The sequence below is a fragment of the Elaeis guineensis genome, chromosome 14 (genome assembly GCF_000442705.2).
Source record: "Elaeis guineensis isolate ETL-2024a chromosome 14, EG11, whole genome shotgun sequence".
Classification (NCBI taxonomy): Eukaryota; Viridiplantae; Streptophyta; class Magnoliopsida; order Arecales; family Arecaceae; genus Elaeis; species Elaeis guineensis.
Window position 1 is genome coordinate 32,159,960 of NC_026006.2, and position 72,089 is coordinate 32,232,048.

The window sequence follows — 72,089 nt, forward strand, 5'->3', positions numbered from 1 at the left end:
TGTCGAGAATGTCTCTGATGGGATATAGATAAAAGTATCCCATAGACCTGAGATCACCTCAGTGACTTGCAAGCAACTCACTGTGCTTTGGTACTGGACTAACTGAATTTCTAATTCAGTGATGGAAGGCTTCTGGGCATAGTCAAGTACTTGCAAAGTCAGAGTGTGATCGAGATGGAATTGACCACTCCAAGAGTTGGAGAAGAATGAGTCACTGTATTTCAATTTAGCAAAATCTTGGCCAGGACAATCCATCAGATAGATTTGATATTTTGAAATACAATGTGGACAACCTGATCAGAGTTGATAGTTAAACTCTGAGGTGTCCTATGATCATTTTGGTCAAGGAGATGAATTATACGAAAACTATATCTGCATGGGTTCTAAGGATGTTGTTCTACACATTCGACCTATCCGATCGTCGGATACTATTGCTAGATGGTCACTTCGATTGGTACAAAAATTTATTTCTATACTACTGACTTAGGTTCAGACCTATGAGGTCACACACATTAAAGTTCATGATCCGATCGGATAGTTGATTAATGATTAAGAATCATTCTAGGGTTAAATGATCAATATGATTGACATTTAACCTAGTGCAAGTGTTGTAGGAGGATCGATTAGCAATTCGATTGCTAATTGACTTAATTTGATTAAGCCAATAGGTTGAGATTAAGTCTAATTAATATGATTTAATTAGATTTGGTTTGGGCTTGATTGGATCAAATCCAATTGGTTTATTCGATAAGCCAAGTGCAAGGAAAAAAACTAGTCCTAATTCAATTAGGACTTGGATCAACCTAATTTTTAATTTGATTAAAAAATTAAATCTAATTTAAATCTAATTTAATATGATTAAATTAAATTTTTAATTGGGTTAAGACCTATTTTAATTGGGTTGATCTAATTTTGGTTTGATTTGGTTTGAGAAACAAAATTAAAACAAGTCATAAGATAGAATCCTAGTAAGACTAGGATTCCACCTTGCGCCACATAAGCCCCCCATGCCCTCTCTCTTATTCCATGCCAATCTCCTCTTATTTTGTATGACAAAAGCCCTTTCCCAGGTCTTTCCTATATCCAAAAGGTTTCCTCTCTTCTTTCATACATGGAAAGTAGTTGTGGATCAAATCAAAGTAGGAATAAGTTTGGATTTCAAATTCTATGAGATAGAGTTTTAAAAATCCAAAACTCTTTTCCTTTTGCACCAAATTTATCCAAATTTTTTTGAAATTTTTGTGGCTTTTAGGACACACATTGTGCACCCTTTGCTGATGGTCCATGTATGAAAATAAGGAGGAGGTGCCCAAGAGTTGGGCGCCCCTTATCTTGCCATGTTTGGATAAGCCTTGACTAGGTATTTGACTTAGACAAGGACTCTATCATATCTCTCCTTATAAAATGAGTTTCTTCATGAAATTTTCATATAACACAGAGATTTGAGAGAGCTTTAGGGCATCTAAAAATCATAGAGAAAAACCTTTGGGTTATAGAGATATAATAGACACAAGACAGGGTGTCTAGGAGAGAGTAAAGAGAAGAAGAAGAGGGTCTTCTTCTAGAGTTGTTAGTTTCATCTCTTCCCTTCCTCCATCTTAAGTTTTTCTGAGAGCGTCTCAGATCTAAAAATTTTCCTCCTACTTCTCATTTTTGGAAGAGCCCAAATCAAGAAGGAGGCATCTGATCAACCATCGAAGAAGGATCAGTGCAGTACTAGCATACAGTGCTGATTTCCTGAAGCAGGACTTCTGGTCGAAATTCATGGGCTCGTGTGGATGACTCCTAGAGACTGGATGTGTGTGTGGTTTACAACATCATCCTCAAGCCTGGATCAGCAAGGTTAGAACGTCTAACTTGCAAGGTAATAGATCTGATCTATTGTTTAATACATACATTAGATGTAGTATAGAAATATGTTGATATGATCAACATGTAGCTCATGCTCTATATATTTTAATTTTTAATTTAATATTATGTAATAATCATATAATAGGATCTTAGATCTAAGAATTTTTTAATTTTAAAAAATAAATTTTGATTTATTTTAGTCTTCCGCTGCCTGATCTTGAAAAAGTTTCAAGATCTAACTCTGAAACCCTAGATCTGGTTCCTTCAATTCGATCCTGCGATCAACCTTCATCCCGAATATGACTCTGGATATAGAATGATATCAAATCCAATATCATATTCATATTTCTCTTAATCTTTAATGATGATTCGATTAATAAAATATTAGAAATTCTTTCTAATTTTCATCCCACTTTGATCAAAGGCTTCTTGAATCATCAATCGATCAGAGTAAGTAGGATGCGATCTCCTTATCAAGAGTGATCGATCTATGTTGACCTACTCACAACCTCCATACACATTTTACCATATCTAGATTATCCCATACATGACTAAGTCATGAATGAGTATGAACCAAAAGATGGATTCATGTATACAAGGTTCTATGGTAGTCTTAGATCCAAAGATTATATGCACAATTCCCACTATAAGAAAATATCTTTTGATGGATAAGTAGATTTCATAAGATATTTTTTAAGTCAGATCAATTTAATGAATTCATTCTCTAATGAGCACCCACATCCTTATTTTAGTATCTCACATAAGTAGCTTATGAGATCAGCCACCCTCTCTATCGAGCATACATAGGAAGTACTAATCTATCTGGAATATTGATCTCTTACTCAATACTCTTATGACTAAGAATATTCTAAATCAAAATTTTTAAGATTTTAAGTCTCATAGGTATGATCTCATCATAACCCTAAAATCATTATCCTGATTTATGAAGTTCATCATAATCATTATAAAAGTAAGATGTATGATGAAAAATATTTTTTATTATTAAAGTATCAATTATATGAGTCTGAAAGATTACAAGAAAAATTCATCAAAATATAAATTTTGATTGGCTTATAGAGCATATTCCTTTCACCAAGAAGTCCCCACATGAAAGAAAGGATGCCTCTTTTCTTTCTTGACACATGCCCTCTCTACTCATCGATGGTTTGTTTTGGTTTTTGTCACAAAAAAAACTCTTCACAATCGATGGTTATTTGCTCCCCATAAATAGATGTTAATGCCTCATCTGGTCATGTCCTAAATTAGTTAGCACACTAATTCAAATCTGATTTGAACTTAACCTTATCCAAGTAAGAAACCCAACGCTAAAAGGAGAGCAATCTGCGCATGCCCATGACCTTCAAGCATGCACAAAATAAAAAACAAAAATAAATCAATGCTCCACCTCTCCTTTGGTCAGCCCTTAAGTGAGAGAAATCTAGGTATTTAGGACTCTATGGATCCTATCCAATTTGGATCCAAATTGAGTCCAATTTGAATCTGATTCGAATCAGATTCGAACCAAACTCGAAGAAACTATCAATCCTAATCTAATTAGGATTTTGGTCCAAGTTTAACTTAAATTTTTAACCCAATTAAGCCTTAATTAAATAAAATTTAATCTAAAATTAATTAAAATATAAATTCAATCTCTCATAAATCTCTTGGATTATTGATCAGTGAAGGAAAAACCGCCTTTTTCCTGTGTAGGATCTTCCAGATTTCATCAAATTTGGGGTGGAATAAATTTTAAATTTTATCCTATGCTATTTTAGATCTAATATATATTAGATCTAATTTTATTATCTGATATTTTAATTTCAAAATTAAATCTAAAAGTATGAGAAACATAGACATACCTCAAGAGTAATCTAATTACCCTGTAGATGATCGCAGCACTGCCTGAGGTTCTGATGTAGCCACGCAAGCACCTGACCTCTACCAGTATCCACTTAGATAGGATCTAGAACATCTTCTCTTCATGATTCTACACTCCAAAAATTAGATCTAAATCTGATTAGGAAGATCTTCAAAAGTCTTCCTGAAGTTGGAGCAGCAGCCTATTGAAGAAGTCCTACAGCCTTCTGTTCCAGGGGTCACCACGCCTTGCACCTATGCCAGATGAATGTCCAACTTCTTGGACGTGAAGAGGGGAGAAAGGAGAGCAAAAAGGATGTAGAGAAGAGGGGAGGGGGCAGCAGCAAATAGGTTTTTTGCATAAAACAAGTTCTGCCCAGAAACCCTAGGTGCAACAGGGTTTATATAGACCCTGTATGCTGCGCAGTGCCACATCATTCGATCAATCAAAAAATTTCAATAAATTCTAGAAAAATTTTGATTGGTGGAGTGATGTCATCTGATCACATCAGATAAGAATCCCTATGCTCTCTCCTATGTTGCCGCCAACAATGGATAGGCTCAAATAAGGTGGCGCCAAAGAGTCCAAGTTTATCATGACTCTTTGGTTCTTATCCATTTGGGGCGCCCACTTAAATCCAATTGGGCTTGTGTCATAATCTGATTATGGCACCCAATTTGATTAGGTTTAGACATGTGGACACTCCACAAAAATCCTCCAATAAGTCCTCTTCAGTTTAAGACCCATATGTCAACTTTTGACAGATGTCCTAAAATGAAATTGGCAGGTGCTAGAAATTAGCAGGTGTTGTCTTAAATTCATCTCATGAATTAAGACAAGCCTTTTTTGAGCTGGACAAGCTTCATTTAAACTGAGAGAAACCTTCTCAAGGTTCTTTGGATGAGCCAGATCATATTTGACTCAGTAGAGACAGAAAAGATTACACGAGGAGAAAGTTAGGCTCAATCGAGTGCTAGCACGATTTTCTTGAACCTAATTGGATCTTATCCAAATCAATTGGGCTAGCCCAATTGATGACATCTAGACCCTAACCCTTATTTGTGTGACCCAGTTAGGTTTAATTCTATATGGTAATGAGACATGTCGTGATCTCATCATCGACATCATCAAAACTCCTTTCAATGGATCAGAACTCTTCTGATTCAGACAATTAGAATGATCGATCATCAAAATCATTCTAATTGCTCTCAAAATCCACCAGTGACACCTAGCAGTATATGGTGGCAACCCATCAGAATTGAAGATGAACCTCTTGGTGCAGCTACCTGTGTGATTGAGTTCCTCTATCATGAGTCCCGACTGAATTAGGGTTAAGGTGAACTCGTCAAACCCAACATCAGTCATATGAATCAATCGATCGATTCGAGTCCGATGTGAAACCCCAATGAAAAACTTTTTTCCATTATTTCACTCTGCCATAGCCATGGGCTTAAGGACTCGATCTTTCGATCACCATAGGACTACTCTCATCCACCGAGGTTGATAGATCCCATCTTGATGCGATCTGGTTCCTACAATGAATATGCTACAGCCAGCATACACCTCAGGATTTCGGATGGCTAGGAGACCGAGTTATGGTGTAGTCAAACTATAACACACTCAAGGTGAACTGTCGATGCACCTCAGGTCAAAGAACTAGACACACAACTGCAGTATCGAGCTAGTCATCGATGAGAAGGTAGACTTCCTTATTACTGCTCGAGGTGGTCATGCTCAGTACTCTCATTCTCAATGAATATCTGTACTCTCGCTCTGGTGTTTCCACATCGTAGACTCAAGACTCATCTATCCTAAGGAAGCGATCATACACCAACCTTCCGGATCGATCACCATCCTCGTGATGATCCTATGGTCAGGAGCAGTTTATGAGTTATGTAAATTCATGCCTTAAATTTTCAACTCTTGAAAATATGAATTAACATTCCCACTAACTCAAAGGATGTATCACAGACACAATGTACACAATATGATAGAAGAATAACCCTTTTATTCATTTATAGTCAAAATTACTATTTTGCCCTTAGATTTGTACGGGAATGTGTCAGCCGATCTGGCATCTAGGGCACACATCTAACAAACTTCCACTTGACCTATGTCAATTGGCTACATATCTAAGTCCCATCTTCTCAAGGTGGCCTTCGATCTTCTGTTGGCCCAATGGCTTAGTCAACGGGTCTGCCATATTGTCTGTGGAGTCGACTCTCTTGACCTCGACATAATCTTTTTCGAGGTAATCACGGATCAGATGGAATCGCCGCTCGATGTGTTTGGACTTCTGGTGAGACCTTGGCTCCTTAGCTAGGGCTATGGCGCCATTATTGTCGCAGTAAAGAGGGATGGCATCCGATGACATCACTCCAAGCTCTGCGGCAAACTTTTTGTACCAGAATGCCTCCTTCGCAGCTTCCGATGCAGCAATGTACTCTGCCTCCATGGTGGAATCTACAATCACTATTTGCTTGGAACTCTTTCAGCTAACTGCACCACCATTTCAAATGAACAGACTCTCAGATGTCGACTTTCGATCATCTATATCAGACATAAAGTCTGAGTCTGTATATCCCTGAATCTGGAGTTCTCCATTCCCAAAGATTAGAAACATATCCTTAGTCCTTCTCAAGTACTTAAGGATACATTTCACAGAAGTCCAGTGCTCTTCGCCTGGATTCGACTGATATCTGCTTGTGACACTCACAGCATGGGCTATATCAGGTCGTGTACATAGCATGGTATACATGAGGCTCCCTATTGCCGAAGCATAAGGGATCTTGCTCATGCATTCAATCTCCTCAGGTGTGCTAGGGCACATCTTCTTAGAGAGATGAATGCCATGTCTAAAAGACAATAAACCTCTTTTGGAGTTTTTCATGCTAAACCTCTTTAGCACCTCCTCTATGTACATCTTCTGTGAAAGTCCCAGCATCCTATTTGGTCTATCTCTATAGACCTTAATACCCAGTATAAAGGATGCCTCTCCTAGATCTTTCATAGAGAACTCCTTAGACAACCATATTTTGACTGAGGTTAACATGGGAATGTCATTTCCAATTAGGAGGATGTCATCCACATACAATACGAGGAAGACAATTGCACTCCCACTGACCTTTTTGAACACACATGGTTCCTCCTCGTTCTTGATAAAACCAAACATTTTGATCACATCATTGAAATGAGTATTCCAACTCCGAGATGCTTGCTTAAGTCTATAAATGGACCTTTGCAGCTTGCAGACCTTGTGATCCTCATCACTGGATGTGAATCCAAGCGGCTATTCCATATAGATATCTTCCTCAAGATGTCTATTTAAGAACGTCGTTTTCACGTCCATCTGCCATATTTCATAATCGAAATAGGCTACAACAGCAAGCAATGTGCGGATGGATTTTAGCATGGCTACGGGCGAGAAGGTATCCTGATAGTCAATGCCTTCGCGCTGACTATAACCTTTTGCTACGAGCCTAGCCTTGAATGTCTCCATATTCCCATCTGCACCTATCTTTCTCTTGAAGATCCATTTACACCTAATAGGTACAATATCTTTAGGTGAATCTACCAAGGTCCAGACTTAGTTTAAGTGCATCGAGTCAATTTTTGATCTCATTGCCTCTAACCATTTCTCAGAATTGATATCTGATATCGCCTCATCATAGGTCTTGGGATCATCACCATGAACCCCATTTTTCGTGAGGAACATTTTCTCTACATCCTCTTGTATGGTACCTAGATGCCTTTCAGGAGGACAGGAAACCATAGTCGATCTATGAGGTGGAAGAGGTTGTGTTAGGACTGGTTCTAATTGATTGGGTTCCTCAGGTTCTTTAGCTCGTTGCTCTTGGGAGACATTCTCCTTGAGCTTAATTATTCTTCCGATGCCACCATCTTGAATAAACTATTTTTTAAGAAAAATAGCATTTCGACTCACAATCACATTGTGGTCTTCCGGAATATAAAAATAGTATCCTAATAAATCTTTAGGATATCCTATGAATCGAGCTCTAAAAGATCTGAACTCTAACTTGTCCGTCTGCTGTCTCTTGACATGAGCCGGACAACCCCAAATTCTGAGATGATTCAGACTTGGCTTCTTACCATGCCATATCTCATACGGTGTGGTAGGAACAGTTTTAGAGGGAACCCTATTCAATACATAAATTGCTGTCATGAGACAATGTCCCTAAAGAAAATCAGGGAGGTCCGTGAAGCTCATCATGGAACGGATCATATCTAATAGGATCCGATTTCTCCATTCTGAAACCCCGTTGAGTTGAGGCATTCCAGGTGGAGTCCATTGTGAGACTATGCCATTGTCCTTAAGATAGTCTAGAAATTTCCGACTAAGGTATTCACCTCCTCGATCTGATCGAAGAACCTTAATGGGCTTTTCTATTTATTTTTCTACCTCATGTCTGAATTCTTTGAACTTTTCAAAGGCTTCAGACTTGTGTTTCATTAGAAATACATACCCGTACCTAGACATATCATCGATAAAGGTAATGAAGTTGACAAAGTTGTCTCTAGCCGGCACATCAAATGAGCCGCACACATCCGTATGTACTAGGGCAAGTAGGTCTGTGGCCCTTTCCCCATGTCCCACAAAAGGAAGCTTGGTCATTTTTCCTTGAAGGCATGATTCACAAACTGGATATGACTCAGAAGTCAACAGACTCAGTAGCTCGGATTTCTCCAATTTGTTAACCCTGTCTTCCGCTATATGACCTAGCCTTAGGTGCCACAGATACTTATTATTTAGACTATCTCTAGGCCTTTTAATCCTATGGCATTCACATTTTGCTCAATATTAAAAATAGATACATCAATATGTAACTGATAGAGACCATTAATAACAAAACTATTTGCAACTTTATTATTTTCATAAAAAAATGTTACAATGGTCCTTATGAAAGCTAATCACATAGCCTTCTTGTGCTAAACATGAAACAGAAATCAAATTTCTGCTTGCTGCAGGCACATAATAACAGTCTCTTAAAATTAAATCTAATCCTAACGGTAATCGCAGAGGGTAGGTTCCCACGGCCACGGCAGCAACTCTTGCTCCATTTCCGACGCGTAGGATCATCTCCCTATCCCTCAGCCTCCTGCTCTCTTCAAGATCCTGCATAGAAGTGCACAAATGAGCACTAGAATCAGAGTCAAGTACCCAACTGGATGCAGAAGAAATCGTAAGGTTAGATTCGATAATGAGCATACCTCCAGAAGGACCATCCTTCTTGTTCTTCAGGGTGGCCAGGTACTGAGGACAGTTTCGCTTCCTCTTCTTCCCATCCACCTTCTGCTTCTTCGCAGATTTTTTTTTCTTTCCAAAAGACTTTCTCTTGGAAGAAGTCCGCTCCATAGTAAGAACTGAGCCTTTTGAACCTTTCATTGAAAGCTCAGCCGTAACCAGCATATTCATTAACTCAGTCAAGGTACATTGCATCTTATGCATATGAAAGTTCATGATGAACTAACCATATGCATCAGACAAGGACTGAAAGATCACATCAATCTGAAAATCCTTGTCTAAGATGATACCGAGCTTCTCAAGCTCCTCAAGATCCTTGATCATTGTCAAACAATGATCTTGGACTGACTGTCCATCACGCATCTTGGCCTTAAAAAGTCTTTGACAAACTTGATACTTGGCTGTGCGACTCTGTTCACCAAACAACTCTTGTAGGTGAGCCAACATTTGGTGGATAGTCAAAATATTTTCATGTTGGCACTGCAAGTCATCAGACATTGCACCCAACATGTAGTACCTGGCTTTGTTATCATCGTCCGTCCACTTTTCCAGAGACGCTCTCTGTTCAGCAATCGGACGTGCTGGCATGGCAGGTGGGTCCTGGTCCAAGACATGAGTCAATTTTTTGAAACCCAGAACAATTCTGTAGTTCCTCAACCAGTCTTTAAAATTTGATCCAGTCAGTCTATAAGTGTCTAGAATTTTGGTCAGGGGGTTTGAGACAGACATGTTTCCTGTAGAGAGTCGAAAGTTTCTAGTTAGATTTTGTAATCAAACTCAACCAATTTATTTAGGGTTTTTATTTTTAAACAAATTAGGTTCTCACTATTTTCTCAGATCCCTACACTCCCTTGGTAGAGATGTGAAAATCTTCGTGATTAGTGATTTCTAGTGGATGGTGCGGTCTTACCGACTGGCTCATCACCTCACCTAACAGTTATTGGTGATGGGTCAACCGATGAGTGGACAACTCTTGTCCAATGATTCTCTAATCATGGTGCACCCAAAACTTAGTCTCTAATTCATGAAGCTCACCGTATCCGGGATATTTCTCCAATCCTTAGTTAAGCCAAACCCACCATTTGTACGAACTAGATTCCTGATTGGGTCCCTCACCGTATCCGAAATATTGAGCCCAACCCATCCTCTAATCCGTAGCATCCAATGCCTAATGGACATGGTTGCGTCTTCCCGGTGCAACTGAGCCACTGTAACCAGCCGAGAACAATCAACCATGGGAAGGGCCCGCACATCCACAATGGTGGAAGACCTAGACTTAATATTTTCTTAGGAAGATTTGATTTAGATCTCTTTAAACTTGACTTGACATAGTCATAACAATTATGACTAACCTAGTGGCATGGGTTAGCTCGAATTGTTAGCCACCTCAAATCAGAACTGGGTCGACACATATGGCCAGGTAAGTGAGACCGATGGAAGGGATATGCCATTAACTCAACAAGAACGTATTCGAGTCAAGTAGCTCCCAATTAAAAACCAATCGGTCACATCTGCCGAACTTATCTTAGACACCAAATTGTCGAACCAAAACTAATTGGGTTAGCCTACAATCCAGACTCTAACCTCTGAGCCAAATTAGGTCTTAACTTGATCGAGTCACATCTAAATGTGATTCGACCTTGACCCAGACTTAATCCTATTAAGCTGGTCAATTATTAGCTTTCATGATCCCACCTAACCAACTCTTGATTCGGTTTGATCAACCGCTAGACCTAATTGAGCTACCCAAGCCCGAACCCAATCTTATGAAAATATCTTAGATCTGAAATTCTCAATTTTAGACCTAATTTAATTTCATAAACTTAATACATTAATTAAGTTTTGGGTTCATAAAAAAATATGTATAATAAATCTTAGGGTTTCAGGATCTAGGATTTTGCATAAAAGTAAGTTTTGATTTTTAATTAAGGATGAACGCGCGGCACCCCTACACGTCATATGAACACCCCATTGAATGGGAGGAGAGAGCTTTTAAATCCTATTTCATTCTTATGACCGGACAGCCATGAGGAACACCTTAACCAGAAATATAAATTTAACTACAAAACTAGTTAGATCTAAATTAACATATCACATATACAATTTAAGATCTAACTAATACATGCTTTGCATACATCTCATGTATCAAAAATCAATCTAATTAACATACTTTCAGATCTGATACATCACATGTAATATCTAAAAAATAAAATTTAAATTGAACTATTCAAAATTAAATCTAATCTAGACAAGTTACTAGATCAGTTCTACAACTAGTCTAGGCATGTAACAGATTAATTTTATAAAAAATTAAAATTTTATTTTTTATTTTTTGATTTAATTATAACACTTATAACATCAGAAAAATAGAGAATAAATTAGATTTAAATTATATTTTAATCTCATTAAAATATAAAACTTAAGACTATTCACGGATTCAACTAATCCTAGTCTAGTCATGCATCTCATGCATGTTAGATCATCTTAGATTTAATTTTAAATATTTTAATTTTAGATCTTATCATATCTGATGTAACATCTAAAATTCTTTAATATCAAATAAATTAAATTTAAAATCAGATCTAAATTAGATCTGAAATAGAGCTAACAACCTGGCTCTGATACCACTTGAAGAAAAAATCGCCTTTTTCTTGTGTAGGATCTTCCAGATTTCATCAAATCTGGGATGGAATAAATTTTAAATTTTATCCTATATTATTTCAGATTTAATGTCTATTAGATCTAATTTTATTATTTAATATTTTAATTTCAAAATTAAATCTAAAAGTATAAGAAACATAGACATACCTAAAGGGTAATCTAATTACCCTGTAGATGATCGCAGCACTGCCTGAGGTTCTGATGTAGCCACGCAAGTGTCTGGCCTCTACCAGTATTCACTTAGATAGGATCTAGAATTTCTTCTTCTCGCAATTCTACGCTCCAAAAATCAGATCTAAATCTGATTAGGAAGATCTTAAAAAGTCTTCCTGAAGTTGGAGCAGCAGCCTGTCGAAGAAGTCCTGCAGCCTTCTGTTCCAGGCATCACCACACCTTGCACCTATGCCAGATGAATGTCCAACTTCTTGGACATGAAGAGGGGAGAAAGAAGAGCAGGGAGGATGTAGAGAAGAGGGGAGGGGGCAGCAGCCAATGGGTTTTTTGTACATAACAAGTTCTGCCCAGAAACCCTAGGTGCAGTAGGGTTTATATAGACCCTGTATGCTGCGCAGTGCCACATCATTCGACCAATCAAAAAATTCCAATAAATTTTGAAAAAATTTTGATTGGTGGAGTGATGTCATCTGATCACATCAGATAAGAATCTCCATGCTCTCTCCTATGTTGGTGCCAACAATGGATAGGCTCAAATAAGGTGGCGCCAAAGAGTCCAAGTTTATCATGACTCTTTGGTTCTTATCCATTTGGGGCGCCCACTTAAATATAATTAGGCTCATGCCATAATCTGATTATGGCATCCAATTTGATTAGGTTTAGGCATGTGGACACTCCACAAAAATCTTCCAATAAGTCCTCTTCAGTTTAAGACCCATATGTCAACTTTTGACAGATGTCCTAAAATGAAATTGGCAGGTGCTAGAAATTAGCAGGTGTTGTCTTAAATTCATCTCTTGAATTAAAACAAGCATTTTCTGAGCTGGACAAGCTTCATTTAAACTGAGAGAAACCTTTCCAATGTTCTCTGGATGAGCTAGATCACATTTGGCTCAGTAGAGACAGAAAAGATTACACGAGGAGAAAGTTAAGCTCAATCGAGTGCTAGCACGATTTTCTTGAACCTAATTGGATCTTATCCAAATCAATTAGGCTAGTCCAATTGATGACATCCAGACCCTAACCCTTGTTTGTGTGACCCAGTTAGGTTCAATTCTGTATGGTAATGATACATGTCATAATCTCATCATCGACATCATCGAAACTCCTTTCAATGGATCAGAACTCTTCTGATTCAGACAATTAGAATGATCGATCATCAAAATCATTCTAATTGCTTCCAAAATCCATCAGTGACACCTAGTAGTATATGGTGGCAACCCATCAGAACTGAAGACGAACCTCTCGGTGCAGCTACCTGTGTGATTGAGTTCCTCTATCATGAGTTTCGATTGAATTAGGGTTAAGGTGAACTCGTCAAACCCAACATCAGTCATATGAATCAATCGATCGATTCGAGTCCGATGTGAAACCCTAATGAAAAACTCTTTTCCATTATTTCACTCTGCCATGGCCATGGGCTTAAGGACTCGATCTTTCGATCACCATAAGACTACTCCTCTTATCTACCGAGGTTGATAGATCCCATCTTGATGCGATCTGGTTCCTACAATGAATATGCTACAGCCAACATACACCTCAAAGTTCTAGATGGCTAGGAGATCGAGTTATGGTGTAGTCAAACTATAACACACTCAAGGTAAACCGTCGATGCACCTCAGGTCAAAGAACTAGACACACAACTGCAGCATCGAGCTAGTCATCGACGAGAAGGTAAACTTCCTTATGACTGCTCGAGGTGGTCACGCTCAATACTCTTGTTCTCAATGAATACCTGTACTCTCGCTTCGATGTCTCTACACCGTAGACTCAAGACTCATCTACCTTAAGGAAGTGATCGTACACCAACCTTCCAGATCGATCACCATCCTCATGATGATCCTATGGTCAGGAGCAGTTTATGAGTTAGTTATGTAAATTCATGCCTTAAATTTTCAACTCTTAAAAATATGAATTAATATTTCCATTAACTCAAAGGATGTACCACAAACACAATGTACACAATGTGATAGAAGAATAACCCTTTTATTCATTTATAGTCAAAATTATAATTTTGCCCTTAGATTTGTACAGGAATGTGTCAGCCGATCTGGCATCTAGGACACACATCTAACAATCAGATCATCATCATCTTCAGAATTAAATATGTACCTTATATCCAGTGCTAGCTAGACATAGACAACTCTTTAATCCCATATAATTTCTAACTTAATTCTCAATTAAGCTAATCTATTTGTTCAATCAAGTCTTGTACTTCTAAATTGAACGCACAGATTTAGGTCAATTCTTTCTTACTTTGCCTGACCATGTGCATGATTCCATAGGTTCGAACACTAAGCCGATAGTATAGAAAACTATTTTCTGTACTAATCGAAGTTATCATCTAGCAATAGTTCCCAATATCCAGATAGATTGAATGTTTGTAAGGCAACACTTAAGAACCATGGAATATGGTTACCACATAATTCATCTTTTTGACCCTGAATGCTCAGGACGATCTAGGATTTAACTGTCAACCCGAAATTAGTCATCCACATTATATTTTAATCTTTTTCAAATCCTGTGACATATCACATGGATTGCCCCAACCGAGGTCTTACTCAATTGAAATATACTGATGCATCAACTCTTGAAATGTGGAGGGGTCAATTCCATCTTGATCCACACACCAACTATCACAAGTACTTGACTGTACTCAGAAATCTTCCGTCACTGAATTAAAAATTCAGGTAGTTTGGCACTAAAGTATGATGAGTTGCTTGCAAGTCACCTTGGTAATCTTAAATCAGAGGGACATTTATGCTCATACTCTTTGCGAGCAGCCCTTAATAGTAGAGCGTTCTATAGGTGAGTCACTTGTTCAGTGATGATGTACTCCTACATCTCACCGTATGCCATACCAATGTCTCCATACTCTTTGGTTAAGAGGACAACCAACCTATATGGCACACAATGATCTACTCTTGATAAACGTCATCATCCCTTAATAATGTATCATTTGGTCGCGAACATATTTAAGAACTATTCGATAAATCCTCTTTTATCGATTGTCATGTAGTTCTAAGAACTTCATCACAACATGAGTTTTAATAAGGATGATGTACATCTTGTGATGAAAAATATCAAATAATATTTATTAATTCATAATTCATATACAAATTATAAAGAACATAATTGTCCAAATGATTGACTTTAGGATATATTTCCTAATACTTCCTTCCTCCACTTCCTGTCAATCAAACGAGTCCTTTATCTTGCTCTGCTTGCCTGAGACAGAGTCGGCTCAGATCCTGTCTTAGTCGACTCACTTGAAAACTAGATCAGCTTTCTAATTTACTGGGTTGGCTCAAAATTCATTAATTTATAAGGCTTTCTGCATTCATCTTCCTCTGAGACCGAGCGACTCTCTTTTTCACTGAGTCAGCTAAGCTCCAGACTGGGTAGAGTAAGTTGATCATAGAGTCAGCTCAGAAAATTGTTCTATGTTTTGAAGATTTCTGTCTTTTCTACCTTCTAATACTAGATCGGCTCAATTTCAAACTGGATTGGCTCAAATGCATATCAAGCATGCTACAAAAAGTTTTAGATAGCTTACCTTGATCTAACTTATTTTTAAAATAGACTTGCCTTCCAAACATAATTTATACTTATTGAAAAGAGCATCTAGACCAGATTTATCCCTTCAAATTTTAAACTCCTTTACTTTCGATCTTGAGAGTCCTAAGTCTCTAAATTTGAATTTTTTTGAAAATATAGCCCTTGAATTTTTTTTAAAATATGGCCTTTTGAGTCTTCTTAAGGATATAGGCTTTTTGAGTACATAATGATGAAGCATTTTAAAAAAACTTACAAACACTCTCTAGTTGTGAGAACTAGCCCTTTCGAGCCAACACAAAGTTAGACCAGGCCGGGTCCATTGATCGGCCTTGCTTGAGATGGTATTGGGCCGATTGAGCATGCTCAGCACGTGCTCGTGGAGAAAGGAGACTCTAATTAGGAGTTTTCTCCCGACTCCGACGAACTCCAAGAATCTGAGGGTGAGTAGAAATCCAAATCAAAATCTTAGGATCCTGTCCATAAACACCTCCTTCCTTCTCTTTCGGACTCCACAACTAAAAATCCCAAGTAACCCCATCGATTTCTAAGTTTGTTTGGCATTTTCCTTGGATTTTTCCGATGAAGGGCTCGCCAGAATCGGCTTTTTTCTTAGCCAAACTTAGGTAAGGACCTAAGCCACTTGATTTCCTCTCTTTTCCGACCTTAAGGGCATCATCCTATCTTGATCGGAGCCGGCAAGTCACCGGATTCATCTCAAACAAGGAAATCCCTATTTTCTGTTATTTTTCCTAACTGCAGCTAGCAACAGCCACCATTGGGGTCATTACCGGGGCTATTGCTTCGCCGTCGCGGGGGTCCACCATGGGTTACCAGCCCCAGTCTTCAGTGGCCATGCGTGGAAGAGGGAGAAAGGGGAGAAAACCCCCTATTTGAAGAGAAGAGGAGAAGAGAGGGTTCTTCTCTCTCTTCTTTGATTTATTTTAATTAAATAATTTTATTAGTTGGCCAATTAGTTATTTATTTATTTTCTCTTTAGATGGATTATGAAAATTTAAAAAAAAATAAAATAAAAAATTTCGTGGATGCGAGGAGAGGGGGGCACCTGGTTAACCCCAATAGTAGATTTTTGATAATTAAATTAATTTATTTAATTTATTTTATAATATTAATTTAAAATATATAGAAAAGCAATCCATCCGTAAGGAGGATATCGAATAGGATTTTGACATTCAAATCATAATATAGTGAGTCCAGAATCTTTGTATATAAATCAAAACCTACTCCATGTCTAGTTTATTGAACTCCAAATATAATTGATAGATCCTTGATGGTTATTTCTCCTGAGCTCTTTTTTTTTTTTTTTTTGATAACATGGAGCAATGGAGCCCAGTCTAGTACAAGTACATCTAAGAAAGTCGGAAAATAAAACATCATGAATGGGCCCAGAGGCACTCTAGGTGTTGATCCATAAAATCTGCTTAAATATTTCACAACAAATAAAATAACTCAATCAACGACACTATTTACCTCCTGATAAACACGTCGGATGTCCAATAAGAAGCTTTATAGATTTAGATCTCTTTTAGCATCATCTCCTATAGGCAATAGGAATTTATTGACTCACCAAACTTCGCTCCAACTAGACCCTTCAATGCTTAAACCAAACGGAGAGAATTTGGTGATTATAATCTGTCATGCCACATCTGTGTTTCTGTCTTTTGTCATAATAGTCGGGAGATAAAAAGTTTTCCCAAAGAGGAAGATGTGTATTGTTATATTAAAACTGATGGAAGTGTTATAGCCCAAGCCAAGCCCACGGCATCAGGATCCAAGCCCAACAAAAAAAAAAAAAATAGAGTAAAAATCGGGAAGAAGACTCCCGGTAGGAGTCTTCTTCTCCGACGAGACCCAAGCACATTAGGAGTCCTAGGACCCCTCGAAATCCTAGGACCCTCTATAAGAAGGTCTCCCCTCTCTTTAGAATCGATCCATCGACCTCTTCTCCCTCTCTTTCTCTTCGATTTTTCCGAAGTAAAGCCGCAGACACCGTTGTGATTCTCATCGTGATTGCCCGCCGACGAGGTCACAGGAGGCCGAGGTAAGTCTTTCTCTTTTTTCCTCTCTTCCTTTCCCTTCCTCCCATGCCCTTGTGCGCTGTGGCCGGTGATGAGCGTCGCCAATTTTTGGTCGGGAAAGACCCCTATTTTTGGGCCATTTTTCCTTGGATTTTCCGACGCCGGCGACCGGAATCGATCGCCGGCCACGCTCCTCCGTGACCGGGGGAGTGGCCCCCCTCTGTCGTCGGCCTCCGCCGTGGCGGCCGCGGCCCGAACGATCGATCAAGGTCGGAGGACCAAGGGTCCTCTGTTCCGGCGCGGGAAGGGCCAAGAAGAAGAAGAAGAAAAAAAAAAAGAAGAAAAGGAAAAGAAAAAGAAGAAGAAGAAGAAGAAGAAGAAAAAAAAAAGAAGAAAAGGAAAAGAAAAAGAAAAAGAAAAAAAAAAAAGAGGGGGTGGAGAGAGAAACTCTCTCTCTCTCTCACTTTAGATTTTAGGATTTATGAAATCAATTAATTTTAAAAAAAAATTATTAAATTAGCAATAAAAATAAATAAATATAATTAGGGTATCCATGGATTAGTTCGAAAATCCTGGATGCTGTCGACGAATTGATCCTCGTGGGGACATTAGATTTTAATAATTTAGTTATTTTTAATTCGATAAAATTTTGATTTAAAATATGATATTTGACATATCAGGTTCAGAGAAGGATTTTCGAGATCCCTAGAATTTCTAGTTTGGACTTTCTTTTGAGGTAAGTAGTGTTTACTTTTACTAAATTTATCTGATAAATTATGAATTAAATAAATTTATGCATGCTTGCGATTGTAATTATTTATTGAAATAATTATTGAAAATTATTTATGATGAAAGTTAATTGTAGAAAATTATTTATGATTGAAGTTATTTGTGGAGCAATTATTATGATGATATATGATCTCAAAGAATATTATAATTGATTTGACTTGAATATCAATTAATTTTATTATTCTTGAAAATAATATATGAATTGGAAGACAATATGAAATTGACAACCTGACTGTGTTGAGGACCCCGCCAATGGGGGCATATACGTTGGCAATTGACTGTCCTGAGGATTTATGTCACCAGTGAGACCAGCGACATGTCGCCAGATAGACCAGCGATAAAACCGCCAGCTAGACCAGCGGTTCCAAAGAACTTGGCTACCAGATGATTCGCAGCCCACCGCAAGCAGATACGCGGTATTATGACCCTGCCACAGAGATAATGTGGTCATAGTCATGGTTGGTAAGAAGAACTTAAGAAAATTGATGAAAAGCATAATTAGAAATTATGATGAATTAACTTTTATATATGTTTGACAGTATGAATATGATTCCATGAATTTTACATATTGATTTGTTATCAGTAAATTGATATGCATAGTATTATTTACCTGATTTATTCAGTTAAAGGTATACACTGCTTATTGGGCTATTTAGCTCATGATGAGTTTTATATTTTTTTATTACAAATCTAGAAAATTAGCATGATACGGGATTTCGGTTGGGAGAGCGATTAGAGATGGAGTTAGCTTATTGATTTAGGATTTTTTTCAAAATTGATTCAAGACTTTTAGTTTTATTTTTTTTTTAGTGCTGACTTTGTCAGACAGTTATTTTCTTTTGAACACTAAATTTTGATTTGTTATTTGAATTAAGATTTAAAAAAAAAAATTTATTTAACTGTTTGTGAAGATATCATGATGAGATGCCTTGCATGCTTATGGAAAAAGTATTCTATAAGTATGCGGCGGTTGCCATGACCCTCGATTCAAATCTCGGGTCGGGGGCGTGACAATTAATATGGTATCAGAGCATAAGTAGATAGATAGAGACATGTAGAATAGAGTGAGCGAGTGATGGGTAGACATTAGGAAATTGAAAGGTTAGTTATGATGATTATGAGCTGACCTGTCTCAAGTAAAGTTTATAACCTTATTAAGGATAAGTTATTATCTCAAATCTATCATAGGTCAATATGCCTCCACGACGAGCGAGGAATACTCAAGGAGCAGTAGGAGGGACATCAAATCCACTTGGCGATAATACTCCCCAATTAAACAGCGGCACAACTCAGCAGGAGGCAATCCATGATCCTATCGGAAATACTCCAACAGTACAGGAGGAGCCGAACATGACTCAACTAATGCAAACTCTGATCGAAGTAGTTCAAACACAGCAACAGTTACTTCAACAACAACATGCACAGCCATGTCAGCAATTTCCACCGATACCTGTACATGGAGAACATCCGATGCAGAGAAACAATATCGTCGAATTTAAGAAGCTAGCTCCTCCAGCCTTCAAAGGGACCATCGAGCCACTAGAAGCAGATAACTGGATTATGAAAATGGAGAAGGCCTTCGCCATGCAAGAATGCCACGATGAAGAGAAGATCCGCTATACAGCATATCTGCTACAAGGCGAGGCATACAACTGGTGGCGTATACTGGAACAAAAATATGAGCACGATGGGATACCACTCACTTGGGAGAGATTCCGAGATGAATTCTTTGATAAGTATTTCCTCCGAAGTGTCAAAATACAGAAAGAGTAGGAGTTCATTCACCTGAGACAGGGTAACAGATCCGTTGCAGAATATGAAGCCAAATTCACGGAGTTAGCCAAGTTTGTTCCAAGATTAGTTGAGATTGAGCAAGACAGGGTACACAAATTTGAAATGGAACTGAAGACAGAAATCAGAAAACAGGTTGTACCCTATGAGCTAACTACCTATGCCTCAGTTGTAAATAAAGCTCTAATAATTGAGAGAGAAGCAAATGAAGCTCATGTGGAGTGTGAACGGAATCAGAAGAAGAGAAATAGGTTTAGTGGAACTCAAGGACGAAATTAGAATAATAAGGTTCCAGCAAAGAAGCCAGCAACTGATAAGAATCGTGAGAATGAGGCAGCTAGATGTTCGAGATGCGGCCGAAGAGAGCATGAGACTTCTAATTGCCCATGGAATACTGGTTCATGTTTTAGATGTGGCCAGAAAGGACACAAGATTGTAGATTGCCCGCAGATGGACGAAAATAGATCAACACAAGCAAAGGACGGAGGTCAAAGGCCGAAAACTCAAGGAAGGATCTATGCACTCACACAACAGGATGCTCAGGCCTCCAATGCTGTGGTGACAGGTACCATTCCTGTATCTGATATTCATGCTTCAGTTTTGTTTGATTCTGGTGCTACACACTTCTTTATATCCACTACTTTTATTAGACAACATGATATAAGTTGTGAACCCATGAAAACCAAATTATATGTTGAGACACCAATAGGTGGTATTTTGAGTACCGAAAGTGTGTGCAAGTCCTGTAGTATCAAGATAGGAGAAAGAAAATTACCGACAGATTTGGTGGTCCTGGATATGCATGATTTCGATGTCATTCTAGGAATGGATTGGCTGGCTACTTATCATGCCTCTGTGGATTGTCATGGAAAGAGAGTGAACTTTCACATAACGGGAGAATTAACTTTTAGTTTTGATGGAAGTACAGGAACCACCCCTCCACGTATTATTTCCCTTGAACAAGCTAGACAAATGATAAGAAAGGGATGTAGAGGTTATCTAGTATCAATAAAGAATAAAGAACATGATGAATTGAAGTTACAGGATATTCCTATCGTAAATAAATTTTCGGATGTATTCATTGATGATCTAGTCGGACTACCACCAGATAGAGAAATTGAATTTACTATTGAGTTGGCACCCAATACCAGTCCGATTTCTAAAGCTCCTTACAGAATGGCCCCTATGGAGTTAAAGGAGTTAAAAGATCAATTACAGGATTTATTGGATAAAAATTTTATAAAGCCTAGTGTATCTCCTTGGGGAGCTCCAGTCTTATTTGTAAAGAAGAAAGATGGTAGTATGAGACTCTGTATCGACTATAGAGAGTTGAATAAAAATACTATCAGAAATAAGTATCCTCTACCTCGAATTGATGATTTGTTTGATCAGTTGCAAGGTGCACAAGTCTTTTCAAAAATTGATCTTCATTCAGGGTATCATCAGTTAAAAATTAAAACAGAAGACATACCAAAGACGGCATTTAGAACTCGTTATGGACATTATGAATTTTTAGTGATGCCTTTTGGGTTAACCAATGCTCCAGCAGCCTTTATGGATTTAATGAACAGAATATTCAGAACTTATCTTGATAAATTTGTTGTCATATTTATTGACGATATCTTGATATATTCAAGAAGTAAATTGGAGCATGAAGAATATTTACGGTGTGTGCTACAAATATTGAGGAAAGAAAAATTTTATGCCAAATTTAAGAAGTGTGAATTTTGGTTGGACAAAATAGCCTTTTTAGGACACATCGTATCTAAGGATGGAATTTCTGTGGATCCAGCAAAAGTGAAAGCTGTGATGTAGTGGAACAGACCTACAAATATTTCTAAAATTCGAAGTTTTCTGAGAATGGCAGGATATTACAGACGATTTGTAGAAGGATTTTCCTGCATAGCTGCACCTTTGACTCGTCTTACTCAAAAAGGTGTTAAATTCGAGTGGACTGAAGTTTGTGAACAGAGTTTTCAAGAATTAAAACAACGATTAGTGTCAGCCCCTATCCTTACTATACCAACAGGAGATGAAGGTTTCACAATATATAGTGATGCATCTAAAAAGGGACTCGGCTGTGTATTGATGCAACATGGTAAGGTAGTAGCCTATACCTCAAGACAATTGAAACCATATGAACAAAATTATCCGACACATGATTTGGAATTAGCTACAGTGATTTTTGCCCTAAAAATTTGGAGACATCACTTATACGGTGCGCAGTGTGAAGTGTTTACAGATCATAAGAGTTTGAAGTACATTTTTACACAGAAAGAATTAAACATGAGACAGAGAAGGTGGTTAGAACTATTAAAGGATTATGATTTAACAATCCATTATCATCTGGAAAAAGCTAATGTTGTTGCTGATGCCCTTAGTAGGAAATCTGTGGAAAATTTGGCGATTTTAATCACACACCAAAGTCAATTGTTAAAGGATATAAGAAAATTAGAATTAGACATCCGAAAATATGACTCAACAGTATGGTTAGCCAACATGAGGGTTCAGCCAACACTCATTGAAAGAATTTCAGTTGTCCAGAATAATGATCCACAACTAATAAAATAAAAAATTCAGTGGGAGCTGGTGTTCAATCTGAATTCAAGATACATGAAGACGGTTCGTTAAGGTTCGAAAACAGGATTTGCGTACCCAATGATTCAGCACTCAAGCATGAAATACTTCACGAGGCACATCAAATCGGTTATACAGTTCATCCGGGAGGTACCAAGATGTATAGAGACTTAAAAGAAATGTACTGGTGGAATAATATGAAGAGAGAGATCGCTCAATTCGTGGCTCAATGTTTGGTGTGTCAACAAGTTAAAGCTGAACATCAGAGACCTACGGGACTACTTCAACCTCTTGATATTCCAGTTTGGAAGTGGGAACATATCACTATGGATTTTGAAACTGGACTATCAAAGACTCCCTGTAAAAATGATGCAGCCTGGGTGATTGTGGACCGATTGACAAAGTCTGCACACTTTCTTCCAATTAGAGTTGGATTTACCTTAGAAAGACTAGCAAAGTTATATATGAAAGAAATTGTAAGACTACATGGAATTCCAGTGACCATCGTATCGGATCGAGACACCAGATTTGTATCATAGTTCTGGAAGAGCTTACACAAGGCATTAGGAACAAAATTGAACTTCAGTACAGCTTTTCATCCACAGACTGATGGTCAGTCAGAGAGAACTATTCAGATCTTAGAATATATGTTGAGAACCTGTATTTTGGATATGAAGAGTTCATGGGATGAGCATCTACCTTTGATTGAGTTCGTTTACAATAACAGTTATCAGGCTAGCATTGGTATGGCACCTTACGAAGCTTTATATGGTAGAAGATGTCGATCACCGATTCACTGGGATGATGTCGGTGAGAGAAGAATATTGGGTCCCGAACTTGTTCAACAAGCAGTCGAGAAGATTCAATTAATTTTTGAACGACTACGGGCAGCACAAAGCAGACAGAAAAGTTATGCAGACAACAAGAGACGAAAATTAAAATTTCAAGTCGGTGTCCATGTGTTTCTCAAAGTATCTCCTTCAAAAGGAATCTCAAGATTTGGCATTCGTGGCAAATTGAATCCTAGATATGTGGGTCCGTTCGAGATTTTGAAAAGAATTAGTGAGGTGGCTTATCAACTTGCCTTACCCCCTTCACTTGCAGGAGTACATAATATTTTTCATGTTTCTATGTTAAAGAAATATTTACCAGATCCAAGTCACATCGTGAAACTTGAACCAGGACAAGCCAGAAAAGATCTAACATATGAAGAATACCCGATATGGATCGTAGACCGTAAAGAACAGGTGCTGAGACATCGCAACATTCCTTATGTCAAGGTACAGTAGAGTCGACATTCAGAAAGAGAAGCTACTTGGGAGCTAAAGGAAGAAATGAAGCAAAAATATCCCCAGCTCTTCGAGACTACAGGTATGAAAAATTTCGAGGACGAAATTTCTTTTTAGGGGTGAAGAATGTTATAGCCCAAGCCAAGCCCACGGCATCAGGATCCAAGCCCAACAAAAAAAAAAAATAGAGTAAAAATTGGGAAGAAGACTCCCGGTAGGAGTCTTCTTCTCCGGCGAGACCCAAGCACATTAGGAGTCCTAGAACCCCTCGAAATCCTAGGACCCTCTATAAGAAGGTCTCCCCTCTCTTTAGAATCGATCCATCGGCCTCTTCTCCCTCTCTTTCTCTCCAATTTTCTCGAAGTAGAGCCGCGGACACCGTTGTGATTCTCGTCGTGATTGCCCGCTGACGAGGTCACAAGAGGCCGAGGTAAGTCTTTCTCTTTTTTCCCCTCTTCCTTTCCCTTCCTCCCATGCCCTTGTGCGCTGTGGCCGGTGACGAGCGTCGCCGATTTTTGGTAGGGAAAGATCCTTGTTTTTGGGCCATTTTTCCTTGGATTTTTCGATGCCGGCGAGCGGAATCGATCGCCGGCCACGCTCCTCCGTGACCGGGGGAGTGGCCCCCCTCTGCCGTCGGCCTCCGCCGTGGCGGCCGCGGCCCGAACGGCCGATCAAGGCCGGAGGACCAAGGGTCCTCTGTTCCGGCGCGGGAAGGGCCAAGAAGAAGAAGAAGAAAAAAAGAAAAGAAGAAAAGGAAAAGAAAAAGAAGAAAAAGAAGAAGAAGAAGAAGAAAAAAAAAGAAGAAAAGGAAAAGAAAAAGAAAAAGAAAAAAAAAAGAGGGAGCGGAGAGAGAAACTCTCTCTCTCTCTCTCTCACTTTAGATTTTAAGATTTATGAAATTAATTAATTTAAAAAAAAATTATTAAATTAATAATAAAAATAAATAAATATAATTAGGGTATCCATGGATTAGTTCGAAAATCCTAGATGCTATCGACGAATTGATCCTCGTGGGGATATTAGATTTTAATAATTTAGTTATTTTTAATTCGATTAAATTTTGATTTAAAATATGATATTTGACATATCAGGTTCAGAGAAGGATTTTCGAGATCCCTAGAATTTCTAGTTTGGACTTTCTTTTGAGGTAAGTAGTGTTTACTTTTACTGAATTTATCTGGTAAATTATGAATTAAATAAATTTATGCATGCTTGCGATTGTAATTATTTATTGAAATAATTGTTGAAAATTATTTATGATGAAAGTTAATTGTAGAAAATTATTTATGATTGAAGTTATTTGTGGAGCAATTATTATGATGATATATGATCTCAAAGAATGTTATAATTGATTTGACTCGAATATCAATTAATTTTATTATTTTTGAAAATAATATATAAATTGGAAGACAATATGAAATTGACAACCTGACTGTGTTAAGGACCCCGCCAATGGGGGCATATACGTTGGCAATTGACTGTCCTGAGGATTTATGTCGCCAGTGAGACCAGCGACATGTCGCCAGATAGACCAGCGACAAAACCGCCAGCTAGACCAGCGGTTCCAAAGGACTTGGCTGCCAGATGATTCGCAGCCCACCGCAAGCAGATACGCGGTATTATGACCCTGCCACAGGGATAATGTGGTCATAGTCATGGTTGGTAAGAAGAACTTAAAAAAATTGATGAAAAGCATAATTGAAAATTATGATGAATTGACTTTTATATATGTTTGACAGTATGAATATGATTCCATGAATTTTATATATTGATTTGTTATCAGTAAATTGATATGCATAGTATTATTTGCCTGATTTATTCAGTTAAAGGTATACACTGCTTACTGGGCTATTTAGCTCATGATGAGTTTTATATTTTTTTATTACAGATCCAGAAAATTAGCGTGATGCGGGATTTCGGTTGGGAGAGCGATTAGAGATGGAGTTAGCTTATTGATTTAGTATTTTTCTCAAAATTGATTCAAGACTTTTAGTTTTGTTTTTTTTTTAGTGCTGACTTTGTGAGACAGTTATTTTCTTTTGAACACTAAATTTTGATTTGTTATTTGAATTAAGATTTGAAAAAAAAAATTTATTTAACTGTTTGTGAAGATATCATGATGAGATGCCTTGCATGCTTATGGAAAAAGTATTCTATAAGTATGCGGCGGTTGCCATGACCCTCGATTCAAATCTCGGGTCGGGGGCGTGACAAAAAGTGAGGGGGAGATTTTGTCGATATCAGGTGTTTTTAGATGGTTTCTCAACCGCCTGGAACCTCCCCTCTCTTTCTCTTTCAAAATCAGACCGAATTGGCCCGATCGAGGCACCCAACCGCAACTCAAGTCCAACACTCCTTTTGAATTATTTGTTTATTCTCTATCTTCTTGCCATCTGCATGGTTTCTTATCCTTCAACTTATAAAACAAATAAATCAATACAGCAACCAACATCTTGCAATATTATTTTATTATTTTTATATATTTGTGATGCTAAGCATTGCAAACCATAGACTTTTTATTCTTTTTTCATCAACAAAAAAAGGCTTTTTATTTTGTGATCTTGCAATGCCAAGTTTGTGACCATGGTTGCTAAATTCCTGCTTTGTGATGAGATCAAACCGATCCCTCGTTCAAACTGACAGACACATCAGCTATTGCCTTAAGCGGGATTATCCCCGAATAGAGTGGGAATGTATCCACTCCGGCTTGTTACAATGATCACCATCCTCCTGCCTATAACTTGTTTTCTTAGTATTATTTTATGGGAACGTTTGGTATAGGATAATCCAGTCAAGATCAAAAAAATGATGTAGATGAAAATGATGAAATCATCATATTTAATTACACTATAATGATCCTATATGATAAAAGTCGAAAATCCAAAATCAATCCCAGACAATGATCTTAAGCTAAAATATAAAGATAATAAAATTCCTCAATTTAGCAAAAAAAATTCGTATATCAATATATCATTAATATATTATATTAATATTAAATATATAATATTATATTATATTTAATATTATATATTATATTTATGATATATATTATCTTATAATATTATTAATCATATTATTGTCATATTATGATTCAATGATAATTTTAAATTAGAATAAAAATATCTTATCTTACTTTATATTTATATAATAAAAATATTAATTCTATAATAACAATTAATATAGTTTTATAGGATTAATAATTTATAGAACTAATAAATATATTTTTAAAATTTTATTAATTATTAATATATTAATAAATATAATAATATTTTATTTATAATATATTATATATGATTAATAAAAATATTTTTATAAAATATATTATAAATAATTTTAATATTATATAATTAATAATCTTAAATTTTTATAAAATATCAAATAGATTACTCATGAATATCCAAAAAATTTTAACCACCGTTTAAACCACTAAATACTACCTATATGTTATTGCATCTTGCATTCACCTTTATCCGTATAAATTTTCATATTCTGACCAGTTTTCTTAAAAGATGGGTTCAATGTTTCTATTCAGATAAAATTAAGGTTTCTTTCAAGGCCTCAGGATTAAGGTTTCTTTCAAGGCCTCAGGAAAGAGGGCATCCCTCCTGTTGATACCGAATCCTATGGACTTAAAATGTCTTTACACAATTTTACATAAAACAAACTCAACGTGGCCTAAAACGACTATAGGACTTTCAGTTCGTTTCATTCAGCTGATTTGCTGCTGCTGCTCGTCTAGATTACCATTCCACAAACCTTGAACGCACTAAAACATCCATCCGGCAGAGGTACAGGAATTTACCGCCGCAATTTACTTAAGAGAAACAAAACAAACAAAACTAAGGTCATAAGTTTTAAAATAGCATGGCTAATTCCAAGCTCTCTTATTTGTCATTTCCACGATTCCAGATACAGTAATTATTTATATTCCTTTGCCTTATGTACAAATCCGGGATGGAGGGAAAAAAGAATTCCTGACCCAGCCACCTTGAACTACTGAAAGAGGACTCCAATATCTGCATAGATATGCCTACTCTGAATCCTCTTTAACCAAACCAAAACTTTCACGTTATCAACCACCCAAAATTCAAACTAATCTATGACTGATTGGTTTGTGCACAGAGGACACCCAGACCATGCAGCCATGACTAACAGTTGGTTGATCTATCTCTATCATTAGAACCACCATTTCTGCTGCTGCTGCAGCTGCTGCTGAACTCTTTCCCTGATGCCTTCTCCACTTTTTCCTTGGCCCTGAAATCTTCCAGCTTCAGATACTCTTCCCTAAGTAGCCTATCCAACTCTGGGTGTTTCTTTAGAGGCTCATTATGGTCCCGCATTGCTCGAAAATGGTGAAATGCCCTGCCATATGAACAAGGAAATGATAGCAATGAAAAAAATAAAATGACAAGGTAGCCATATTTTCTGTTCATACTATGACCCTAAATATAATTTTCTACAAAATTAATTTTCTGATGCAACCATGATGTATGCATCAAAACAATATTAAATAAAAAGCTCAATTTGCACATCTAATCACTTTATCATGAGTAGGAAGTAAAATAACAGGAAACAGATTATAAAGGAAGCCAATTGGGTGACTTTCGAATTCGATGAGTATTATTGGAAATTGGAATATAGTTCTGATGCTTATACTGGCGGTAGGCTAAATCCTTCCATCAGACCAGTAAATAGGGGCACAACTCCAAGTGGCTTCTCTGCACATAGCATCTGATGACAAAGTACTCAGTTCACTCTCCTGAGGATGCACAAGAAGATGAATATGCATGTACTACGCATATTGAAAATAGACCTCTATTTGAAATACAGTTTGAGGCCCCATAAATGAAGAGCCAGTAATTCCTGACCAAAAACTGAGTATATGATAATCTGTGCAGCAGTTTTGTATCAAAAAGCAATGCAGATTATCTAAGGCAGAGGATGGGGCTGCCTCGTGTCTTAGTCATGCATGGCACATCAGAACTAGGCCAAAGCTATGGATGAGTTTAGTTACCTCTCCAGTGTAAAAGGAAAGGTTTGCTTTTAAGATAGCATGGTTAACATGATACATTTGTTAAATTATAAAGGTTGACAATAACAAAGCAAAAATATGAAGAAATATTTAATTTATGAAAAAGGCTTAGAACAGGATCAAAGTTGTATAGGTACCATCCATGTGAGAAGTGTTACCAATATTTTTCAAGGCCATAGAGATTGCCTTTCTGGTAAAATTCAAGTGTAAGTTGTTCAAAGTCTTCATACAGATCCTCTTTAAAATGCTTCTCCAACCCATAACTGGAATAGTGAAAGTAATGAAGTTCAAAAAACCGTCAACTAATATATGTCCAAACAGAGCAGGAATCAAAATTCAATTTCAGCATCATTTTTCTATGATTTGACGCTTGCTAAAGGAATACCTGTAAAATCTAAAGAGACACTCTAGCCCATAATTGTATTTAGCAGCTGCATCTTCTAGTGCTAGCTTACGGAATTCGTTATACATTGATCGGTTGAACATGTCTCTCAGAAAATATGACCAAAACCGGTAAAGTGTGTTCATTTCCTGCCATATAAAAAACCAACCATGCTTCATGCAACACATACATATTTAGAGGGAATTCATACAACAACCTACATTAAGAATAGAGATGATGCACTTTGATAAAAAGCTAAACCATACTTCGTATTACCAACAATAGGAGACAAAATCTGTTGAAAATCTAAATTTTAGCTAATATCAATAGAACACTAATTCAAATTTACATAAAATAAAAGTCAATCCAATCCTGAACAAACATCAACAGGGGAAAGAACTAATATTGGTACGAGTAGAATAGTGGCAAGAAAACTGATTAAGAAATGCAAAAAATAAAAATCATTATTCACTCAGATTAAATATTATATCAAAAACAATTTTGTCAGGAACATTAAAGATAATAAAGTGACAAATACATGGTGTTATAAATAGATAATTTTACTGCACTGAGACAAAATATCCAAGTTATCATGAGAATCTGCAAATCTGTGAAACTAAAATATTCAATATGAAATAATTTTGAACTCTTAAGAAATAAGGTATCTGATAGGAATCCTTTATAGTTAGCCTACCTCACTGCAACCAATTCCTAATTTCTTACGGTCATTAAGGCAACGCTTATGGAACTTCAGGTACCTTCATCAAATAACAGAATCAGAAAACTTCATTTTGCAGCTTGAAAATAAAAAGTAACAAGGGAAAGTTTTGATGAGAGTTGAAACTATGAAAATAAATTTTGAAGTCAAAAAAAATCAAGTCATCTACTTTTGCTGTTTAAATCCGTTTTCTTCTAGAAGCTGATGGCTTGGATGCTGAAAAGGTGGGAAAGGTTTTGGCATTGATCCCACAGGTGGGCTGCTTCCAGAAAGAATACCATGAGGAGACCCACTCAATTTTGACAACATAAGGCTGCAAAAGTGAATTTAAAATATCAAGATAACAGATTAGGATTAAGATATAAAAGGACCAAAACAAGCTGTATTAATTCAACAGAAACAACTGGAAAGTACTCACCCATAATTTTCAGGTGGTGTTGACGCAAAGAAAAACCCAACTGAATTGCTTGGTGGGCTTTCTGAAACAATTCCATGGCGGCTACGGCCATTGCCATGACTCCTAAAATTACCAGGAAACAATCGTTGTTTATGTGAGGAATGTGACCTGCTAGTGGCTTTATTTTGCCGTCTTCGAGAATTGACATGTCCAGTCTCTTCCAGGCCATTATTTCCAGCAATGTTTGCATTCGCCTTCGAATTCAAAGATGGATTTCCAAGGCTGGAAGGTCTAAAATCCACATCTTTCATCTCCATTCCATAATTATTTATTCGATTATTAGACTGTTTGGCTTGCAACTCCTGCTAGCAACATGATTATTATAAGGATTGAAACTATTGGTACTCAGATGGTGATAGTAGTAGTATCTGAAAGATGTATTTATAAAATCAAAAAAATAAATAAATAAGACACATGCAACATCCCACCTATATGACATTATATTAATGCCAGGTGGACAAAGTCCAAAAGCACATACCCTTTTGTAGGTAACAAGAGGGAATTACCTGTTCATAAAAATAAAGTCCATCATTGATCGCAGTTGCAAGATCATTCGAGATAGGGTCTGATTCCCTTGAGCCAGCTCTTTCATCATTGTCTATCCCAATATCCTGTATCAAAGTTAGACAAAATGGATCCATACATCACTTCAGAGACATTAATACTCAACGACATGGAAGAATAGGAAACCTATCACTATTTATTAAAAACAACAAAGATTGAAATTTGCACATCATGTCAACCTACTAAAGGATTCTTTCCTTTTAAAAGAAGTTTGATAGAATAGAGTTGAACTGTGGATAAAAATTAGCCTGCTCCAGCATAAAAAATTGCAAGCAATGACACTAACCAACTATATAACCAGCAGCTGCTTTTAGGAAAGTGCAACACAAGCAAGTCCATATCAGATGAGCTGGAGCACTTGCAAAAAGTTGATTTATGGGAAATTGTTACTATCAAACAATCAATCCTGAAACAAAAGACTATGGAAAAGAATTACAACATTTTAAAAACAAAGTCATTAACCTCACATAACATATTTATAGATCCTAATGTCATTCATGCAAGCCAGCACTGACTATAATGTATCATGCCAGGGCTTTTTTTTCTGCTGTTTTTCAGGTCTGTGACTTATTGGCATACAGCAGCTGCATGCCTGTGCCATATTGCTTAATATGCTGAATCTCCAGTATATACCCATGTTTGCCAAGCACCGGCATGGCACAGTTGATCAAGTGCCAGTGCCAGGCCAGCATTGCAGAGGCATGCCATACTTTAATCCTTGATCTATATAATGATGAGTAGTCAAGCAAAAGAATTTGTTCCAATAGTAGCACAACAGTAGATCTCATATTTTATATTTGACCGCTTAGTGAATAATAAAACATTGACTTTAATATCACTTGATTGGTGGGGGAGTAGAAGAGGGTTGAGCCCCACCAATGGTCACAAAATAACTTGTGATGTTCAACAATTGGGTTAATCCTTTGATCAGCATCTCCTTTAATCTGATGGAAGATAGATTAACTGCTTCTAAGGTCAAGGATTCCCTCCAGCAAACCCCCAGATTTCATGGCCAACAACTTTCCTCCAAATGTCAATGAACCAAATGGAACAAACAGCCTTCAAAAGGAAGGTAAAGCAGGTTAAAATAGTTATCTCCGGTTCAAGGGCATTAACAGTATTAGTTCACTAGTTCGACCTCTTTCTAATTTATAACCAAATCTTTTGAGAATGATTTAACCGCTTGGTTCAAAGCCCAGAAAGGAACATCAACTAGAAGACACTTTCCACTCTTGTTCACTGGTGCTACCTCTTCTGATCATGGACAAAACCCAAAGAATGTTCTAGAGTTGTATTTGTTGCCTCTTGCACAGCAAATTAGTTGTGATGTGAACCTAGCATCAAATAGATACATGATCAAGTTGCTTAGTAACCTAACAACCATAATCCAATTACAAAAGCAGCTGATGTTTTCCACAGGTGTAAAGTCTCCAAGAAGGTTGAATTGGTTTTGGTTTATTGATTAGTTAAGCTTTTTTAGTTTTAGTTTGACATAGTTCTCAGAATTGTAACAATTAAAGTTGTGGTTTCCAGGATTTATGCACTTTAGCAATTTCATATAAGCTTTGATACACTACATGGTACGACTAACCAAACAAGTCTTAATTCATATAATAGACCCTCTATTAGCAATATTTCATATAAAAGTAATTTTTAGTACCTCCAACCTTTCAGGAGGCATGTTACTTCTGCAGATAATAGCTAATATGCTTTAATATCTGCTCCCTGAATTTCTTTTTACAATATTAGGTAAAAAAACATTAACATCCACACCAACAATGTGTCTGCCTACATGAACAGCCTAACTTGCAACTTAGGCAAATATAACATTTAGACCTATGTGGCTACAATTGACCATTTTACTATATGAGTTTGGATTGGATTTTAACCAACCTAAATAGACAGGACAGGACTTGAAGGTTATTGTTATGATGTGAATCAGATTTTCCAGAATTCAGCAACAAAAAAAAGAATCACAAGCAACCCATTCTATGAAATCAAGATGTGGATTACATTCAACATGGTCTGATTTCTCATTAACCATGTTTCAATTAGAGGTCAATAAAGCCAACCACCTTTCACCCAAAGGAGGAATTTAAGGGACAAACTTCCAACTTCTAATACTTGCATAAGTTCTTCTATGCCAAAATAATAAGGTGATTTATCATCTGAAATCCTCAAACAACTAGGACTGTAGTGGTCCAACCTGAGCACCTGATACAATCATTATAAAAGGAAAAAAACAAACAACTTTGAATACTAAAACCAGAACCAATAAGATCAGTGGATCAGGGTTGGACATGGCTAGATCCGAATGGATCACCTGATAAATTCAATCATAAGTCGCATGCATACCTCAATAGATATGTGATACAAATTAATAAGGTTTTCATTAATATAAAATTCTTTATGCTGATCTATTACAGATACTCTTTCCAGTTTAGACAATGTTTTTCTCGGAAAAAAAAAAAAAAGACTAATTCGACAATGTTAAGATAACTAGAACCTACAACTTGTATGATAGCTCATTATCATTAGTTTCCTACTAGGTGAAAACAACACAGATTTGTTAAGAAACTTCACAAATATGATTATTCTATTATTAAATTGATAACTCCAGTACTTTATGTCAATTGTAAAGCTTATTGGAGGAAAGATATCTTAAAAAACACCAATGGATCAAAACCAAATCCGCCCAATAAATAAAAGCCTAACCTAAATTTAGACCTGATTTTCACATCAGCTTAGATTTGATATTTGCTTGATCTAACCTGTTTAATCCTGCTAACAAAAAATATTTTTCGCCCTTCACAATTGTTATACATTAAAGAATATGGTAGTTATTCATAGGCTGTTGGTGTAGCATTTTTCTTGGATGACATCCTTATTTCTAATCAATTTATCTTTAAGAAGTGCAGATAATTGTTTTGGCTTTAAGCTTATAAGCATTTAGCAATACAATTTTCTTCTGTAGTAATTTGGCTCCATTTGAAGTATTTGATTAACGTCAAACAGATAGAAGACATATGCCATAAAAGGATAAAGTCATGTAGCAAAACAAGTAAAGCAAATGCCAGCCACCAACAAATGATTGAAGACATGAAGAGAGCACCAAAAATAGACGGGTAGGATACAATTCTGGAGCAGGTTCAATGCCCTTAAGTGAACCATTCCCTCTCAACTCTCATTCACATAGTTCCCTTTTATCAGTGAATCTTGAAACCTTTTAATGCAAGACAATATTTCTCTTGGAGGTGATATTGAAGCAATGACTTGGAGCTACTTAACAATTAATTAATCTATAATATATGAAAAACCATGCAAAACCAGATGCTTTAACACCACAGTCCAGTACTAAGAAATTACCAAGAAGTACCCACAAATTTTTCTTAGAGCACAATTAAAAGGCGAAAAAAATTGCAGGATCCTTTCTCAAACTCAGGGCCCCATCTCAGCACAAAATCTTTTTGCTGCAAAGAACTGTAATAACCTTCACTTTGACACTGTATTAGAAGAAAATCTAATAATACAAGTGACATGGTGATCACTGAAGATCAGCTGCTAAGACCTGAAGGACATAATGGCTACACGAATCATTTCAGGAAATACTTAGATTGCTATTCATGCTGACAAAGGGCTGAGATCATAAATTGGTACTGTAATATTGTAGGGCCTCACCCTGCTGCAAGGAACATACATGAAGCAAGGTGCAGCTGGAATTTCATCCAATGGCTCATATTTATCATTAATTTTTTCAGCTTTCTCATTTTGATTTTTCCGTATGGTCTTTTAAGATCAGTTTCAAAAGTTTCTTAGAGGTTGTACTGTTCACACATCATTGTAGCATGAACGCTAATCACGACAGTATTCTAAGTCGTGCTTGGTTAATTGGCTAGTCTAAAAGATTTTGATAGGATTTGTTTTCTGATGTAGTTGAATCCTAATTTGACTCTATAAAGCAGCAGGTCATCTGCTTTTTCCCTTTGAGACCGCTTTAATCATCCTAGATTATGTACATTGGTTTTCTGAGAAGGAAAAGAAGAATAGGCCAGGTCGGGCCAAGCCCTCTCTCTCTCACACACACACACTTCTATTGAACTATCTTTCTCTATCTGCTTTTTCCCTTTGATTCTATTTGTCTTTCTTATTCTCGCTGCTATTGATTCAGTAGTTTTTCAGCTCCACTTGACTTTACTTGTTATATTTAACATATCCTGCCAACCTGATTTAAGGTTTTTGGTCTACACAACAAGGGATTTGAGATGAAGACTAAAGTTTAATGTTGTTTTCTTAGAATTCTGCCACTATTATTCTTAAATTCTCTGCATTCCTGTTCTTGAATTCTGCATACTGCATTACTATTATCCGAATTTCTTTCTGATGTAAACATCAGACTTTTTCAGATTGGCATAAAATTTCTGTGTTAAGATTTTCTAGCAGCCATTAGGAACCTCTAACGATTACTGCATCTTATTTCAGCTTTTGTTAGGCAGCAGTCTTTAATTTTGACATGTTTTGCTCTGTTTCCTGAAACCTGACGGCAAGTTTAAAGTAGAACCTAAAGCTAGGTTTTGTTTGGTTCAGGTCCTTCCACGAATTTTAGGTCATCCTTGATTGGTCCTACACCAATAAAGCTTTCCACTCATCTACAATTTCTAATATCTCATTGGATAAATGATGGAATTTTAGGAAAACGTGACTTGATTTTTTCCATAAGAAGCCCAGGCATAAATAACCAGAAATAGATAAATAAATTATCAATTCAGAAAGAAGGAAATGGAGTAAAAAATATCAAGCTCCAGAGGGAGAAAAATGTAACTACAACCCTGCTTGATAATAATTAGCCTGTAATTATATATTATCTTATATGTATATACTAATGCACCCATCTTGAAAATATGTTTGATTTGTGTTATTAAAATAGAAGTCCATTAAACAAAAATAGTTAATAAATGGGGGGAAAGCAACAGAAGTCAAGAACAATCATATGATCTTACCTGGGTAACAATTATAAGTTTATGCACATCTTGGTCGTTAACATCAATCTCATCCTCCTCGTCATCAGCCCTGTTTAAAATACTATTATTTAGGAGAAGAAAAAGATTTTGCAAGTAATAAATATATTAACAAACTATAGCAGATTTTTACTAAAAGGACAAGTAGTCAGTGGAATCAAATGAAATAAGTTTTACAAGCATATATAGAAGGTTCCCCCATGTAGTTGTCATTACTACCACTAGCATTTAAAGATGATAAGCTTGTGGAAAATCCAAGCAGTTTGCACTAACAGTCTCCAAGAGCTCATGAAAAATGTCTTTGAAGTCTGGTGTCTCCAACTGGGAACAGTTGGATGCTGATTAACCAACTGCCAACCCCCTAATACTGAAAACTTGAAAAGACATCTAGCCAAGAATAAAGTTTTAAATGAAAAGGCCAAGCCAAACAGCTGTCCAGCAACCATATGATGGCACCAAATCTGAGTTTCCTTCCAGAGCATGTATCCATATGACATATATTTCCTTTATGATAGCCATCCACTTTAGTATTCAGCAACTTCAAGATGCACGTACTCTTCTCAACCAACAAACAACTTTTTATCATTGTATTTTTATCAAGGCCAATATGATATCAATGAATTATAACATTTACTAGTTTATCATCTTTCAAACTACATATCAAACATTTTATACGACCACCAGATATCATGTTTCATACATGTTGATTCCCAAGTCGTGCACCCAAATCCACTCCCCTAGACACTCTTGCTATGGCTAATCACCTGACGTTTGTTTTATGCAATACTAAAAAATAGATATTTTGGTGGCTTAGTAGCAGAAGATGGAGCTTTTCTTAATTTTTAAAGCTGTTGGCTTTCCTGCCAGATTAAATATTCTGTGGTGATCCCGGCAAAAGCAGGATTTCTTACATCCACAAGTACAGTGATTAGCTAGTGTGTCACTATAGCTGGCTTCCACAAATTCCCATGAGAATCTACACAAGCCTTCAGATAAAAAATCACATTATCAGTATCTATGAAATTAGTCTCTTGGAATATCACTAACATTACCATGATTCACAGATTACTCGTTTCGTAATATCACAGCACAGGTGCTAGGTATGAGCCTTAGCGAAATGTCTGAAGGACACGTCACAAACAGCAGCATTCATTGCAGATATATCCAAAAAAAGAGTGCTTTAAACCAAGAGAGTGTATCTTATCGACTGAAAGAGAAACAAAATAACTCAACTAAAATTAAACAATGAAAAAATTATGTAAAAAGGGGTTTACAGATGGATTGTCTCCTCTCTAGGTTTCCGGTCTCCATAGATTAAATGCATCTACCAGTATGTCCACCAACTTTCTATGTTCATTTATGATGCTTTCATCAGTTTTTTGCAAGTTGTGAAGGCCTTGAATATGGTGACCTCTTCCACATTTATGTTGCTAAATAGAATTGAACTTGCTTTGACCCCCAAAGAAATGGCAAAATGATGATGGTCAATATCAACAAAACAATTATTCAATTTGCTAATGACAGCCTCATCTTTAGTCAAGCTCCAGCTCAGATCAGATTGAACACCTCAATTTCTTTTTGGTTCTAAATTTTTCTATATTTGAGAATAAACTGTACTAGCCAAAGACCTTGCTATGTCAGAAAACAAACATATTCTAAGCCAAAAGTTTGGAAATCTCCCTATTACTCTCAACACTCTTGAACACTTGAGACCTAGGATTGCAAGCTAGACTTCAGTTCTGGCAAGCATTCTACATCACTTCATGTCTGCAATCTCTTTTCCTGCAGCATCTATTGCTGAAAGTGTGTAAACTAAGAAGTACTTGGAGGCAAGGAGCTGAGATTGGAAAAGGTTACCCTCCAGAACAACAGCAAATATCATGAGGATAAAGATCCAATGAACTGAAGGGTTCCTAACTAACGTGTAAGGTTCAAAAAGGCTTATGTAATGTTTGTACCATCTACACTAATCATGGATCTGGATGATTATGTACATAATACACACTAGGACAGGTGGAGAACCTATTCTTTTATCAGCTAGACTCAATTTAAGTGCTTTATAGTAAGACAAAGACAAGTCTTAAATAAATGAAAATGAAACTCAGACTTTGTAACAGTAGGAGAAACAATGACCATCTGCTTCTTCTTCTTCTTTTCTTTTGTTTTTTTTTTTTTTTTTTTTTTTGCTCAATCTATTTGATGCCACCTCCATGACCAAGCACTAGTAGTGAAACTACTTCTCACAGACAAGGAGCTATCATGTTCTTCAAATATCTCTCGGGACAAAATATAAATACTTTCTCATTGAGTAATGAAACATAAATATCTTACAATTCCATTATTACAAATTTAATTAGGAGTGTAAATGAACGAAGCTAAAGCGAGCTGGGTTCAGCTCAAGCTTGGCTCAACAATTATCTAGCTTAGCTCAACCTGGCTTGACCTTGAAGGAGCCACGACATCCATCTCAATCTTGAGTAGATCTGAAATAGCTCAAAATCAGGCCAAACAGCAAGAGAGCAACAGGAGGTGTAGATTTTACATGGAGGAGGCTGATGTGAACGAATCAACAAATATGGGGCTCATGTGGATTGAAAAGTAACTCAAGGTGTATGAGTCAAAGACAAAGAAAGCTGCAAAGATTCCAAATATGAGCAAATACCATCAAACACAGCAAAACTGAGGAGGATTCAATGTTAGAGATGGAAGTGGCAGCCATGATAAAATATGAGAGAGGGGGAAAGGAGAGGAGAGGAAAGGGGCCACTCAACATGCACAGTCGAGTTTAGGCTTGGGGCCAGCGAAGCCTGTTCCAAGCATCCTTAAAAGGCTAAAATCTTGTCTTAGCCATTAGATCGATATACAATAATTGAGGCAAACCTCTCATAAAAAATTTTATTGATGATCAACCAACAGTTCCTACCCAACTATGGTTATCTAGAACTTAAGCAAATTCACCATCTCTTCCAGGCCTTGTTTTCTCATTAATTGTTATTCAAAAGGAAAAGGTGGCAAGGAAAAATGAGATTGTTTATATATCAAGTTCTTACATTTTTTTAAAAAAAAAATCTTAATTTCTTAAGCAAGTGCATATGTGATTGACCAAGACCAAAAACCTAGATCATCTCATGAACTACCAATACAATACAAATCTTTGAACCCCAACGTCTCTAGTTTCGATATCACGGACTACGCCAATACCTAACTGGTACAATATTGTGTCAAAATATACTATACCAACACTGAGTACACAAAATGCAAACCGATTTGATATTGGTATAGCAGATTTTTGCTTTTTTTTATTTTTTCAATTTTTTTGTTTTTGAGAATCATTTTTAAGGTTTATGGATGTTTAAAAAGGTCTTGGAAAGGTAAGAGTGGAAAAGGAAGGAAAGAATACCTTTTGATTCCACTTAAAAAGATAAGAAAATGAGAACTCGTTCGGTTTGCAGGAAGAACTTTTCTTCTTAAGAAGTAACTTTCTAGAAAATAAGGATGGCAACAAAATCCAAAACCCGTGGATGCCCAACCCGACCCGACCCGATTGGATCGGGTAGTCAACGCGTTGACTGAGTTTGGGCCGGATTTGGGTAAAACCCAAATGCTTAAATTTGGATTCAGATCGGGACTTGATAGTTATGCACCCAACCTAATATCCGATCTGAACTCGGCCCGAACTATGTTAGTATTTTAAAATATATATATATATTATATTAAATATATTTTACCAATTACCACCTACCAATTACTAAACCCTAACTTATTCATTCCCCCTTTTCTCCCTTTCTTCATTCATTCCCCCTTTCTCCCTTTCCCTTATTCTCTTCAATCACCGTTACAAAGCACAAATGGCAAACCAAATCCTCCTCTCACCCACAGTCCCACACAGCCAGTCGGTCACACCCATACCACCATCCACCAACCGTCCTATCGTCCGTTCCTCTAGTCAGTAATGACACCGCCATCCGTTCGTCAGCTAGCCGTCAGTCCATCAGATGTGTTGGAACTAAGTGTTGTTGTTGAATGTCTTGTTTTGTTAAATTTGTACCGCATTTGAATTTTATTTTAATTGAATATAGAACTAAGTATTGTTTGACTAAGCATTGTTGAATTTTATTTGCTTAAGACAGTTTGAATTTTATTTTGATTAAACATAGGACTAAGCATTGTTGAACAAAGTGTGGTTGAATTTTATTTGTTTAAAGCGGATATGATTTATGGAATGGTAGTATGGCTTTAGAGTTGATAGAAATGAAAAAAAATGCTCAATATGACTCAATTGGATTCGCATCGGATAAATCCGAATTATCCGATACCTGACTGAGACTAGTTTGGGCAAAAAAAGCCCAATCCGGATAGTATTTGGACTAGGTTTGGGTAGTTTATTGAGTATTTGGATTTGAATTTGGATTTGGGTAGTTAGAAATCCATTCTGAACCCGGCCCAATGCCATCCCTACTAAAAAATTACTTCCTGAAAATACGATTTTAGCATATTTGATTGACCATAGGAAAGTGGTTTATTCCAAACTGGCATATGTTTGGTCGAGTATCCATTTTCCTAGAAAACTATGTAAAATACCTATTACATCCTTAATAGATATAAGACCATACCTTTTTGCTCCCAAATTTTGTATAAATAGTAATATTATATTTATATTAATATTAATATAATATTAATATATTACATCGTAATAATTTATTATGCTAACATAATGCTAATTATGTATTAATATTATATTAATATTTTTATATAATAAGTTTATTAATATAGATACAAAAATAATATTAAATATAATACTATATTAATATAAATACCAATACATTAATATAAATACTATATTAATATTAATAAAAAATTATATTAGTACAAATATTAACATAATATTAATATATTATAAATATTATAATATTTATATTACTATGAATATTATATTATATTAATATAGATATTAGAATTTCAATCATGGATCTTTAAAGGATATTTTTAAAAAGAAAAAAAGACCATCAATTCTCATCCCATGAAAAGTCCCAAAACCCACCTCCCCCATGGGTTTTCACTTCCCAACCAAACAAGGAGACTTCTCTACTTCCCAGGAATTGCCTTCCCCCACCCACTTCCCGTGAACCAAACGAACCGTCAAGAAAGAAAGCAAGAAGAAGAAGAAAAAAGAAAGAAAAGAAAGAAGGGACAAGAAAAAGAAAGCAAAAAAAGAAGGTAAAGAACAAAAGGAAGAAAAGGAAAGAAAAAGAAAGAAAAAGAAAAAGGGAAGAAAAAAAAGAAGGAAAGAAAGAAAGGGGGTAAAGAAGAAAGGAAAGAAGAAGAAAAAGGAAGGAATGGAAGGGAGAAAAAAAAGGAAAGAAAGGAAGAAAGAAAAGAAAGAAGAAGAAAAAGAAAAAAATAAAAGGAAAGGAGACAAAAAAAAAAGATATAAAGGAAGAAAAGAATGAAGGAAAACGAGAAGAAAAAAGAAGGAAAAAGAGAAGGAAAAAAAAAAAGAAAAGGAGAAACAAAAGGGTAAAAAACTGCTTAAAATCAAGTGAAGCCGAACCAACCTCATCCCATGCCAATTCGGGTCAGTAAGCTCCAAACCAGGCAGTTCAAGTTAGTCAACAATCCTTTTTAAACCCAGTGTTAAGGTTGATTATAATCCTATTCTTGTTAAATTTAGGATTTTTTTTTCTTAATCAGCAGAACAGGTATTCTCATGGATAATGCTAAGCATTGAGCTTTCTCAATTATAATTGGGTTGGCAGATAATAAAAATGACATTGAAGGAAAGGCTTGCATATGCCAAACATAGCCATCAAGAATGTGCTTGAGCAGACTAGGTATACAAAAGCAAAGCAGCATCAGACATTTAATAGATGCAATGATCTTGGAATATCACTGCAAATGAATCTTCATAAATCTTCAGATGTGCATCCTAATTATTTTGATATTTTCATGCAATCAGAAATTTCAGCAGGATTACAAGACGAGCACAGATTATTTTAAATTCAATGAACTTAGAACACAATAACCATATGGCTCAAAGACAACAAAGCACAAAGAATCATTTGAATACCTTTTGTTTGACGATAGATGGTTTTTTTGGCTTGTTGACTGCTCTAATTCCAGCTCTTCATCAAGCATGAATGTGTTTTGTTCCCCAGCAAAGCTAGGAGACTCGTTATTCACAAAACCATTAAAGGAACCTCGACTTGAGGTGTCAGGTCTCATATTTGACCTTGTGTTTACTTTCTGAAGTTCAGGATTGTGACTACTGGAAGGATCAGAGACACCACAGGAAAGATAGGTTTTCTTCTGTGAACCTTCAGATCTGACAGAAATGCTGCTGACATAATCCTTGTCTAACAGACAGCTACAGTCACAAGGCTCTCCTTGTTTAGGTTCCAAAAATGGTCCAGATGCTAATTCTTTGCTCCTTTCATTGCTATCTCCTTGCTCCATGTTACATTCTGTAGTATTCTTAACTTCTGCTTTAGAATCATCATTGGATGTGGGCAAAGACTCATCTCTATCTTTACATGTAGTTTGACCAGCATTACTCTCATGAGAGATGCCACCATTATTACTTCCACTAGTGTCATTTTTTTCCATGCCGACAGGAGATTGGCCTTCTGTAGACTGAGATTTTGTTGAAACTGCCTGCAGAGCTGATGCTGGAATCCACTTTGACCAGTCATTTCGCCTTCTTATCTTGTCATCCTACGAATTAATATGTAAAAAAGAAAATATACATGACAATCTAATAGAATTGCAAAAAACATTTTGAACATGAGACAAGCACAAATATATAAATACACACACACACACATATATATATATATATGCACAAACACACACACCCGAATAGTACATTTGCCAAGCTTGAAAGAGATGATAACCTGAACTTCTATCAACTCGGAGCTCTGCAGAGCATCCAGAATCAAGGATATGTTTGTAGTCATTTTTTTAACCTGTAAAATCAAAAAAAGAAATCATCAAAAAGGTAATACTTTTGTTCAACCAATATTAAATGAATATTTATAATAAATGAATTATTCCATTCCGAAAAATAATTAGCATCAAGGTAAAGCATACCCTATTAAAGTCTGCAATTTTATATATAGAAACCCATCCCTGTTCATCCAGTAATGATATCAAGTATGGGTCCTTCTGCAAATTCTCATTACTGCAATAAGGATAATGACTGTTATAGATAAAACAGTGAATTTAGGAAATATACGTATGCATCTATGTATGTCACATATATACATATATATAGACATGTACATATGCATATACAGGTATGTACACATATATACACATACATATAAACACATATATGTATATGTGTACATATAGACAGGCATGTACATATACATTGCAAATATGCGCGCGCGCGTGTACATTGCAAATATGCGCGCGCACACATACACACATATATACACACACACACATACGCGCGCGCGCACACACATACATATATACACACGCGCGCACACACACACACATATATATATGCATATATATATAAACACAAATGCACATATATACATCATGCATACATATCTATATATGCATATAAATAGAGACATTATGCGTTCATAACTTCATATACTTATGTACATATATAGATATACATAGATATATATACATATATATATATACATATATATATATATATATATATATGTGTGTGTGTGTGTGTGTGTGTGTGTGTATGTGTATGTGTATATATATACATACATGTGTGTGTGTGTGTACAAAAACATATATGTATTCACATTAATATAAACATATATTACAAAAGCATATTGGTTCAAGACACTGTGGCCTTCCATTTAGAACAAAAATAATGTCCCATATTCGACCGAATAAATCACTTTCAAAATGAAATCACGAACATAGTTCGTTCTAATTGATGATACCAGACTTCTTGCATGAATTCAAGGTTACGTATATGCTAAATAACCAACTGAAATATGGACCCAGACCAATGTTGTGCATGCTGGTGAATTAGATAACCCAGAATTGCAAAAAGAATATGTTGGCTCCCTGCAATGCCTGTGCATGAAACTACAACGGCTAGCTGTGTCTTGGCTTAAAGAATAAATGCAGCATAAATTAAAAATGACCTACCTGAAATAGTATTCAATCTGTTTTACTATGCTAGCCCGCAAGGCTAGTGCCTCTGGTGTCGGAATAGGATATGGAGGAGGCGGAGGATGTGAAACAAAATGAGGACCCCTCATCATTTCCAGAGGAGCAGCAGAAACATAATACATGGGAGGAGCAGGACCTGCATTTTGAGCATTACTAATTCATAAGGGAGAACTGGAGAGAGGTTACAAGAATTGATAAATTCAAAGTCAAATGGAATCCATAACACTTGAGTTAAAGACATAACCAGGATAACCAGGTCCATTAATGAACCCTGGAGCTGGACCACAAAATTGAGGAACTGGCCTGATGAAAGCCCTGGGACCAATACCATGTGGCATATTCATGTTGTCTCTTGGATTCAAAGGCCGTTGATTGCGCCATGTCTGGTTGAAATGGCTACCATGTTCATGACCATTAGCTGGTCTGCTGCCAAAATTGCTGGCATTGGGGCGCCAAGCATTTGGATCTCCTCGGGTTGGTGGATGGAAATTTTTATTACCATCATTTCCTCCAGCATGACCAGTTGGAACAAAGGCCGGCAAGGGAGTTTCACATCCAGACTTTACAATATGTGGTTCACCATTAGGATATGGTGCAGGGCGAGGCTGATAGGCATACTGAGGAACCATCAGAGGTGGAGGTGGTAAAACAGGGTATAACACCGGTTGACCTGGTTGTTGGTGGTATGGCAGGGGTACAGGAAATGGTGGCACACCATTTGCAGGAGCATTACGCTTTGGACCATGTTTATGAGGGTGCAGCGGATGATGCCTATTGGAAGGATTGCTGCTTCCATATCCCTCAGATTTACGCGTTCCAGTTGATCCCTGAAAAAGAACAAAAAAGGAACAGCTCCATAAACATTGTGGATTATGATTTCTAGTAAAGAAAAAGTAACTACCACACATGAAACATGTAAGCTGTGGTTGAAGCAACAAGCATACATGAAGCTAAAGAAAACACAGTAAGTTTTCCTTAGCATTGTGGCAATAATTAAAACATACCCAGTAAAATGATCTTCATTACACAGCCAGTTTCAATAATTCATGGTCGAGGTGGTTCTTAAACTCCTCCAAAATCAATCCTTATGTTCTCTCTGACTATGGAGATATTCACCAGCACAATTAATGTTCTATTCCTTAGTCAATTAACCATATCTGAGTCCACTATCAGATCAAACCTTAGGAACTGTTAACTCATAGTTACCCTATCTTCGTCTTGCACGGTGGGTCATTTAGATTTTCTCCAGAAAAGTAGGACAGATTTTAGATGGTTATAATCTTATTTCGTGGTTTGGTAGTTTTAAAAAAAGAGAGAAAGAACAAAGATAACTTTGATTAAAAAATTGATGATAATTGTCATGAAAGTGCCAGAAGATGAGGAAAAAAAAGAAAAATTAATGTAGAAAAAGGAAACCTAAAATTGAAAATAGTTATTTTGATCCAACAAAAAATCCAGATTACAACAATATTTAGGTCTAATACCAACTGTGCAATTTGAACACTAGTATAAACAACCAAGTAAAGCCATGTAGATTGTCTCAATATCATATAATCATAAGATTTCAGCATTGTAAACATTATCAACCAGATACAAGATCTAAATTTGTGGTTTTAGAATATTCATCGAGAAACAATGCTTCAGTCAGCATCCTTCAGCAACTTAGCAGTTGCAGCATATACAAAAAATCCTTGCATCAAAATTATCAAGCAAAACCATCCTACCCATACCAACAAAAACAGGAGCAGCAAGAATAGAGAAACAGAAACAGAACCAGATGAACATGCAGGAGCGATTCTTCATTTTACAAAATAATTTTCATTGAATGTTTTTAGACATAGGCTACTTCAACACTTTCATCAATGCTGTTAAGTCTAGGAAACTGGAAATAGGTGTAATCCTAGAAGTCTACTAGAGGATATGATTACAGCTATGACTTTTAAAAGGGAATGACCTGGATTATCTTATAGATGTTTACAAGAAAACGTGATTTGACATGTATGCATACGTGTATTTAGAAAGTGTTAAATGTACACTAGAGGTTTCTTGACAGAGTTAGCAGGCACTCAACTTGCTTAGGTGCCCCATTAACCAAATTGGCCAAGGCATGGCATATAAGGGTACAAAACAACAAGAACAACAAGAATGAAGAAGCTTAGGTTTGTGCGCAGGTTGGGTCAGGTTGGATTCTCGTCAGGTAAAATTTTAGTAGATTCGGACCTGGCCCCAAAAAATTACATGGATCTATCTTTGGATTCACACCCAACCCATAGGTAGGCATACAGGTTAACATCAGGTCTATGCAGGGCCCAGGCCAGGTAAAGATCTGCATATCATGTGACAACCCTGGACCATCATTGGAAGTTTAAAAATACAAAATTAATAGCTTGGCCATTATCTAGCATTTGAATGACAGGTTGGCATCACCTTTCCGCAGCGAACTATACATGCTCAACCAAATTTATATTCCACAAAGCTCATCGTCCCCAATCAAATACTTGCCAACATTAATTCTTCTTGGTAGCTTACATACTACAATGAAACTTAGATCTGGCAGTCAACTTCCAATTATCTCGACTCTGAAGATCACCACAAAAGAATGTCCTTAACTTAAAAACAAGCATATTACAACATGAGAATGTTGTACAAATGTTAGGTTTCAATATGAATCATGCACAATCAAGGTTGACCTGAATAAAATGCAATCTGACGCTACAATTTTTCTTTACAATTGCAGATTCACAATAAAAATTGACATAACATGAGAAGCGCATCTGAGGTATGGCCAAGCAACATGTTTACAAAAAGGGAAATAGGAAGCCTAAAGGCAGGAGAAGCTTGGCAATTGGATTGTCTAAGTTATTTGAGCACTTTCTCTACAATCTATTTTCTGTCAACAGTGGCTTTCTTTCTACACGTCTTCTCTTTATTTATTACTTAACTACTCTCCTTGCTTCTCATCATCAGTCACAGTACCAATGATAATATGATAGATATCCTTTCATGCTGGTATCACCATCATACTTCTCAAAAAAATTTATCAACACATTTCCTTATTCTTCTCAATGAAAAAAAAAATCATTAACAGAATCCATGTGAGAGTCTTACAAGTCAAGATTCCGCAATATCCTACAAAGGCAAGATTACCCTTTGTCATCTAAAGAGAGAGTTAAAACTATCGAGAATTATAAGAGAGATTGGGAATATTGAAGATTTTTGAAGGTATAAAATCAGAGATATCCAACAAAATTCCCAATATGGTTTGTAGAAAATTGGTGAACAACTTTTATTATGGATTTATACCCTTTGAAATATACCTTATTGTGCATTTACTCCTCAAAATTTATTATTTGCATGGTGGTAACTTGAAATCATTTTTTGCAAAATTTAAGAGCATTCAGACTCATCTCCAATTACACATGACGAATGTGGGAAATTGTATCTCTTCCTCAGACATAATTTTATCCAGTAAATAAATTATGGACCTATGCACAATCACAATGTCATGCATGAAATGGATAATATATCACTTCAATGCTCACCAATAAAAAGCATCAGTCAATAAGAATCATTTCCCATAAGCATAACCAAAAAAAACTTTATTCATCATCAGGTATCATTTGTAACTACCCGATTTCAACATCAATCACTATTCAAGTCCAATTCTAAAATACAAAGTGCCTTCTTGATGCATAAAATACCTGAACAGGATGCGACTAAAATCTGGGATAAGGCTAGGCCTATAGGTTGCTGCAAATTTCGGCTCAGTTGTGACTTTTAAATAAAACTGAAAAGAGGTTGAGACCTCAATGCAAAAAAAAAAAAACAGAGGAGGAGATGAACCTAAGGAAGATGGATTTAAGCTCAAATGAGGGAATTAAATGGTTTTAAGATGTTTAGAAGTGAAATACTAGCTTACTATCCTTTAGCTTAAGATCTAAATTTCTAAGACAAGTGAACAAGCAAGACTAATTTTCTAAGAGAAAGAAGGAAAAGAGAACTATATATGGAAGTTGAGTTCAAAGTGAACATATCATCATTTACAAAGAAAGGGTGCAGGTATCAGGTTTTAAGATTTGAATGGATGATTGACACTTATAAGGATCTGGGTCAAAGACAAAAGTTAGTATAGGGTTTAAAGGATCGAAGTTAAGGTCAGTGAGACATATTTTGATCCAGAAATCAAGAAATAGGAAGTCAGAGAAGAAAGAAGTGGTAAGAAACAGATAATACTGCAGCATCTCACTACCAAGAAGCTCACATTTAAGTACTAACTACTCGCACCTCCGTCCCTCAAATCAAAGGGCAACAAAAACAAAAAGAATAAATTTTTCAGATTCTTTCCTCTCATTCATCACTGGCTACTAAATGAAATGAAAAATCATGTCCTACTTATGAACTTATAAGGCTGGTAAAAGAAGAAAAGAAAATACAAACTAAAGATATTATAGGACCCTAACTACTTAAGGGTGAAGGATGACTATTAGAATTTATCAGGGCCAAGCTGCTAGTCATCCCCCAAATGTAGCCAGCCCTCAATACTGTCTTACTAATGTTTCTCACAAGCAAAAGAATACTCAAAAGGGAGATAGATGCTTAAGCTTTGTTCACAGCCCTCTCATTCATCCTTCATTGGCTACAGAATATACCTCTCGCTCGGACTCCTTTCAGATAGGGATCCTCTACCACCTGCTTCATTTAAACTTTTCCTCGATTCATTTCCAAATGAGGACTCATCTTCTCATGTTTCTTCTCAACATTCATCTCTTTGACCACTTAAAGTAGGAAAAGCCCATTTGCTGGCCAGCGATACATGCCAGCCATGTTGTCAGGATCAGGTTATATCATAAATCACAAAAGGAGTTGGACCAGATCACGGATTGCATAGTCCACTTTGACTCCTTTATACAAAATTAAAAAAAAAAATAAAAATAAACCAATATCTAAAGCAAGAAATATGGAAATTTCATATGAAGTAAGCAATCATCATTTAAGGACATGACCCACAAACACTAAGCTTAGTTATATGATGCAATTTCTGTCACCATATAAGTCAATAGGATCTCTTAATTGGACTCGGGAAAAAAATAGAGCATTTAGAGACGGGCTTTATCAGATTTACAAGATTTCCCCATATCTTTGGCTCTTGACGAACAAAGTTCTTTCTTTCCTCCTCATCCAATAGTTGAACTTTGTACAACATCCTAACATGCATATCTTGTCTTTACAAAAAATTGCATCCTAATCTTGGTATAACCAGAAAAGCATGTCTTACTCCTGCAAATGCATCAACTCATTGTTGTTTGGTACAAGCTTGTAGAAGAAAAGAAACCATGGCCTTAAGAAAAGGTTGTGAATATCAAGATTTACCATACAGATCAGTATTGGTGCATACCGATTGTACTATACCATACCAGTGCCAGACTGGAATGTGGTACAAAAGGCGTACCGAAAATCAATATACTGAGCCAGGCCTCCTATCAAGAGTACTAACACGGTTACATGATGGTACTGGTATAGCATCCAATACTGAGATGGCGAACCTTCGCAAATATATTTAGGCCTTACTCCTCCCAGGACAACTAAATTTCTTTTTCTTTGCTTTTGAGAGCTGAAATCGCTCGAAAGATTGCTAATGTTATGATTAGAAAGGTTATGAATGATTATTTGGTCATTCTAAAAGTCAAAGACATTAAATGGTTTATAAAAAGATGGGTGTCCTAATTGCTTCAGTATGTGGCAAGATGATCCAGATTTGGATCTTACAAATCAAGTGATCATATGATCCACTACTGGATCTTATGATCCAAGTCTGAATCTGCAATCTAAATCCATCCTGGTCAGGGATCTGAACAGAATTCTCAGTGTCATTTGCATCTGATATCTAGGATCCAATTGTGGATTGTAAGAAACTGATAATAGTGCATGCAACTCCTAAATAAAAGCACATGCCCTTTCAATAGTCATACTATGAGGATTCTCAAATATGGAGCACTAGGAACTGGAGCCTCCTTTCATTCTCACAATAAGTATCCCAGACATAATATGAAACTCATAGTCAATTATCAATTGAAGGGAATGAACTCTTCCTTTCTACCCTCTGCTCTTACAATGCTACTTATCATTTCTTATTCCTATAATTCTTCATCAGTCTTCACTGTTTCTTGTAAACCTTCAGCCTATAATTGAAACCATCTTGACAGCAATCAAGAACTCTATAACATGTGTTTCGGTTTTTCAGATGCCCAAACCATTTGAGGCAAATTTTCTCACCTTTATCATATAAACTTCTACCAGGCATCCAGTTACTAAATTTATCCCTCTTAGTTTTACTAGACAGTTTGACATCGAAATCCTACATATGCTTGTATTTAGTTTGAGGGTGTTTTGATTGAATAATTGCCCTAGAAAAATTCCAAATATTTTCCACTGTATACACTATTCTTGCCACTCTTAACCTTTCACTCACTCATTTCTAACTGTTATTAGGTGTTCATCTCACCATCTGATTTCTAATGCACCATAATTTGTTTATATATCTTCTGCCATATCACATTCTTCCCCACAAAAATTTAATAATACAATGCTACAAAATAGATCAGCAATCAACTTCATAACCTTGCAATGTTAAATCTGAATATTCGCACTCCTGTATCTACAATATTTTCTTTTTGTTATCAACTATGGAGTTGACTTGCATGTTCCTACTTACATGCCTTTATAATGAAGTCACAAGCCAATGTCTCCAAAAGTTCCTCCACCACATTCCCAATCACCAAACCCTCAATGACTATTATATGGTCCACTGCTCCATGCTAACAGCAAAAATTCCCCAGCTTAGTCATTATCAATAATTAACAAACATAATCCTTTAAATAAACTGCAAAAATTTCCAGGTTTACAGTTTGGGGTAGTGCAACTAACTGAATAGCAAATTCACAACTCAATAATGGATGTGACAACAAAAGTATACAAATCCCACCTTCAGATTCACAAAAATCTAACTTCACAAGTATAAAATTACGTATCAAGAGTTCCGATAAATTTATCACTATAGTAGTACGTTCAAAAAGATGAATACAAATCTGGACAAAAGAATGAAGTTTATCAATTTTGTACTCCGACTGCATTTAGAGCTGATAACACTTTAACAAAGAATTAAAGGAAAAGGATTTCCTTTATTGGGAAATTAAAAGTTAGGTAGGCTTAGAACTATGCTTTCAACAGTATATTACGTGAAACAAGAATCTGCATAAAAAATTGAACATAAACAGCAGTTAGTGATTAGAATCCTGAATATAAGACTCGTTTTTATTTAATATATAGTTATTTAATCCCCTTTCCTTTTGTCCTTCCATTTCATCTTATTCCAGAATCCTCGTTAACCTTTTCTTTCACAATGAAGCAGATTGAGATTCCATCAAAACCAGAGTCCAGACGATAAAGCCGTCAGGATACTACCCAAAATTGATTATTTTAAACTGATGATAACCAAAGCTGAGATCCATTCCACCACGTCAAGAACGAGTACTTGAAATCTGACCTGAAACGGAAGAGGTGGTGGCGGGGACGGCCCGTTTGTCGGAACCAAGCCCACATTCCCCGCCGCGGGCGCAGCCGCCGCCGCCGCCATAGCTGGCAGAGCGGGCCTCGTACCAGTGGCATTAGAGCCACCCTTCGCCCTGGCGTCCGTAAGCGCCGGCCACGAGTCCGGGCCATCGTCCCTCTTACCCTTCGCCGGTGTCGCGGGCCGCGCCGCCGGCACTCTCCACGGCGACTTCGCTGTCGCGCCATCTTCCGCCACGATCTCGGGAGCCCCGCTCTCCGGGGCCTCAACGGGATCACCGCCGCCGGCGGCTGCCGGCGCCACGGTGTCGGTCTCCATCGACAGGGGTGGGTTGGGGGAAATCTAGCGTGCAAGGGACCGTACCGCACGAACGAGGTCTCGCATCTAGGGTCTAGATTCTCGCCGATCTCCGCGGGTTCGGTGTCTCACTCCCATCTCCGCCGTGTAAGGGAACGCCAGCCTAGGGTTTTTGGAGGAGGGAAGGCGGGCCTAGGGTTTTTGGAAGCAGGAGTGTGACAGCTTGGCAAGTGGTAAAGGGAATGAAAACCCGGTCGGGATTTTATGTGTGCGAGAGAAGCGTTCTTCCTTTGTTTGTGTCAACACGGCAAGGCATACACAGAGAGCTTTTACGTCTGAACCGGTTAGGTGTTTTTCTTTTTTTTCTTAACTTTATCTGGAATATTAAAAATATTTTTAAAAAAAATTAATTGTGTCATTTTCATTCATTAAGGCTGAAAATAGATACTTGTTAATGGCACTTTCCATACGGACTAAAGTCCGATTTAAGAGTCTCAAAACTTCGGTTCGTTCCAACTCGGACCTGGCCTTCGGGCTTGTGTTGGGCCGAAAATAGCCAAAGCTTTTCAAGGTTCAAAAGTCTCGGCCTGAAGAAATCTATCTATTATATACATTAAAACGCATCCCTCTACTCTCTCTACATGCCATATGATATAATAGGTCAGAGTTGACTCTGCACATACATCAGATACGAAAGGACTACATACTTTTTTTTTGTCTTTTCTTCGGTGCACTTTGGACCCCTCTATTTTTTTTTTCCAATCGAATCATTTTCGAGCCCTCTCAAACCTTTTCTACCTCTCCCGCGGATGCTTTCTTTCCCACAGATCCCGATTTTTTCACTTAAAATCTTTTCAGATCCCTTGCCGTGGCCTGTCGTCGGTCTCCGCCGTCACCTTCCTCCCCATCATCACCGACATCGGCCATCCCTTCCGATCTCCCTCAAGTGGTTTCCTTTCTATGTATCTCCAAAAAAGAAAGGCCGACGTTCTCCCTACTCTCTCACCATTCTCCATCGTTGCTCTCCTTCCAATCCTCACCGGCATTGGGCTCCCCCCTCCAATCTCTCGTAGGTGCTTTCCTTCTCACAGATCTCCATTTTTTTTTCTTTTTTTTGCTTGGAACCCTTTCAGATCTCTCACAGTGGGTGAGGAGCCGTAGGGGGATGAGGGGGGTGTTGCTTTTATTTTTTCCATGGACCATGCAGAGGGTGGAGGGAGGCACCGTTTGTAGAGATTATGCGATCCATAGAGAGGCACCGTCTACTTGTACATTAGCACAGAATGAACATAGTGGTAGGTTTGGATATTACGTAACAATGAGAATTTGTAATCTTATTATATTTTATTTTAAAAATTTTTATCAAAAATATCTTTATGAAATATATAAAATATATCATGTTATTATAAGATAGATATAGTCATCTCATCTTACCTAAAAATAAAATATAATATAAATTTTAATATATAAAATATTATATAATATCATCATCATATTGTTATATTATGTAATATATTACTATATTGTAGAATAAGAGGGTCCGAATCTATCTAAATGAAATAGATAAAAATTAAATTAAAATTTTTTGTGTGTATATCCTTCTAAACATTCAGATTTGAATGAATATCCTCATAAAATTACTATTTACATATATATCCATATAAATTTTTTTTGCACATCTATCCATAAGGATATTTTAGTCATTTAAATTTTAAATTATTAATTTTTTAACGATGTTAGATGATGTGGGTAATATGCAAAAAAATAAGAAACAAAAGAGTATACATGCAAAATAAGTATTTATGAGGGTATATATGTAAATATTAATTTTGAAAGGATATTCATACAAATTTGAATGTTTAGGAGGGTATAGACGCAAAAAAAATCATAAAAATATCATATACTTTTCTTGCTAATTTATAATCATTGAAATGCTTTTCAATCTTAAGTTAAATAGTACCATTATTATGCAATGATGCTATAGATTTATATTAGTTTCTAAATTATTTATGAATTATAATCCATTGTTTAGATCTATTTAATTTATTTTCCATTGACTTAATTAATCATTAGAGTTATTTTAGATATTGCAGCTTTATGTTATTTCGTATCATTAACATTTTCTATTTTAGTTTATCTCTATCTTAAATTTTCTATCTAGCAAATAAAAATAAGGTTGCTAGGTCATCAACAAGTTGTTTCGATAGTGTGACAATATAGTATGGGAGTTCATCCTAATGTTGCTTTTGAGGATCTTGAGTATTTTTTTTTTTTAAACTTTAGTTTCTCTCATAATATTCTACAGTTGAGATCTTAAAATATATGACACTACATGCTCTCGGTAATAATACCTTCAATCTTTATCTTAATTACTTTATACAAGTTGATCCTAATACTACTATTTAGGATCTTAGGTATCACTCTTTTACTTTAGTTTTTCTTATAATATCCTACAATCGGAATCATCTTGAATAATCAAGCACTACCTACTCTCCATAATAATACCTTCATTCTTTATCTTAGTTACCTCAAGACTTCCATTCTTTATTTTAGTTCCTCCATAATAATGCCCTTAGATCAAAATAAATTAAATTAATTTTTTTTCATCTTATTTGTACTATCTAGACCAACCATGATCTAAAGACCCGATACGGCAAGGGAGGTGTAGGTCGACTAAATATATTATAAACCTAAAGAAACAAAAGTTGTTAGCCTATGAGAGGCCCCAGTGGAACAAAATCTAAGGATGATTGTTATACTCATATTCCTACTATTCATAATATAAGAGGAATGAATCAATGACATCTTTCATCCCACTATCTATGAGGTGAGAGGAAGGATAGCACTATATATATCATATACGGCAATAATAGGGCAATAATAGGTCATATAGCAAATAATGGCAAGGGCTGGTATGCAAGATAAGTAATAGCCCTTATCTTATTAGTTACGAAGAGCTACTTATAAATATCAAATTGTAATATTGAAATAGTATTTACATTGCATCTATACAAATAGTTATGATACAAAAATTGATCAACAATAGATTTGAAAGGTCATCCGATATTAGACCGAATAATAGTATATCTTTAGAAGGGACATCTTTTATAGATCAAATAAAAATTCTAGAATGATGTCAACATTTGATCAATCAAATATCAAGGCATGGACCAAGAACATAACTAGTAGACTAAATTACATCACTAGTAGACCAAGTTATACTTGATCAACATGCCAAAGTACTTAAATAATAGAATGACATATGCAATTATTGGGTCAATTACTACCAAAAAGATGCCAACCTTAAACCAAGTATCAAAAAAGCAGGCCAATATGCTTGTCAGCCTCGGTGACAGCAAGAGTGCAGATCGATAAATAAAGAATGTAAATCAGTACACTGAAGGTGCAAGTTGATATATTAAGGGTGTAGGCCCATACACTAAGAGTACAAGCCAAATAACTAGGATGTATGTCCAGAGAGGGAGAATTATTAGCCTAGGATGAGAGTCTTAGGATGGTGGCTAGTCAACCAATACACTACTGATGATATGGAAAAAATATCATACTACCTATCATAGGTAGGAATACCGGTTCATGTGACATAGAATAGAAAGGATTAGTTTTCAAATGAATAGTGGTACCTATCTCTTTACTATCGATTTATGATATGACAGGAGGATAATACTATCCACCAAGTGCAGTAACAGTGGTCTATATGGCACACTATTATAAAGATAAGCATCCAAAATAAGTAGTAGTTCCTATCTTTCTACTATCTATGACATAAAAAGAAAAAAAGCATCACCAACTTTAGCAGTAGTCACCCATATGGCATACAATTGGCGATAATAAAATATCCAAAGCTAATTATCAACACCTATCCTACTAGTTAAGAGTAATTATAAATATTAGATTATAACCATGAAAGAAGATCCATCTCCAAATAATGAAATACATCTTTTTATCTTTAGTATGTATTTCTTTATTATTTTTATTCTGCGGCAATTTTATATAATTTAGGCACCATTTCATTTTTCTCAAAATTCCTTGAAGTTTCAAGGTAGCTAAACTCGATCTCATCTTTTTTAGGTGCTAGCCATAGGTTGGTGGCACGTTGCACAAGACCCTCACTCAGCTATTAACATATTATCCTATTTTCAACTAGAAAATAAGGGAGGCAGATAGAGACTTTTCAACATCCATATTAACAAATTTTATTTTATCTTAACTTTAATTTGTTTTATCTCATTTTATCCATATCAATGACTCTACATTAGAGTAGTATTAACTTAGATTCTTCTATCATAGCTCATACTATAACTTATCCCAAGCCATCTTCCTTGAATGGTAGTGCGACAGTGGCGAAAGTCCTTGAGAGTCAAGGCACCTAGACCCATGCTACTTTTATATCTTCCTTTGATCATCCTCTTTTTTGGCTGTATTGCATTGATGGTATTCCCATATACTTATCTAGCTACCTCTTATCACTAGACTTATTAGTTCTTTGGCAAATGTGGACAAGAAGGGCAAACAAGTTTTTTTGGCATTCATGGAAGGGTATTATGGCATAGCTATCATAATGTTACTCCAAAAGAAAATCAATGAAGTGCTTTCAAGTAAAGTGATCGTTAAGCTAAGATTAATTATGAAGTGATATATGGCACCTTCAGTTCATGCTGAAGCAAGTTAGAATACTTATTTCCATTACGAGAGCCGGTGTGATAAGCCACAACATGTTTTAATATATAATATAGTGGAATTAGCCAATCCTATCTTTATAGCAGACGAATTGACCTAACAAATTTTGCATGAAAATGTTGAGGTCTTCGAGGACCTGACTTGGAGATTTTGGCCTATTAGAAGGAAACAACTGAAAATTATCTTATAAAGCTCTCGAAATCTATAGACTGAGACAATAAGGAAAAGGTCCTAAAATTATGGTTTTGATTTGCTGGCCGAGTATTATCCTTTTACTAAGGCATTATTTCTATCTTCAAAAATCTACTCGCATCCCTTCCGATTTGATGAGATCAAATTGAACCTGTGGTCTCTACTGGATCATCAAAAGCAACTATTCAACCAATGCTCTACTGTTTTCTTGTATGTTTTGAATGAACTTGCTATCATTGATGGATGGACTATGTGCATGTTAACACTATATACCAATAGAGGCAAAGAGGTGAAATATCAACTTAAATGGATTCTTTGACTTTTACTTCAGACTAACAAATGTAATCCACTCATTGGAAAAGGATTGAAGCAAGAATAGATAATAGAAGTGTTATTCTATTACTTTCAAAAGGTTCTATGGATGGCTTACTAGTGCTTGTATAATCCTACTAACTGTGGCGATCTTCCTATTATCTTATACTTCATCATGTTTTCTCTACTTAATGCAGTTGGGTTATATATGAATTGTATGGTCACTGATGGCTTTATGTACTTTTGTCACAAAAAGCTACTGGAGAAAGGGAATAGAAGAAAAACAGGGAAAGAAGGAAGAAGGGAAAAAATGAGATTATCTAAAGAAATGATTCATATAGATAAAAAGTGAGAGGATCAAATGAAATATATTAGAAAAAAAAATTAAAAAAATCAAAAAAAGAGAGAAATGAGGAGAAAAAATGTCTAACCTCTATTTTTTTCTATGTGCAGCTGTTATCTTATGCCTATCCATCACATGATTGGTACATCACCTATGATACTTTATTGTTAATGATTTATGCCGCACCACTTATCCTTCATATCAGTATTTATATTTAGTTACTGCTTTATGTGTTCATTATAGTATCATATCAAAGCTATAAAACATATGCTACTCTTCGATATCTGATTTTTTAGCTTCTTCAATTGTATCAATTGATGTCACTGATGCTGCTTATATATTGTCTCAATAGTTCTTTAGAATGTTTACTTTATATGTTTCAATATGTATTGAGGATCATCAATGTGCCAGAATATGCCATCTCCAAGGTGTATTCATGTTGTGTGGTTTCAATTATTCAAGCAAATTCCAAAATGAATTTGATGTTTCAAATAATAGATCTCATGGACAAGTTATCTATCCTCTGTGCTAGAGGTGCTTGCTCAGATGTTCATCAATATCAGAACTCTTCTACAGCAAGGATTTCACTTGGATTTGTATCACCTTTATCTTACTGCGAGCATTGGCTCTTTATCAAAAAAAGTGCATGCCATAAAACTCTAAATGAGAAGTATCTGGTATTCTATACCACCGTAGCTAACTTTGGGACTTCAATATTATGCTTACTATTTCATGTGAAGTTTTCTTTATCCAATTAGTGATAAGAATTGCTCTTTGTACTTTTGGGTTTCATCAAAGTCATGAATTTCAATTGAATTGGATTCTTCTACGATTGCTTATATACATAAGCTGCATATCTATACATATGTATCATCAGTGCCTACTATATTCACTTACCAGAACTCCAACACATATTATCATCTCATGTTGGTTATTTTTGAATTTGGATCATATACTGCAAAATCTTCAAATGATTTCAAAAATTTATTATCTACAAGGTGCCTATTATTCTGTATTATCTGTAGTTTTTTTGATCATGTAATATATCACAATTGTATACATTCTTTTGATCCAAAAACACTCTATCGGATGTTGTCATTTTTGTTCTTACTCTTCAACTTATATTTCGGTGTATCTACTATAATCATCCTACAATATTGGCCTGGTTTGGGGGTCACTATTCATAGGCCTTTTGGGTGCTCTTGTATATTTTACATAGTAATCAATGATATTATATCCTTTCTACTGAAAAAAAAAAAAAAAGCTTTCTACTCCTACCATATCTTCCTTTATGGAATGCTTCTAGGCACTTAAATGACCTATGCATTGCTCAGAAAATCTCCCACATCCATATGGATCCAGTGTCATCTTGCATGTTAATGGGGATTTAGCTTCAACTTTTAGCAAGGCACATCTCTTCTCTGTAAATAGATCTTATGTCTTTCTCCTCAATGCACATCTTTCTTTTCTTAACTATCATCATGCCTCCCCATGATCTCCTCTTATCTATTATGGTAAGTGAGATTAAGTATCGAACTGAATAATCTATTTATTTCAGTCATCCGACTTTTGAGTAGTTTGCTGAGTTAGAATATCATTATAAATCAAGATGTCATCATAAAGAGATTGCATCATCGAATTAGAATAACATCACCACTAATTTGTTATTTGGTTCAGAGCTTTTAATTCAGCAAGTTGATTTCTTCTCAACTGACCTTCGACTATCATATGCTCTCACCTTTTTTGGGCTGTTCAAGTGGACCATCATATATTCCCATTCTTATCAACCTTTTTTTTTTTATAAAATTCTTATCAACCATATTTGCAACCTAGGCCCATGCCTCTTGCACTTGTTCTACCTCTTCTATAATTGATGAAGATGTATAGTAGGCAAAATATTAGGCTATATTAAAGCTTCGATAAACCAAAAAAAGTGGAGGATCTATTAGCCTTAGTTAGGAGCGAAGCAAACACCTGAAGAGTATAAATCTAATCAGTCTTATATTTATATAATTATGTTAGCCGATCATAATATAATTGCATGGCCTTCTAACTTCATATTTTCTTGCATGCTTTTCTCAATGCAAACTTTTTATTAATAGCTCAGACATTAGTATTTCTCAATGCTCGGCCTATCTCACGGCAAACCAAGTCAACAATCTTCAATGCTGGTTAGAAAAGTAAGATCAAGTTCTTTGATGCAGAGTTGACCAATATTCATTAAGAAACACGATTTTCGAAGAAGCCTGTTAACTAGTGCCCAAAGTTCTCTAAGAAGAGTGGAAGAAATGAAAAAAGTTGTTAAAGGGCTATGGAATAGAATCCATTATAGTAGAGCATTATTATCTATATTGTTCTATTGGCCACAACTTATAGTGAATTCCTAACTAGATAATATAACACTATTTATTTATTTAACTTTTAGATGAATTCATCATTTCTTCAATCTTCTAGTAGTTTTTTGTATAATATCGAGACTCAAACTATCCATAATTCATGCGCCGATCATTGATTATACATAACGCTAGCTATCAGGCTGAATTGTCTTTAGTGTTGTCATGTTGCCTCTTGACATATGGAACACACATTGCATAAAAAAACCTGTGGAAGCTTTCTTTGATAAGGTTGCCCTCTAGTCCTTATGATGCTTACAACTGATATTATGAAGCTATCATATTTTTGCTCTTCACTCCTAAATAAATAATCAAAAACTAATGGAGGCAAGAATTTGCCAATTTCACCTGTGATCCTCTATAACTCACCATACTTGACAATCTCAAATTTTGATGTTAAAAAATTGGATGAAAAAAACTAAATTGGATGAAGCACTCTTTGTTATAGGAGATCAGGATCAGATATAAAAAAAAAAACTAAATTGGATGAAAGATTAGGCATCAAGTCTGCTCCATTAGATCCTTCAAACGGAATAAACGATCGATGTTGTGAAAAAAAATCTATCGTTCTTTCTCAAAAAAATACTCCAAACCTCTACTGATTTTCCCTACATGCTTCTTTTGTTGGTTGCTTTTATGTGCTCCATGCTTTTTCCTGCATGTGCTTATTTCTCTACTCATCATAACCTTCACTATGTCTTCCTCTTTGTTGTCACCATGTCCTTCGCTGCTTGTCGTCACCATTATGCCCACCTTTTTCATTGCTCATTTTCATTCGTTATATCACACCCCCGATCCGAGATCGCGAGTCAGAGGTCATGGCAACCACCGCATACTTATAGAGAACTCTTTCCACAAACATGCAAGGTATCTTATCATACTATCATAAAGCAATAGCAGAATAATTAGTCAACAATTTAAATCTAAAACTTAACAATCTAAATTTTATATTTAATATTTCAATAAATTCAACAATATTCAATAGATTTATCGAGGCTCTACTTCTAATAACTCTCCCATATATATCTCATGTCATCTTAATTTCTCAAGATCTATAAAAATAGTAAAATAAGAGATAATGAGCTAGATAACCCAGAAGCAATGATTAATTTAACTAGATTATATTAGATAATAAAGTAAATAATTATTTATAAAAAATAAGTATATAGAGTTTATCAATTCGAAATCAATTTTAATTATGCAACAAGTTTATACCAAATTCAATTTTTTTTAAAAAAATTCAAGTTTCTTTCAAAAATTTAATTTCTTTTATTCTCAAGTTCTTTTCATCAACTATGGCTATGATCATATTTTTTCTGTGGTAGGATCATAACACCATATATTATCTTACGGTGAGTTGCGAATCATCTGACAATAAAGTTCTTCGAAACCACTGATCTTGCTAGTGGTTTATCACTGATCTCACTAACGACATAAATCCTCAGGATAAATCAATTGTCAACATATTTGTTCCAATTAGTAGGATCCTTTACATAGTCAGACTGTCAATTCATATCATTCTTGCATCAAAATACTTAATAAATTATATCTCTTATTCTAATTCGATAAGAAAACATATAATCATATAGTATCAAAATTAATCAATATAATGCATAACGAAATTAATATATTCAATCATGCTTCATCATAATATTTTAAAATAAGATACTTTCCATAACAAAATATCATTCATCCAATTTATGTATCATTTCATAAATCATATCAAAAAAATATATTATAATTTATCGAGAAATCTAGAAAAAGTGAAGCATTACTTACCTCATATGCATTTCAATAAATCTACATATTCTAAAAATTTATTTCTAAAGTCTTTGATTCATAAATCATATCATAGTATCCTATTATCAGACATCTACAATCTTATATAGGATTAATTTTAATAATTAGAAAGGATACAAATAATCTAAAAAGATAGGTTGACGATAGTCACATCTAATGATCTAGGCCAGTCCAGTCATCCTTATTTTGTCCAATCAAATTCCAATTAGAATATAGATGATCAATATAGATCGAGAAAAATCAAATCAATAGTGTCCGACAAGGATCAAGATGAAGGTTAGTACACCATTCGATAATCAGAGATTAGTTCGATCAAATATTTTTATTTAATCAAGATTAAAGATTCAAGGATTCAACAGAGATCAAGATAATAAAAATTGGGATTCACTATGACAAGACCGAAAATCCATCACTGAGTTTATAAATCAAGTAGACAGATAAAATTAGAGGAGAGAAAAAATTATGAAGATGAATCAAAACTAATCAGGTGATATAGTCCGACAATCCGATCACTCAGATCAAGATAATTTAAATCAGATTATGATAGAATTACCACACAGATAATTTAATAAAATTATGGATGATAAAATCTATTGATATTTGATCTGATCGAGATGGATGTAGGCACGCTATCCGATAATCATAGATCAGGACTCCTTCACTAGGGTCATTCAAAATCATTATCAATCTTTTTAAAAATCTTGAAAACCCTTAATAAGTAAAACAATCTAGAGAGAAAAAATTTTATAAAGAAAAAATCATAGAGAGAGAAGGTAGATAGAGAAGGTAGGGAGAGAAAATCAGATTCTAGAAGAAAATTCAAGATCAAGATGGTAGAGAGAAGAGAGAGAGTTGAAAATCAGATTTCAGAGAAAAATTCAAGATCAAGATGGCGAAGAGAAGAGAGAGAAACTCTCTCTCTTCTTTTCTTTTCTTTTTCTTTTCTTTTTTCTTCTTTCTTTCTTTTTTTTTTTTTTTGCAGAATAGAGGACCCGCATCCTCTTCCTTTCCTTCATTGGATGAAACAGAACAGGGGATCTGTAATCCCCTTCTATTCATCGAAAAGGTTCAAGGTCGGCGGCACTTTTCACCAATGATGTGGCCCAAGATGGTGAACTCAATGGTCATTGTTCCGATGCTTGACAGTGACGAACGGCATCGAAAAAACTATGAAAAGGGATGGCCAAAACAGGGGTTTTTGAATCTCAATTTTTTTTTCCAAAAATCAAAAAATAAAATCCAAAAATCTCCATCTCAAGTTCAAGAAGAAATCAAGGAGAAGGTTTTCTTAAGGGATTACCTTGCTCTTGGTTGTAATTGAGCCACAAATCCATCGGCATAGTGCTTTCAAACCAAGAACAAAAAATTGGGAACATGAGAGAAAATAAGAAGAGGAAAAGGGTTTTTTGATGATCGGAGGAGATTGGAGTTGGTTAGATTCCAAAAGAGAGTTTGGCTCCTCTTTAAAGAGGGTCGGGGGAGGAGTTCGAGTCCTCCTTGACTTCTATCTCTAAGGGAAAGAAGGCACGGAAGAGGATTCCCGCTGAGAGTCCAATTCCCACCCAGCACGTGCACAGCATGTGCTGGTCCAAATCTTTTTTTTTTCTTTTTTTTCCTTGGCTATAGGATTCATGCTGCTTTAGGATTCATACATTATTTTTTTCTTTTTTTTTGTAGTGCTTCAATAACTGTGCAAAGATTTTGTTGGGCCCTTTTTTATGGGGTTGGGCCTCTACGGGCTGGGGTATTACATTCTTTCCTTCTTAAAAAAAAAATTCATCCTCGAAATTTTCTATGAAAGATTTTGAACTTTAGTATTTCACAATCATGATCTCATTTCTTATAAGAATAAGATTGAATATCTTAAGACTTGATTCTTCTTGTAGATGATCGAAATCGATCCCATCTCTTGTAACTGAAGAAAAATCAATATTCTTGATTCCCAATAAGAATATTAAGTTTCTCTATCAAAATATTCTTATTTAATCAACCCATCACAAGATAGGAGAACATACTAATATGAATCACATGGTGATATTTGAAGGGAAAATCGACAATTTATAGCATGCATTTTCAAAAAATTTTAGCAGAAGACTATAGATTAAATATTTTAATCTAATTGCATGCCTAGATCTGATCTAAAAATTACCAAATAAGGATCATATGATATGAATAAATGCAACATCTAAATTTAAATAATTGATCATATCAATTTTGCAATCAGATTGAATCTGAAACAAACATTCTAACCAGGAGCAGATCCTATCTACTGAGATTAGATTCTTTACCAGATCGTGAGTCGATGATCACCACTACTGATAGATGTGGTAAAGTATTCTTTCTGATGTTGAAGAGTCGCACAGCACGTCCGATCTCTATAGGATATCCGCTAGAAGTCCTGATCAGATCAATCTTCCTCGGGAATGCTAGTTCACGTGAAAGGCATTGGATGGCTGATTTGTGCTCCTTCCTTTGAATCATCTGGACTCTTCTAGATTAGAGGATGGAATAAGAGGAGGAGAAGATAGTGTAGGAAGTATGAAACAAGACACTCTTATTTTGATCTTCTCACAAAAATCTAGATCTGAAACCCTAGAACCCCACCCTGGAACTCATGGCCAAAGAGGAAGGAATTTCCTCTTTCTATCGCACTGGATGACCCGCTCCCACTCCTTCTCTGTTTCATGCCCCTTCTCACTCTCAAAAACCTTTTTCATGGTAAAAGCATCTCATTTTATCGCACAAAATTTAGAGACTCATTTGGTTTGCGAAAAAACTTTTCTTCCCAGAAAATAATTTCTTGAGAAGTAACTTTCTAGGAAGTTACTTTCTAAGAATAGGATTTTGGTATGTTTGGTTGACCATGAAAAGATGACTTATTATAAAGTAGCTTATATTTGGATGAACATCTATTTTTCTGAAAAATTGTATAAAATATCTATTATACCCTTAATAGATATAAAATCATATATTTTTACTCATAAACTTTATATAAATATAAATATTATATTTATATTAATATAAATATAATATAAATATATTATAATATAATATTAGACCATAATAATTTATTATATTAATATAATACTAATATATTAATATTATATAAACATAATATGAATATTTTAATATAATAAATTTATTAATATAGACATAAATATGATATTATATTAGTATAAATATTATATTAATATTAATAAAAATATTATATTAATATAAATATTAAAATAATATTAAAATATAATAAATATTAATATTATATTTAAATAAATATTAAGATAATATTAATATAAGATTATATTACTATTCAGTATTTCATCCTAACCATCTATTGATATTTTACTAAATTTTAATTATGGATCTTAAAAGGATATTTTAGAAAAAAAATACCACCACTTTTCATGTCATAAAAAGTGTCAAAATTCACCTTCTCTATGAGTTTCCACTTCTTATGAAATATGAGAAATGACTTTCCATGAGAAGTATTTTTTTCACTCTCTCTTTTCTTAAAACTCCAACCAAACAAGAGATACTTTCTTCACTTCTCAGGAAGTGCCTCTTCTCTCCTTCACTTCCTGTCAACCAAACGAGTCTTAGATGATTTTAAGGTTGGTGTGGAGAGATGATGTGATAAGAATAAAGTGGTTAGATTTAGTTCAAATTCAAATCAATTTGAATTCAAAACACAACCACTTGATCTTTATCCAAGAGAGACACCAGAAGGGCTGAGATGTGAGACATTTCTCATGCAATTTTTTTCTCAATTATCACACAAAACATCAGCCTTCTCAAGGAGTTGGTGACAAAGGATGGGATAAGGATAAGATTAAAGTAGTTTTAGTTTAGATTCAAATCATTTGAATTCAAACACTAACCAAACTCATCCTAATCCAAAAGAGATCAGAGAGTGGGCGACAAACCTCCTCTAGGCATGAGAAACATTCACATAGAAATAATTCTCATGTGAAGAAATGAAGGGTGCAGAGAAAAGGTGGTGTTAGGGAGAAGTCCAACTAGATTGGACTGTTAGGTTCTATCATATTTGGTCTCAAACCAAGTCACATTTGGTTAGACCCAATTAAATAAATGAAACCAAATCCAATTAGGCTTTTATATCCTTAATCAAATTCTAATCTAATTAGAATTTGATTGAACTAAAATCTTAATCAAATCAAAAACTAATCTCCATTAGTGATTAGGTCATCTTATAACCTAATCAGATCAAACCTAATTAAATCTAATTCAATCAGACTTGATCTAAATCTCAATACTCTATTAAATTGAGTTAATTAGCAATCTAATCACTAATCAATTCTCCTATAATTCATCAACTATTAGTGAATTAATTTATTATAACTTTTATGCAAGATTAATCATCAATCGAATTGACGGTTATACTCTAAAATGATTTTCAATTATCGATTAGCCACTTGATTAGCCAGAAACTTTTTTTGAATGTGACTCTATAAATTCGAACTTAAACCGATAGCATAGAAATATTTTTTCTGTACCAATCAAAATGATCATCTAGCAATGATACTCGATGTCCAGATAGGTTGAAAGAATGCTAAGCAACATTCAAAAATTCATTGGCATATGGTTACTATATAATTCATCCCTTTAACCCTAATGCTCAAGATGATCTAGAATTTAATTGTCAATCTAGAAAAAGTCATCCACATTGTATTTCAATTTTTCAAATCCATCATATGGATTACCCCAATCAAGATTTTATTGAATTGAAATACAGAGATACATTAACTCTTACTTATTCGGAGGGGTTAATTCCATCTTGACTCACACACCGACTTCGCAAGTACTTGATTGTGTTCAAAAATTTTTCATCACTAAATTAAAAATTTAGGTAGTTTGACACCAAAGCACAGTGAGTTGCTTGCTATCCAGAGCTTTTACGAGCTACTTTTGACAGTACAGTACTCTGTAGTTGATTACATTTAGTGAGATGTATACCTACATCTCACTTGCATGCCATATCAATGTCTCCACACTCCTTGGTTAAGAGGACAACCAATGCCTATGGCACACACCGACCTACAGTTGATATAGCTATCATCCTAATAATAGTATATCATTTGGTCGTGAATAAGGTTTAAGAACTAAATGATATATCCTCCCATATCGATTCAAATAGTCCTAAGAACTCCATCACAATCACAAAGAGTTCAAAGAAGATGTACACAAAGTGATAAAAAAATCAAATAATATTTATTATTTAATAATTTATATATAATTATAACAATGAGCTCAACCATCAACAGGCTGACAATTAGCTTTGGGACATCATTCTCAATAACTCTCATTTAGACTAAACTCAATTGGTACAGTATCGTATATCCATCTTCAATTTATAATCTTCGAACTAATTGACACCGAGGGTTTTAGTAAATGGATCGGCTAGATTCTCCTTTCCATCAATTTTTTGAAGCTCGACGTCACCTCGATCCACAATCTTCTAGATCAGATGGTAGCGGTGCAGAATGTGCTTGGTGTGCTGATGTGACTTTGGTTCCTTCACTTGAGCAGTGGCATTAGTGCTGTCACAGTACAACAAGATAGGGCCATCGATGGAGGGTGCCACTCCTAGCTCATCAATGAACTTTTACAACTATACAGCTTCCTTCGTAGCATCGGATGCCGTGATATATTCCACCTCGCAAGTAGAGTCGGCCACATTGTGCTGTTTGAAAATTTTTTAGCAGACTGCTCCACCATTCAAGGTATATATTGTTGAAAAATATGTCCTAAAATCAATCGTATGACGATTGAGTTTCTTTTGTATATAAATTATTCATTGATAAATAAAAATTATTTTAATATTTTTCATCACAAAGTTACATCTTTCTTGTACAATTCTTGTGTTGTGATGAAGTCCTTAGAACTATGTTAGTAATTGATAAAAGAAGATTTATCGTATAGTTCTTAAACATATTTGTGACCAAATGATACGTCATTACAGGATGATGACGTTTATCGAGTGAAGGTCGTTGTATGCCATATGGATTAGTTATCCTCTTAACCAACGAGTGTGGTAACACTGGTATAGCATACAGATGAGATGTAGGAGTACATCGTCACTGAACAAGTGACTCACCTGCTGAGTATTCTGCTGTCAAGAGCTGCTCGCATAGTATATAGGCAAAAGTATCTCTCAGATCTGAGATCACTATAGTGACTTGCAAGCAACTCACTGTATTTTGATACCGAACTATTTAGATTTCTAATGCAGTAACGGAACGCTACGGGTATAGTCAAGTACTTGCAAAGTCTGTATGTGGATCAAGATGGGATTGATCCCTCTGGATTATAGGAGCTGATGTATCACTGTATTTCAATTTAAGAAAATCTTGACTAGGATAATCCATGAGATAGATTTGAAAGATTGAAATATAATATAGATGAAACACTCCGAGTTGATAGTTAACCTTGGATCATCCTAGAGCATTCAGGATCAAAAGGATGAATTATGTGATAACCACATGCATAAGTTCTGAAATATTCTCTTACGATTATTCGATCTATTCGGACATCGAAAATCATTGCTAGATGATAACTTCGATTAATACAAAAAATAGTTTTTGTGCTACCGACTTAGTATTCAAATATATGGAGTCACGCACAAAAGTCAGACGATGTAGGAAAGTATTGACCTATGTTTATATGTCCAATTTGAAAGTACTTAATTTGATTGAACATATGACTAACTTGATTGAGAATTAAGTTATAGATCAAATGAGATTGAAGAGTTGACTATATCTAGCTAGCACTACACATGAAATTCAAGTTCAATCTTGGAAATGAACAGTTTTTGATCTATGATCCAAGAAGCCTATGAGAGATTGAATTTAAGTGTTAATTAATTTTAAATTAAATTTGATTTAATTAGACTTAATTGGATCTAAATTCTAAGTTAGACTTGGTCCTAAATCCTAAAATAGTTTAGGATTGACAGTCTTTCAAAATTATTTTGAATCAGCTTCGAATTGGATCTGAATTGATCCAATTTTGAATGAAATTCTTAAAGTTCATTTTCACTGAGACTCTCTCACCTCCATGGCCGACCAATACCTAGTGTGGTGTTGGTTGTGGGCCGTCCCACATGGGTGTGGGCGTGGGTGCATGTAGGCGCCAAGATAGGTGCCAATCCTTTTTTAACTAAGAGTTCTTCTTTGATAAGTTATGGACTGATTTAAAATTTGTTTGAATTAGAATTCCTAATCTTATGGGTCATAGAGAATCATCTATAAATAGGGAGGATTTTTATCTATGGATATATAGCAATCAGATTGTGATAAAGAGAGAAAGAGAGAGAGAGAGGCATGAGAGAGCTTGTGGGCATCACACTTGGGCATCCTCCTCTTTGCCACCCCTCCTCTTTGTCGTGGGCTCCATTATGGGCATCCCCTTGCTGGTGTGAGGCATCACATTAGTGCCTCTCTTTCCTCTCTTGGTGGCCTTGCGAAGGTGCTTTAATCTGAAGCTTCATCCTATTTTTCTGCGGAGCTTGACATGCGTGCGAAGTAGATGGCCTACAGATCCAGGCCTACGCAAAGGTTTGAATTCAGATTTTAGAGACTTGATTTCTATTCCATTGTAATTTAGGTAAAAATTTGATCTTTATTTAGTTCAAAATATAAAAAATTTTTAGATGCAACCTGATTATCCACTAAAAATGGGCTTTCTTTCCTTTCAATTGGATCAGAGCCACACTTTGATACATGAATGTATAACTGATTTTTCTAAATTATTTATATATTGTATGTAATTAAAATTTTATATTAGATATTAAATCTAATTTAGATCTATTTAAATAAAATTTATGATCTAATTTTGGTTGGATTATACGAACCTAATCAATGATTGATTGAGGTTTGTTATAAGTTTGTTATAACAGAATTTTATAATTATTGAATTTTATTGAAATAATAATCTGATTTAAAATTTATTTTAAATTAATTTTAATAGAATTTTAATATTATTATTTTAATTATAAAGTAAAATTTATTTCAGATCTGAATTAAATTTATTTTGATAGATTTTCAGATCTGATTTCTAACAAAATTCTATACTATATCAAAACAGATTTAATTAGAAATTTAATCCTTATGCATTTATGTTTGTATCTAACTAATTTTTTATATGATACCAGATCTGAATTAATATTTTATAATCAGTATAAAATATATTTCAGATCTGATATGATGTATCAAATCTAATTAGATTAGATAAAGAATATGATTGATGAGATCAAAGACATGTTCACGACATAAATTATTTTATCAAAATTGTATGTTGATGTAATTACATATGAAATTAGATTTCAGATCTTAGTAGCCTAGTACTCAGATTGATGAAATCACCAGACCATCCGATCATAGGAGATCGAAGGGATTAATCTCTCTCTCTTGTCCATTCGATGGGTTATCTTATGATGTGTAGGGGTATCATTGTGATCCGATTTTATGAAAAAAAAATGAACAGATTCTTATGAATTATTTTGATCATAAATATATTTTGATTAGATCTAATTTAATTTATGATTCATTACAATAAGATAAATTTAGATATAAAATTATTTTAGAATCTGAAATGCATGTTACATTAGATGTAATCGATATTTGATCTAAAAGTTATCATGATGCATGTGATATATGTATGAAGTTTAGATCATACCTATATATGTTTAATTGTTAAACATATTATGAAAATTTATTTTCATGACTTGAAGCAAATGGTATGCTTCACCTGAAATCCTGATAGAATAGTTCTATAAACTGAAACATACGTTCCACACACTTAATTCTAAATTAAATTTAAATGATCTAGATTTAAGAATTGAAGATCATTAAGATACCACATAAATTGATGGGCTATGGATTAGCATGAATCAGGTTCTTTTATTGGGTTAGATCCAGCGTTAGAAACACATATGGACTAAATAGAAAAATTGGTTAAATCTAATCAAGAGTTGAATTAGATTAGGTCAGAATTTCTCTAGATCAACCTTAATAGTTGAAGTTTGATCAAGTCCATATTTTTTACCTTAATAAATGGACCATGATCATGGCTCCGTGGTTGAGTCCGAATCTTTTGATGGATCAAATGAAAACTAATTAATCAGTTGGTGTCTAAATTAAGTCTGGTAGATTCGATCGAGTGGTTATTAATTGAGAGCTACTCATTTAAATGGTGTCTACAGTGAGTTAATGGCATATCCCTCCCACTGGTCTTACTTATCTGGCCAACATGGTAGATTATGTTTTGATTAGGTCACTAGTCGATTCGAGTTGATCCATGCCATCAAGGTTAATCAGTATGACTGATTTAGGTATCTTTAGACCAGCCTATGTTTAATCCTCTATATGACTTGGTAAAGTTAGTGAGAGAATTTACGACTTGCAGGTCGATATCTTCTCTCATTTTTAAATCTGTAAAATCAAATCTTCTAAATTATTAGATCCATAAAATAATATAGTTATAGAAATAACTTGTTTATAACCTTCCATTAAGGTACGTGATAATGAGTCTAATATGAAATTGATACAATTATGGAGATAACTTGTTCATAGCCTCCTATTAAGATACATGATAATGAGTCTAATATTTCAAATAGGTATTGGAGGTACCACACGTTTGTTATCTATTACATATTGGAATTATCATTCATCATATGACCATCTTATTGTACCTTCAGATTAATGCTTAGATTTATCGAGTCACACTCGAGCCTGGACATCTATTTGTTGGATGCACTTAGTATTGTCATGTTAATGGTTGGACTAAACTAAAATTTTCAATGGAGGTGCCACACGTCTGCTGAAGGGATGTCTGGGGCAAAACCTAATTGCTAGAAGTTATTTGAAGAAACAATTGGTTATGGACCTACCCATGGATGCACTAGGGTTAGTCGAGCTACACTCAGACTTGAATGCAGTCTGTGTGGATTCTAGTACCCACTAAAGAATTAATGTAATTTCTCAAGTTGGAGGTAAAGGCTACCAATTCATACAAAATAGTGAAAGAATCTTTAAACTAAAGTCCATATCTTTAGGATTAAAAGTAATTCATATAATAATAAGTTTTTATTTTTTCTTTTAGCTATGGCCAACATGTTATCCCTCCATTCGCTATTGGACAGTGACAAGTTCATCAAACCTAACTTCGATAGCTGGTATCGAAAGTTGAAGATCATCTTTGAGCATAAGAGGATTCTGTATATCCTTACGGATGAGGTACCTGAAAAATCTGCTGCCAACGCTCCTCGTGCCACGAGAGATACTTATCTGAAGTGGCTCAATGACCG

General features: G+C 35.4%; 1 protein-coding gene across 3 annotated transcripts; it reads right to left on the reverse strand.

The window, feature by feature from the left end:
* Positions 1 to 27,695: 27,695 nt before the first annotated feature.
* Positions 27,696 to 52,311, reverse strand: LOC105061351 (la-related protein 1A). Of its 3 annotated transcripts, none has more exons than XM_010945370.4 (14): positions 51,710 to 52,311; positions 44,411 to 44,993; positions 44,143 to 44,302; positions 43,102 to 43,192; positions 42,906 to 42,977; positions 42,083 to 42,726; positions 35,998 to 36,067; positions 30,943 to 31,047; positions 30,398 to 30,738; positions 30,149 to 30,292; positions 29,956 to 30,019; positions 29,265 to 29,410; positions 29,038 to 29,142; positions 27,696 to 28,209 (listed from the first exon to the last, which is right to left on the reverse strand). In XM_010945370.4, the coding sequence occupies exons 1-14, from the start codon at positions 52,049 to 52,051 to the stop codon at positions 27,996 to 27,998; spliced, it is 3,081 nt and encodes a 1,026-aa protein (XP_010943672.1). In that variant the 5' UTR covers positions 52,052 to 52,311; the 3' UTR covers positions 27,696 to 27,995. The 3 variants fall into 3 exon arrangements, with proteins under 3 accessions (XP_010943672.1, XP_010943673.1, XP_073104324.1); XM_073248223.1 differs by having other exon boundaries at positions 27,993 to 28,209; positions 29,017 to 29,142; positions 51,710 to 52,248; XM_010945371.4 differs by lacking the exons at positions 29,038 to 29,142; positions 29,265 to 29,410 and having other exon boundaries at positions 27,948 to 28,209; positions 51,710 to 52,248.
* Between the last annotated feature and the right edge of the window lie 19,778 nt (positions 52,312 to 72,089).

What these genes read in the sequence shown, in the direction of transcription:
- LOC105061351 (XM_010945370.4), bottom strand. Translation starts at nt 52,051, where the DNA reads ATGGAGACCGACACCGTGGCGCCGGCAGCCGCCGGCGGCGGTGATCCC. An exon ending in CATCTATCGTCAAACAAAAG is followed by an intron (nt 36,068 to 42,082) that starts GTATTCAAATGA and finishes TATTTTAAACAG; the next exon opens with GGCTGATGACGAGGAGGATG. An exon ending in GACTTTATTTTTATGAACAG is followed by an intron (nt 30,739 to 30,942) that starts GTAATTCCCTCT and finishes TGTTGCTAGCAG; the next exon opens with GAGTTGCAAGCCAAACAGTC.